Source organism: Arachis stenosperma, chromosome 10 (genome assembly GCF_014773155.1).
Source record: "Arachis stenosperma cultivar V10309 chromosome 10, arast.V10309.gnm1.PFL2, whole genome shotgun sequence".
Lineage (NCBI taxonomy): Eukaryota > Viridiplantae > Streptophyta > Magnoliopsida > Fabales > Fabaceae > Arachis > Arachis stenosperma.
Genome location: NC_080386.1, coordinates 26,509,971 through 26,582,059, shown reverse-complemented (window position 1 = coordinate 26,582,059; position 72,089 = coordinate 26,509,971). Strand labels below are relative to the sequence as shown.

Genomic DNA, 72,089 nt, shown 5'->3' with positions numbered 1-72,089 from the left:
TAAGTTTGGTGTGGGCAACTATACAACATTGACCTGATCACCTTGTGGCTCCATGAGAGCCACTGTCAAGCTATTGACATTAAAGAAGCGCTTGTTGGGAGGCAACCCAATTTTATTTATCTAATTTTTATTTTATTGTTAATTTATGTTTTATTAGGTACATGATCATGAGGAGTCACAAAAAAATCATAAAAATTAAAAACAGAATCAAAAACAGCAAAAGACAAAAATTTCACCCTGGAGGACGCACAGGCTGGCGTTCAATGCCAGTAAGGTGCATCTGGCCGGTGTTCAACGCCAGAACAGAGCACCATTCTGGCGCTGAACGCCAGAAACAAGCAACATTCTGGCGCTGAATGCCAGGAATGTGCCCAGAGAAGAAAAACTGGCGCTGAACGCCAGTAACAAGCATGAAACTGGCGTTCAACGCCAGAAACATGCTTTACATGGGCGTTGAACGCCCAGAACGTGCACCAATGGGCGTTTAAATGCCAGAATAGTGTGCCAAGGCATTTTACATGCCTATTTGGTGCAGGGATGGAATTCCTTGACACCTCAGGATCTGTGGACCTCACAGGATCCACCTACCTCGCCCTCTATCTTTCCATTCATGGTCATCCCTTCTGTTTTTCATTCACCACCTACATCTATCCACTCTTCCCCACACACCCCACCTACCTTTACAATTCAACTTCTCTTTCCCACCCAATCCCACCCATATAGCCGAATCCATCTCCCCTCACTCACCTCCATTTTCTTCTTCTTCTTCTTCCTCTCTTCTTTCTTCTCTTGCTCGAGGGCGAGCAATATTTTAAGTTTGGTGTGGTAAAAGCATAGCTTTTTTTTGCTTTTCCATTACCATCAATGGCACCTAAGGCCAGAAAAACCTCAAAGGGAAGACAAAAGCTTCCACCTCTGAGTCTTGGGAGATGGAAAGACTCATATAAAGCCGTCATAGCTCAGTGGTAGAACATGTGGCTGCAAATCAAGAGATCCCTGAGATACCTCAGGGGATAAGTTGTCCTCCACACAAATATTGGAAGCAACTAAGGGTAGAAACACCAAAATTACTAAGAATCATTCAACAGAAGCAAGGAAGAGACATAGAGGAGCTCAAAAAGCACCATTGGACCTTCAAGAAGGCGCCACCCTCACTCAGGTGGATTCATTCCTTGTTCTTTATTTCTTTCTGTTTTTCGGTTTTTAATGTTGTGTTTATCTATGTTTTGTGTCTCTACTTCATGATCATTAATATGTAACCATGCCTTAAAGCTATGAATAAAATCCATTAATCCTTCACCTCTCTTAAATGAAAAATGTTTTAATTCAAAAGAACAAGAAGTACATGAATTTTGAATTTATCCTTGAATTTAATTTAATTATATTGATGTGGTGACAATACTTTTGTTTTCTGAATGAATGCTTGAACAGTGCATATGTCTTTTGATCTTGTTGTTTATGAATGTTAAAATTGTTGGCTCTTGAAAGAATGATGAACAAAGAGAAACGTTATTGATGATCTGAAAAATCATGAAATTGATTCTTGAAGCAAGAAAAAGCAGTGAACAAGAAGAAACTTGCGAAAAAAAAAAGAAGGAGCAGTAGAAAAAGCCAATAGCCCTTAAAACCAAAAGGCAAGGGTAAAAAGGATCCAAGGCTTTGAGCATCAATGGATAGGAGGGCCCAAGGAAATAAAATCCAGGCCTAAGCGGCTAAACCAAGCTGTCCCTAACCATGTGCTTGTGTCATGAAGGTCCAAGTGAAAAGCTTGAGACTGAGTGGTTAAAGTCGTGATCCAAAGCAAAAAGAGTGTACTTAAGAGCTCTGGACACCACTAACTGGGGACTCTAGCAAAGTTGAGTCACAATCTGAAAAGGTTCACCCAGTTATGTGTCTGTGGCATTTATGTATCCGGTGGTAATACTGGAAAACAAAGTGCTTAGGGCCATGGCCAAGACTCAAAAAGTAGCTGTGTTCAAGAATCAACATACTTAACTAGGAGAATCAATAACACTATCTGAAATTCTAAGTTCCTAGAGAAGCCAATCATTCTAAACTTCAAAGGAAAAAGTGAGATGCCAAAACTGTTCAGAAGCAAAAAGCTACAAGTCCCGCTCATCTAATTATAATTAATATTCATTGATGTTCTGGAATTTATAGTATATTCTCTTCTTTTTATCCTATTTGATTTTCAGTTGCTTGGGGACAAGCAACAATTTAAGTTTGGTGTTGTGATGAGCGGATAATTTATACGCTTTTTGGCATTGTTTTTAGGTAGTTTTTAGTAAGTTCAAGCTACTTTTAGGGATGTTTTCATTAGTTTTATGTTAAAATCACATTTCTGGACTTTACTATGAGTTTGTGTGTTTTTCTATGATTTCAGGTAATTTCTGGCTGAAATTGAGGGACTTGAGCAAAACTCTGAAAAAGGCTGACAAAAAGGACTGCTGATGCTGTTGGAATCTGACCTCCCTGCACTCAAAATGGATTTTCTGGAGCTACAGAACTCCAAATGGCGCGCTCTCAACGGCGTTGGAAAGTAGACATCCAGGGCTTTCCAGCAATATATAATAGTCCATACTTTATTCGGAAATTGACGACGTAACTTGGTGTTGAACGCCAAGTACATGCTGCTATCTGAAGTTAAACGCCAGAAAAACGTCATGATCCGGAGTTGAACGCCCAAAACACGTCATAACTTGGAGTTCAACTCCAAGAGAAGCCTCAGCTCGTAGATTGATCAAGCTCAGCCCAAGCATACACCAAGTGGGCCCCGGAAGTGGATTTATGCATCAATTACCTACTCATGTAAACCCTAGGAGCTAGTTTATTATAAATAGAACACTTAACTATTGTATTAGACATCTTGGGACGATTAGTTCTCAGATCATGGGGGCTGGCCATTCGGCCATGCCTGAACCTTTTACTTATGTATTTTCAACGGTGGAGTTTCTGCACACCATAGATTAAGGGTGTGGAGCTCTGCTGTACCTCAAGTATTAATGCAATTCTATTTTCTTTCATTCAATTCTCTCTTATTCTTATTCTAAGATATTCATTCGCACCCAAGAACATGATGAAGGTGATGATTATGTGACGCTCATCATCATTCTCACCTATGAACGCGCGTGATTGACAACCACTTCCGTTCTACATGCAACCAAGCTTGAATGTGTATCTCTTAAATTCCCCGACAGAATCTTCGTGGTATAAGCTAGATAGGTGGCGACATTCATGAGGATCCGAAAAGTCTCACCTTGTCTGTGGTATTCCGAGTAGGATCCTGGGAGTCCGGAAAGTCTAACCTTGTCTGTGGTATTCCGAGTAGGATTCCGGTAATGAATGACTGTGACGTGCTTCAGACTTGCAAGTGCTGGGCGTGATGACAAACGCAAAAGAATCAAGGGATTCTATTCCAGTAGGCACGGGAACCAACCAGTGATTAGCCGTGCTGTGACAGAGCGTGTGAGCGTAGTTTTCACTGCGAGGATGGGATGTAGCCTTCGGCCAGGTGATGCCTCCAGACGATTAGCCATGCGAGTGACAGCCGCAGAGGACCATTTTCCCGAGAGGATTAAAAGTAGCCATCGTCGAACGGTGAACCCCTATACACAGCTTGCCATGGAAAGGAATAAGAAGGATTGAGTTGAAGCAGTAGGAGAGCAGGCGTCCTTGAGCCATACAGTATCTCCATATGCTTATCTGAAATTCCCACCAATGAGTCTGCATAAGTATTTCTATCCCTTTTTATTATTTCTATTTTCTTATTTCTATTTTCGAAACCATAAACAAATTTAATCTGCCTAACTGAGATTTACAAGGTGACCATAGCTTGCTTCATACCAACAATCTCTGTGGGATCGACCCTTACTCACGTAAGGTTTATTACTTGGACGACCCAGTACACTTGCTGGTTAGTTGAACGAGATTGTGGAAAGAAAGTGCTGAGTTAGATTTTTTTAGGCACATGCCAAAGAGCCATTATTGTTGATCACAATTTCGTCCACCAGTTGTCGTGTCCATTCTCCCCTCTGTTGCCGTGTCTCCTACCTCGTCCACTGCTCTGTCCTCTGGCTCACCGTTACGTCCCTCCACTGCGTCATTTTGAAAGAAGTTACCATCTTGTCATTTAGACTTTTTGTATAAAATCTTGTTATTTTTGTATAGGATGGATGCTTGCAACTCTATTCATATGGAAATTAATAATTAGTTAGAACTATCAAGTAGATGGGGAATGGCATTCCTGCGGAGAATAGGGCCCTGTGGAGAATGAGAATGGGGAGCAATATTCTCCCACGGCGGAGAATGGAGATGGGGACGTGGAGCAAATCTGGGGGTGGGGATGGGGAGTAAGGAGGTATTTCCCGCCCCCGCCCTTCCCCGTTGACATTCCTATTCGAAGGAAATAGCAGCTGAAGCTACCAACTTTCACAAGAATGCTGATATGGACTCAAGTTTTGTGGGCTTAGCACTATTTGAGATTGCAAGTGTCTATGTGTGATTGAGTTATTCAGCGGTGATGTAGTATATCTGGCTGATGACTGGGCCGACATCGGGCTTCATATTGGGCTCGGGCTTGGATGGAGGGGGGAGATCTGTGTAGGGAACATACATACAGTTAATTGAAGGGTGGATAGAAGGTGGGTGGTGTGGGCTAGGGGTGTCAAAATTCCCCGAAGTGCGGGAATCCCTGCGGGGACTGCCCCGAATGGGACCCGAAGGCGAGGAATTTTTCCCGTAGGGATGGGGACTAAAATCCCCCCGAGACAGGCGTGGGGACCCGAGCGGGGATCCCCGACCCGTCCCCGATATATATCCGAATTCTTGAGTTTATTTGAATACCCTTAATTTATTTCTAATATAGGGACTTTTTCGTAATTTTGCCTATTGAAAACCCTAACCCTATCTTATTGAATGTCTTTCATTCTCTCCTAATACTCCACTTATCGTCGTTTCCAAGCCCCAACTCTCCATAAAAGTTCAAAACTCCCAATCCCCCATAGTTGTGTCCACAGTCACAGCCATATATACCAGCATACCCCTTCGTCAGTCGCTATCGGCCACTCTTCCTGCTTAGTGCTTACCCCTTTATGGAATATGATTTGCTATGTTGTATTTCTAGACTTATAAACTTGGATAAGATATGTTTGTAATAATATTTTGTAGTTTGTTTTTTGTTTTTTTTTTTTTATTTTTCACTATAATTTTCATATAAATGTTCAACATAGAGAGATGGGGAATAGGGCCCCGCGGAGAACACAAGAAACGCGGGGAATAGGGATAGAGACGATTATCCCCCCATGGCAGGGATCAGAGCAGAGATGGGGATCAATTCTGGAGGCGGGGACGGGGAGCAGGGAGGCATCCCCCGCCCCCACCACGCCCCATTGACATCCCTAATCATGATTCACTGCATTTTGTTGGGAGAGCTAGTGCAGGTGGCGGACGTTATTGCCCAGCAGATTTACCATATCACCGCTAACACCAAAGAGAATGCCAGGTTGGGCTTCCCATATCTTATCTTCCGCCTCTGTGAGGCCGCTAGGGTGAAGATAGAGAATGATTTCCCTATCCCAGTCGAGAAGCCCATCACAAAGAATACTATGGAACTGGTAAGGGACTATCAGAGACTCCTAAGAGTCGAACAGGCTAAAGAAGGAGCTCAAGAGGAGCAGCCATTGCCTCAGGGACACTACTTTTTTCCTCAAGAATACTGGCAACAGCTCGCATCCTCCATGGAGCAGATGAGGGTCACAAATGATAGCCGCTGGCAGCAGTACATGGCGTCGGTAGAGGAGATGAGAGCCACACAGAACAGCCGTTGGGAGCATCTCTGTACCACCCTTGATGAGATGAGAGCTGATCAAAACTTTCAGTGGCAGGAGATCTCTCAGCTGAGACAAGATTATAGTCGCCTGAGAAGACCATACGGAGCACAGCCTGAGGAGAGAGATCCCCACTAGGGAGATTGAGGTGGCTCACTTCCTTTTCACTTTCCCTATTATTTTGCTGTTTTTATGATTTGGTTCTTGTTTTCTTCTATTTTTGTTATTGCATGATCAGTTGTTATTTCAATTCCTAGGTTCTAGTTTAATTTACTGTTTATTTTGTTATTTGATTTTTATTCTGAAAGGGTGTCTAATGTATTTTTCACTGAGCTTGAAATCAAAAGAAAAGAAAAAAGAAAAAGATGTAATGTATGAGTAAGAGAGTTTATAACAGAAAGTAGTCTCATTCAATCAAATGTGGTGGTATTCTCTATGATCCTGGATGCATGACATGAACCGTGCATGTTTGAATTTGAATCAAGGAATGTTGATGTATAAGGAATAGGAGTTTAGAGAACTATCATGAATTTTCTGAAGTTAGTGAAAGTTAATCCTTGAAGCAAAAAAAAAAAAAAAACGAAACAGCAAATAAAAAAATAAAAAGCAAGGTTCAAGGCTCTGAGCATCAATGACTAGGGAGGTCAGATATGATTAAAAACTCAAAGAGTTATTTTCCTAGTCATATGCTTGTGGTGTTCTTGTGTCAAGTAATCCTTGAGACAGAATATTTAGAGTCGAGATCAAATGCACTTAGCAGAGTATGCCAAAGGCTTTGAGCACCACTGTCTAGGAGTAGCTGAAAGAAACATCAGAACTTAAAGAGAGTTTTCTAGTTAAGTGCTTGTGGTGTTCTTGTATCAATTAACCTTTGAGATAGAACATTTAAAGTCACGGCTAGGCTCAAGGTGCAAAGCACTAATTACTTGAGAATTAAAGGATATCTGATGTGTTCAAGGATTAAATTGAAGTATAAAGATCAGAGAATTCATAATATGATCCGGATTCTAATTCTGAATGACAGTGACATTCCTCTGGTTCAAAGGAGAAGGAGATGCCAAAACTGTTCAGAATTACAACAGATAAACCCTACTTTAAGAAGAGACATGAGCATAACTGAACTCTCACCTCTCATGCAAATTCACATCTTAATCATGTACTAATTTTGGTTGCTTGAGGACAAGCAACAATTCAAGTTTGGTGTTGTGATGCGTGAGCATCTTCTCTATCTTTTTCTAGTTAATTTACACTTGAATTGCTAAGTTTAATCAATATTTGATATATTTTAGCCACTATAGATGCTACTTTGAGTTGTGTCCAATTCTGTTTATTTCAGGTAGCATTTTGGATGAATTTGACAGAGTTGAAGTCAAGGACGGAAAAAGGAGAACTTGCTGCCACCTTCACGCCAAACTTGATCATTGTCAAGTTCGACGCCAGCATAAAAAATTCCAAGAAAGCACACGGCCACCTCCACGCCAAACTTGGATCCTTCCAAGTTTGGCGCCACAATCAACACTATAAAGGAAGGCTTCTCTGCCCACTCCACGTCAAACTTGGATCCTTCCAAGTTTGACGCCATCCTTAATTAATCCAATGGTCCCCACTCGTCCCAAGATGCATTACACGTGAAGGCTTTGCAAATTTTGATTAAATTTTATTTTATTTATAATTAGGAAAAGATATTATTTAGTTTTAGGAAATATATTTTACATTAATTAGGATTAGATATAAAAGGGAAAAGAATCAGCCCTTCGGGCTTCTCTCTTCTCTTCGACCTCATTCCGCACTTTACAGTTTTACAGAATCCTAGTTTTTCTTTCTGAACTATGAGCAACTAAACATCTACTGTTAAGGTTATGAACTCTGTCTATTGTATAGATTGATACTATTACTTTTCTATTTTAATTCATGTACTGATTTATAATTCAAGAATTGTTTTCGTCCTTTATTTTATGAATTTGGGTGGAACGGAAGTATGACCTTGGTTCTAATTGAGTTCTTGTATAACTTGGAAAAGCTCTTTACTTGAACAATAACTTGAAAACATATTCTCCTAAATTTCTAATTATATGGACTTAACAGGATACGTGACATATAATCCTCTTATATTTGGATGATTAGAGTTTTTGTGGCATATAAAATAGAATTGAACCTCACACTCTAATTGGAATTAAGTGACCAAAGAATTGGCGGTTAATGAATTTTAGAGGAGATTAAAAATGTCTAAGGAATTAGAGTTTAGTCACATATAGTTTGCCATGAATTAAATCTTGCATGATTAAAATAGTTAGTAAGAAAAGTCAACCCGGAAGATAGATATCTCTGAAACCTTAACTATTTCTCCATATAGATTTTACAACTTGTTTACTGCTTGCTTTTTGATATTCTGAATTATAGCTAATGCTTTTGAACTCTCAAACACCATTTTCTGCCTGTCTAACTAAGTAAATGACTTCACCATTGTTGCTTAATTCATCAGTCCTCGTAGGATCAACCCTCATTCACTTGAGTTACTACTTGGTACGATCCGATGCACTTGCCGGTTAGTTTGTGTGTTATAAATTCTGCACCACTGGACAAAATAAAATCATATTTTTATAAATATATTTATTTATCTATTTTATTCTTAATTTAGTGATCCTTGTTATTTATTTATTTATCTTTTGTTCTATTTTATTATATATAATTATGTTGCATATAAATTTCTAAAGTCAATTGATCAATTTACTAATTTAAATAGAAATAGTAATAGAAAAATATTTCAAAAAATATGTTTCGTTCTATTTTGTTATATGTAATTTTTTATTTTTTTTATACAAATAATTAATGTGCACTTTTATTTTTTTAAATTTGAATTAATATATCTTTTAATAGTAATGTATATTATTTTTTGCCCCCTAACATAAATTTTCTGGGGCCGTCACTGATCAACACATTTATCAACCCATCATACATTAATCCATCAACTCACATAACAATTCTTTATTAACAAACACTAACCATAATCCATCAATATATATCAACATCAACTCAACCCTTCATAAGTAAATCCAAGAGCATAAAATTAATAACTTCAATACCTCATAATTCCAATACATATTCACCAACAATTTACTCCAACAACATTACACAACTATTCATTAAATGCAATTAACAAATTCAACTTATCCTATAGTTCCTCTAACCTAAGTTTTCACAACACCGTAAATATTAAATGTGTGAAACTTAAACTATACCTTGGCCAATCACTTAGTTTCACCCAAAGTAGCCTCACAACACAAAATACAGCCCCTCCAAGCTCAATTAAAATAGCCACAAACCAATCCTTCATCACCAATAAGCCTCAAAATACTCCAAATTCAATTCCAATGCATATATACCCACTTAATTTACACCTAATTCATATACATGTTCCAAATTCAAATTTTTTCATTATAAATACAAGATTGAGCTAGGGTTTAGGTGTCCTTACCGTACCCATATACTCAATAGCTCGAGCCCATTAAGTTCCGGAAGCTAACTTGAGCCTAAAACACAAAATTGGACAAGATTTCACTATGGATTTTAATTTCACCAAAGAAAGGAGAATAGAGATTCTGAATAAAAAATGAGGCTTACCAGTGAAATTGATCCGATAAAAAGATAGAGCTCGACGCGCTGGGCGCGTGGCCGCGAACCGTGCGACGATCGGAGCCCGGATGGAAGAGTTATGGTGGATCAAAGTTGTGTTGAGGGTTTGGGGATTCTCCTTCTTCCCCAAATCTGTTTTGCTTCGTTGGTGTGAAGTGAGGGAGAAGAAGCTGGTGCTTCTTTTATGTTAGGAGTCCGGTTGGACCCACAGGTCCGGTTTGGGCCTCGGTTCATCCGTTCGGCCCTTTCGGTCTGATTTTGGGCCACATTTTTAAAATTGATATTAAAATTCTCGTTTTGACGAGATCTATCTTATTTTGATATTAGTTTTGCATTTTTAATATTCCTAATTAAAATTTAATTTATTGACTAATTATCTACCGATTTTAGTGGGGTTTACACTTGGACTATTCAACAATATAAAATTTAGAAAATAGAAAATTTAGAGTACTTTAGTATTATGAATATTAATTATGTATTATGAAATAACCTAAAATTATAATGTAATTTATTTTTAAAAAATTAATCAAGCATTATTGTTAATTATGAAATAACCTAAAATTATAATACATTTTATTTTAAAGAAACAATCAACCATTAACATCAATAAATAAAAACTATCGTCAAAATGTTTTGACTAAAAATATAAGGGTTTAATTACTATTCATTATTAATAATATATCAATTATATCAAAAAAAAAAATAATTATCCGCATTTACATCATTAGAAGAATTAGCATCACAAGTAGAATTTTATCCAAAAAAAAAGTAAAATGGCATATATATATATATATATATATATATATATATATATATATATATATATATAGTGAATTTAAAAAATAAAGATTGTTAAGTAATTAAGATTTTTTTGAAATAAATAGTAAAAAAAATGAATGTTATAAACTATATTCTTTCATAAGTAACCCTTTTCTTTTAAGTTGTACATTATGTTTGGCATGGTTTATTTGTATATTATTTAAATTGACATTGTTTTTATAGTGATCATTTATTCTTAATAATTGTTAAAGTTTTTGATACCTTACAATAATTATCTATAAAGAAGAAATATATATTCTGAAAAAGTTATTAAATAAATTTATTCTTTTTGCCCTATTTTCACATTAAAAATTTTTTTGTTCTGTCCTTTTTTAACTATTATCATGTTATTATAATTGTTAAAAAATATTGGAAAAAAATCTTTAAAAATAGAAATAGTGATGAAACTTTGAATAATTAATTCAATATAATTAAACTTAAACGAATAATATGATTCAATTAATTATACAGATAATAGTATATTTATAAATATTAATAATAAAAATAGTCTCACTAATGTAAATAACTAATATAATAATTATATGAAAAAATAAATAATTATATAATTGTATAATTTTCAAGATCCTATATGATTGAATTTAGTGGACAAATTAAAAAATATCTATACCATAATGTCCTAATATTTTAGCATACAGTAAATCATACTATAATTTTATATATCATATTATAACTTTAAGTTAACTCCTTAAACACATGAAGTACACATGATAAAAGAGAATATTACAAAACAAAATTATAGTAAGATTATTTAAAAATATCGTAAAAAAGACACATCTCTTTTGTTAATCAAAAGCTAGAAGAAAAAAAATATGTGCCTAATAATGAGCAACTAAGATAAAAATCTTTAAAATAATTGTACCCTAAACACAAGAGAAAGAGAAAGAAAGAGAGAAAAGAAAAGGAATGAGTAAAAAACACATTATGATTTCGTATAAATAGATGACATTGAAAAAAATAAACTAATTAAATTAATTCATGTATTTTATTATCATATTTATTATTTACTAAAATAATTTGATATTTACTCCAATCAAATAAAATCAAATAATTAATATAATTAACTAAATTAATTAATTAATATAATTATTGTGAGATTTGAATGTCTAATCAAATTAATTAATTGATATTATTAATTAGTTATAATTGATTTGCTTTACAGAATTAAAAGAAATAAATAAGGAAACACTTTCAGAGCATGCCACGTTAACTCCATCATTAAATATAAAAATCCGATTTTTATATAATAGAATAGAAGAATAGATTTGATGGCGTATTATTACATTGGCATAGTATATATAACATTAGAAATAAATTTAATCAGATAATAATATAAATTGAATTAAATTAAAATTTATTTGTAATGTTTAAATACTTAAATTTGTATAAAAATTAAAAGATATAGATACTTCAAAATGTTCTTAAGATATTATTTTTATTTGTATTCCAAAAAATGCAAAACCAGTGATATTTTTACAGATGGACTATGTTAAATCTTGGTCATTGCGATATGGGCCATGTTTTTACAGGTGGGCTATGATGCTTTAAAAGTCTATATTGGAGTCCAAAGTGGCAGAGTGACGATCGGGTTTCTGCCAGTAAAGAATTTCATAAAAGTAATCACGTTATAAGAATAGTTTCTAAATCAACAGAGATTCTTTCATACAAAAGTTTTGTTTGTCACTTAAGCAAACCCAATAAAAATAAATAATCGAAGTATTTAAATCTCGGGTCATCTTCTCAAGGAATTGCAGGGAGGTGTTCTTATTATTAGTTATAGAAAACAGTATAATTTTGGGTTTTTAAAATAAGGAACAAGTTATTTAAATGGCAAGGAAAATAAATTAGTAATTATAAAATCTCTTGGCAAGGTATAAGAAATTGAAGTCCTATCCTAGTTATCCTTATCAGGTGTGATGAGAATTGGATTCTGCTTCCACTTTGGTTAACCCTTACTAAATAAAGAAAAGTCAAGCGGACTAATTAATTTGATTCTCAAGTCCTAATCAATTCCTATGGAAAGACTAGAGTTATTGGAGTACAAATTAATCAGCAAGGAATTCCAATTTCAATCAACAGCTGAGTTTGATAACTCAAGTGTTACTAATTACTCAACCAAAGCTAAGAGTGTAAAAGCTAAATTAAAATCATAAATATGAAATACTTCAAATTGAAATAAATAGAAAATCAAATTAAACATGAGAATTCATAAATCAAGTAATAGAATAAATAAAAATAGAAGAGAAACCAAAGTAAAGGAACATTGAACCTGGAATGAAGAAATCATAGCCTAATCCTAATAGAAATCCTAAATCCTAATCCTAGATCCTAAGAGAGAGGAGAGAGCCTCTCTCTCTCTAAAAACTACATCTAATCCTAAAATTATAAATTATCAGCTTATGCTATGTATCAATTGAGTCTCTACATGTTTCCTTGCTTTATTCAGTGTTTCTGGGCCAAAAAATGGGTCAAAACGCGGCCCAAAATTGTCTCCAGCGTTTCTGAAATTTTTGTAGATCGTGCATGTCACGCGTACGCGTTGGTCACGCGTACGCATCGTTTGACGATTTTCCTCTCCACGTGTGCGCGTCAGGCACGCGCTCGCGTCGTTTGCGCGAACTCCAATCCACGCGTACGCATCAAGCACGCGTACGCGTCACTGTGATTTTGTCCAAATCGCGCGCATGCGTCAGCCATGCATGCGCGTCGCTGTTCGCTGGTTGTCTCCTTTATTTCTTGTGCTCCTTCCTTTTTTGCAAGCTTCCTCTCCATTCTCTAAGCCATTCCTGCCCTATGAAGCCTGAAACACTTAACACACGGATCACAGCATCGAATGGTATAAAGGAGAATTAAAATATGTAATTAAAAGATCTCTAGGAAGCAAGTTTTCAACCATAGAACTAAACTAGGAAGGAATTGTAAAATCATGCAAATCATATGAATAAGTGGGAAAGAATTTGATAAAAATCACTCAATTAAACACAATATAAACCATAAAATAGTGGTTTATCAACCTCCCCACACTTAAACATTAGCATGTCCTCATGCTTAGCTTAAGGAGATAAAATAAATAAGTAGGGAAAAGCCAGACTCATGAAAGGCAACCTATCTATGTGAATGCAACTACATGCAAAATGTTTCTACCTACTTAGTTAAAAGTAAACAAATCCTTCAAGAACAAATATGAATTAGATTTCACTAATTCAAATCACAAAATAAAGTACAAATAACTTGCAAGAAGAAAATAGCTCATGAAAGCAGGGAACAAGGAATCGAGCATCAAACCCTCACTAGAAGTGTATGCACTCTAATCACTTAGGTGTTTAAGGTTCGATCTCTCAATTCTCTACTAACCTTGCTTTCTAAGGCTTGCTCTTCATCTAACAATCAACAAAAGTTTAATGCACAAATACACAAATCAAGAGGTCTTTTAAGGGTTGTAATGGGGTTAGGGTCAAGGTAGGATTGTATTTGGTTAAGTGGACTAAAATTTGAATCCTTAATTAACCTAAACTTTGCTCACCTAACTTAAGACAATCCATGTAATCACAATACAAAACCTAACTATCCATTAACCATGTTTTCCACATATTCATGCATCCAAATTTGAGTACAACTCATATGCATTGCTTTCACCATTTACTTTGGGGCATTTTGTCCCCTTTTAATTGTTTACCCTTTTTCTTTTCTTTTTCTCTTTTTCTTCTTTTTATTTTATTTTATTTTATTTTTTCTAATTTTCTCAATGCATATGATTAAATTATTGAATGCATGAACATGTCCTAAATATTTCTTTCACATTTTCATAAAGATATACAACACCCAATTCTTAAACCAAACATTTCCAAACCCACTTTTCCCCACACTTAATTCGTGAGCACTCTCACTAGTCTAAGCTAACCAAGGATTCAAATTAGGGACATTATTATTTTTCGCTTAGAGTTAATGATGAGCTAAAGTAAAGAACAAAGGGGTAAAATAGGCTCAACATTGGTTTGCAAAGGATAATGAAAGGGTAAGGCCATATGGGTATGTAAGCTTAGTGAAATAAGGCCTAAATCATATAAGTGCATGCATACATCAAATAATGGAAATATAGAATTAAGCAAGACAAAGATCACAATTTTAGAGAGAAAAACACACACCAAAAATAAAATATTGGTTGATAAAATGCAACTAATCAAATAGGATCAAAATCTCATGGGTTTTGTGTGTTCGAGCTCTAAACCATGTTCCAGAATAAAATTTCTTCAAACAAGTTCAATAAAAATTTTAATTCAAATTAGTGGAATGCTATAAAAAGTTTCTTGAAAAAGAAAATATTACTTCAACCAAGTGGTAAAATATGCACAAAATCAAGAAAATATGCAATCAAACATGCAAATGCAACAATGAACTAACACAGAAAATAAAACATTGGTGTTGAGAAGAAAATAACTAACCCACGGAAGTCGATATCGACCTCCCCACACTTAAAGATTGCACCGTCTTCGGTGCATGCTGAGATGTGCAAGTGGATGTGCTGCTACAACTGATGCTTTTCTCCAAAGATTGTGCAGATGGACTTGTTTGTTTTCGCATATAGAAGCTTCTCCTTTCCCTTCCTCGGTGGCCATCCTGAAAGAAGAGGAAAAGAAGAAAAGAAACCCAGAAACAAAGATAGAAAACAAATAAAATATGGGTGTTAATGCCAAATAATAAGGGCCTCAATTACATGGTAGCTACAACATGCAAGTGAAAAAACAGTAGAAACAAATGGCATATCAATAGTATACAAATTGCAACAATGGGGAAGAGATAGTAGATAATGAAAGACAATATAAATTCATGTCAATGCAAAAGGAATACAGGGATCTTAAAAGATTGACATTGACAGATAAATAATATCATCCAACAGTGTAAAAAAGTTACTAGGCACCAAAATAATACCAGAAAAGATACAACAGTTGAAAAAGAAAATTTAACACCAATGAAAAAATAATAAATTTATAAAAGAAAATAAAAATAAGCACGAAATTAAAATGCAATGAATGAAAGTATGCAAATTAAAGAAAATAGAATGAAAGTGAAGAAGAATGAGAAGTTAAAGAGATGAAGAAAGAAGTAAGTAAGAAAGGAGGAAGGAAGAAAGAAGGAATAAGAGAGAATTAAAAAGGGAGAAGAGAGAAATAGGATTGGGGAAAAGATAAGATATCTGGCGCTGATGACTACTGTATGTCGCATGTGACGCGGATGCGTGGGTCACGCGTTCGCGTGGTATCCAAAATCTTCAAGTGACGCGGATGCGTCAGTCACGCGGACGCGTGACTTGATTTGCGCTAGTGGTGCGAGAGCAGCCGCGCGCTCGCGCAACTCTCTGTCTCAAATGCCTATTTGCCAAAATTTAGGGTGACGTGTGCGCGTGGGTGACGCGCACGCGCGCATGGCCTTTCTTTTAAAATGACGCGGACGCGTGGGGCACGCGTTTGCGTGGTAGGGCTTGTGCTTCTAGCATGGTTCCAGCCTCACTCCATCACAACTTGCTGCCATACACCCATTTACGTCGATTTTGTGGGGTCACGCGTGCACGTGGGTTACGCGATCACGTGGTGGGCTGGATTCACAATGATGCGGATGCGTCATGGACGCGTTCGCATGGGCGTGTCTGTGCCTAAGGCACGCCTCCAGCCACGCTCCCATGTGACTCTCTGTATAAATCCCCGTTTTCACTAATTCTCCTTTGACATGGACGCGTCAGCGACGCTGTTGCGTCGCGTGCCCTTTTTTATTTTTTTTAAATACAGAATGCAAAATGCAAAATGCAGATGACTATGCAAAATTTATGAATGAACACGAATAAAAATAAAATAAAATAAACTAGGAATAAAAGGAACGATTATACCATGGTGGGTTGTCTCCCACCTAGCACTTTTAGTTAAAGTCCTTAAGTTGGACATTTGGTGAGCTCCTTGTCATGGTGGCTTATGCTTGTACTGATCCAGGAATCCCCACCAATGTTTGTACTTCCAATAGCCTCCTGGATCCTAAACTAGGCGCACCCAGCCGTTAAGCAATCTAAAGTAAGTGACAAGGCCCCAAGAGTGTTGATTGCTAGAATGAATTCCGAGATCCCAAATCTTGCTTTTGCACATGTCTTCTTGTTGAGCAATATTGTTCCATCCGGATGGCAAGCAGTCTGAATTCTCACTGAAGCGGCCAAACAACATCCTAGACCCATTTAATTGAGCTCTACACCAACCTTTGCGTTTAACTTTGAGCACACAACCATGTTGAACCTTGCTTGACAACTCCAACCACTAATCATCTTCCTCTTATTCGTAATGCCACAAAGAGCTCTAAGTTGACCATCTGTCTCCAGTAGCCCATATTCAAGTGGGAAAGTAAAGGATAAGGATAGGAATTTTACCCACTTGAACGTTGTGTTGGACGGTAATGGCCTTGGGAGAGGTATTTCTAATGAATTTGCAAGCTCCTCTCCCTTGTGCTCTTCTCTGACAACTTCCACCTGTTTGCAAGCTTCTTCAATTTCAAGCTCTTCCTCTTGGTAGCTTTCTTCCGATTCAATCTCTTCTTCATTGCTCACCAAGGGCATGGGAGGTTGTGCTTCTTCTCTTTGAATCTCCATCGCTTGATTAACCTCTTCCAAGTCTTCAACCAGGATATGCCTTGGAGGTTGTACACCCTCCTTAGCATCAATTTCAATCGTCTTTGAAGGAGGCTCTATAACTTGACTTTCCCATGGAGGTTCAGCATCTCCTAAGTCTTCAACCACTTCTTCCTCTTCAACTATTATGGCTTTCTCCACTTGTTCCAATACAAAGCCATGTTTCTCATTGTCCACCAGAGTTTCTAGTATCTTTTTCATGCTACGCTCTTCTATTGATTCTTCACATGTAGCCATGGGAGTATTTTGAGTGCTCAGATATTGGGAAGCTAATCGATTTACTACCTCGGTTAAGGCGGTCGCGAATTCTAGTACATCCCTTTTCATCTTTGCTTGCCCTTGAAGAAGACCACAAAGGATGTCATCCATTGGAGATTGGGGTGGATATGAGGGTTCATTACTTGGGAGGAAGGGTTCATAATAAAAGGGTGGTTCATCTTGATAAGGATATGAAGATGTTTCATCTTGATAGGGATATGGAGGTGGTATATATTGAGGTGGTGGTTCTTGTGAATAATTGGGTTAGAATTGGGGTGGTTCTATGTATGGTTCGTTTGGCTCATAGTGTGATTGGTATGGTGGATATTGATGAGCGGATAATTTATACGCTTTTTGGCATTGTTTTTAGTATGTTTTTAGTATCTTTTAGTTAGTTTTTATTATATTTTTATTAGTTTTTAGTTAAAATTCACTTTTCTGGACTTTACTATGAGTTTGTGTGTTTTTCTGTGATTTCAGGTATTTTCTGGCTGAAATTGAAGGTTCTGAGCAAAAATCTGATCCAGAGACTGAAAAGGACTGCAGATGCTGTTGGATTCTGACCTCCCTGCACTCGAAGTGGATTTTCTGGAGCTACAGAAGCCCAATTGGCGCGCTCTCAACGGCATTGGAAAGTAGACATCCTGGGCTTTCCAGCAATATATGATAGTCCATACTTTGCCCAAGATTTGATGGCCCAAACCGGCGTAGCAAATCAGCATCAGAAATTCCAGCGTTAAACGCCGGAACTGGCATAAAACTTGGAGTTAAACGCCCAAACTGGCATGAAAGCTGGCGTTTAACTCCAGAAAAGGTCTCTACACGAAATTACTTCATTGCTCAGCCCAAGCACACACCAAGTGGGCCCGGAAGTGGATTTTTCTGTCATTGACTCATTTCTGTAAACCTTAGGATACTAGTTTATTATTTATAGGACCTGTTGACATTGTATCCGTACCTTATGACCTCATAACACTTTTTACACGTTTCTTGTACCTTCCACGGCATGAGTCTCTAAACCCCATGGTTGGGGGTGAGGAGCTCTGCTGTGTCTTGATGGATTAATGCAATTACTACTGTTTCTTATTCAATCATGCTTGCTTCCATTCTAAGATATCACTTGCTCCTAACCCGGATGAATGTGATGATCCGTGACACTCATCATGCTCTCAACCATGAACGTGTGCTTGACAACCACCTCCGTTCTATTTTAGATTAAGTAGATATCTCTTGGGTTCTTTAATCGGAATCTTCGTGGTATAAGCTAGAACTGATGGCGGCATTCAAGAGAATCCGGAAGGTCTAAACCTTGTCTGTGGTATTCTGAGTAGGATTCAATGACTGGATGACTGTGACGTGCTTCAAACTCCTGAGGGCGGGGCGTTAGTGACAGACGCAAAAGAATCACTGGATTCTATTCCGGCCTGATTGAGAACCGACAGATGGATAGCCGATGCTGTGACAGAGCATCAGGGACGTATTTCCAATGAGAGGATGGGAGGTAGCCATTGACAACGGTGAAACCCTACATACAGCTTGCCATGGAAGGAGCCTTGCGTGTTTGATAAAGATGACAGTAGGAAAGCAGAGATTCGGAAGATGGAGCATCTCCAAAGCCTCAGCCTATTCTCCATTACTGCAAAACAAGTACCTTTTTCATGTTCTTTTGCTTTTTACAATCAATCCTGATAATTTCTGATATCCTGACTAAGATTTACAAGATAACCATAGCTTGCTTCAAGCCGACAATCTCCGTGGGATCGACCCTTGCTCACGCAAGGTATTACTTGGACGACCCAGTGCACTTGCTGGTTAGTTGTGCGGGATTGCAAAAGTGTTATTGCAATTTCGTGCACCAAGTTTTTGGCACCGTTGCCGGGGATTGTTTGAGTTTGGACAACTGACGGCTTATCTTGTTGCTTAGATTAGGACTGTTTTATTTTTGTTGGTTTAGAGTCTTTTAGTTGAGTCTAGTCTCATATTTTAAGTTTGGTGTCCATTGCATGCCTTTGTTTTCTTCTGGTTTTTCGAAATTGCATGTTCTTAGTTCCTTTTTGATTCATAAAAATTCTAAGTTTGGTGTCCTCTTTGTGTTTTTCCTTTAAAATTTTCGAAAATTAGTGTTTGATTTTCTAAAAATTTTAAGTTTGGTGTCTTTTTGTTGTTTTTCTCTTTCCTCTTTTTAAAAAATCAAATCTTTTCATAAAAACTTTTCAATCATATCTTTTTAATTGCTGTTTTCAAAATCTTTTTAATTAACTGATTGATTTAGCTCTCAATTTGCTTTGATCTTATTTGCTTTTTGATTTTCGAATTTTTTTTTTTTTTTTCCTTTTGTTTTATTTTAATTTTTCGTTTAAAATTAAAAAAAAAAAACAAAATTTATCTCTTTGCAATCATTATCATTTCCCTTTTGTCCATTATGGACTCAAGTGGAATTAATCAGTCCAAGAGGACTCTGGGGTCATATGCTAACCCCATTACAGCTGCATATGGGAGTAGCATCTGTATACCTCCCATCAAAGCAAGCAGCTTTGAACTAAACCCTCAACTCATTATCATAGTGCAGCAAAATTGCCAGTATTCCGGTCTTCCACAGGAAGAACCTACTGAGTTTCTGGCACAGTTCTTACAAATTGATGACACAGTACATGATAAAGAGGTAGATCAGGACGTCTACAGACTATTACTATTTCCATTTGCTGTAAAAGATCAAGCTAAAAGGTGGTTGAATAACCAACCTACAGCAAGCATAAAGACATGGAAACAGTTATCAGACAAATTCCTGAATCATTTCTACCCCCCAAAGAGGATGACACAGCTAAGGCTGGACATCCAAGGCTTTAAACAAGAGGATAATGAATCCCTTTATAATGCCTGGGAGAGGTATAGAGGTATGCTTAGAAAATACCCCTCTGAAATGTTTTCAGAGTGGGTACAGTTAGACATCTTCTACTATGGGCTCACAGAAAAAGCTCAGATGTCTTTAGACCACTCAGCTGGTGGATCTATACACATGAGGAAGACAATTGAAGAAGCTCAAGAGCTTATAGACACTGTTGCTAGAAACCAATACTTATATTCTAGCAATGAGTTCGTTCCAAAAGAGGAGGTCATGTCATTAGTCACTGATCCTAATCCTCAAGAACAGATGAATGAGCTTAATCAACAATTGCTCCTGATGACAGAACAGTTAGCAGAATTTAAAGAAATGCTCCATGATACTAAGGTTGCTAACAAGAGAATAGAACTGCAGTTGAATCAAGCAAAACAGCAAATATCTGAACAGATAACAGAGGAATGTCAAGCAGTTTAACTGAGGAGTGGGAAGACACTAGTTAACACTGCTCAAAAGAGCAAAAAGCCAAACAAGGAACAATTGATAGAGGATAACCAAACCACTGTTCAAAATCCCTCTGAGGACAGTAAGAGCCCAGAGAGGAATGTTATTGGCGTTCAAACGCCAGAAAGGGAAGGAAAGCTGGCGTTAAACGCCCATTCCTTGCCCAATTCTGGCGTTCAAACGCCAGAAAAGGGGGAAAAGCTGGCGTTTAACGCCCATTCCCTGCCCAGTTCTGGCGTTCAAACGCCAGAAAAGGGGGAAAAGTTGGCGTTAAACGCCCATTTTCCTCCCAATCCTGGCGTTCAAACGCCAAGGGAGAATCAGACACCTGAGAGTGCTGATAATAATCCTTCCAACAAGGCCTCTTCAACTACTTCTGTAAGGAATAAACCTGCAGCATCTAAGGTTGAAGAATATCAAGCCAAGATGCCTTACCCTCAGAAACTCCGCAAAGCGGAACAGGATAAGCAATTTGCCCGCTTTGCAGACTATCTAAGGACTCTTGAAATAAAGATTCCGTTTGCAGAGGCACTTGAGCAAATACCTTCTTATGCTAAGTTCATGAAAGAGATCTTAAGTCATAAGAAGGATTGGAGAGAAACTGAAAAAGTTTTTCTCACTGAAGAATGTAGTGCAGTCATTTTGAAGAGCTTACCAGAAAAGCTTCAAGATCCTGGAAGCTTTATGATACCATGCACATTAGAAGGTGCTTGCACCAAGACAGCCCTATGTGATCTTGGAGCAAGCATCAATCTAATACCTGCATCCACTATCAGAAAGCTTGGGTTGGCTGGAGAAGTCAAACCAACCAGGATATGCCTCCAACTTGCTGATGGCTCCATTAAACACCCATCAGGCATAATAGAGGACATGATTGTCAAGGTTGGGCCTTTTGCCTTTCCAACTGACTTTGTGGTGCTGGAAATGGAGGAGCACAAGAGTGCAACTCTTATTCTAGGAAGACCTTTCCTAGCAACTGGACGAACTCTCATTGATGTACAAAGAGGGGAAGTAACCCTCAGAGTCAATGAGGATGAGTTCAAGTTGAATGCTGTAAAAGCTATGCAGTATCCAGACACACCAAATGACTGCATGGGCACTGACATTATTGACTCTCTGGTAGAAAAGATCAATATGGCTGAAAGCCTAGAATCAGAGCTTGAGGACATCTTCAAAGATGCTCAACCTGATCAAGAAGAACTAGAGGAAGTAAAGGAATTTTCGAAAATTCCTCAGGAGGAGGATAAACCTCCCAAACCTGAACTCAAACCTCTACCACCATCCCTGAAATACGCATTTCTGGGAGAGGGTGACACTTTTCCAGTGATCATAAGCTCTGCTTTGAACCCACAGGAAGAGGAAGCACTGATCCAAGTGCTAAGGACACACAAGACAGCTCTTGGGTGGTCCATAAGTGATCTTAAGGGCATTAGCCCAGCTAGATGCATGCACAAGATCCTATTGGAGGATAATGCCAAACTAGTGGTCCCACCACAGAGGCGGCTAAATCCGGCCATGAAGGAGGTGGTGCAGAAAGAGGTCACTAAATTACTAGAGGCTAGGATTATTTATCCTATTTCTGATAGCCCCTGGGTGAGCCCTGTCCAAGTTGTCCCCAAAAAGGGAGGCATGACAGTGGTTCATAATGAAAAAAATGAACTGGTTCCCATAAGAACAGTCACAGGGTGGCGCATGTGTATTGACTACAGAAGGCTCAATACAGCCACCAGAAAGGATCATTTTCCTTTACCATTCATAGACCAAATGCTAGAAAGACTAGCTGGTCATGACTATTACTGCTTTTTGGATGGCTATTCAGGCTACAACCAAATTGCAGTAGATCCCCAGGACCAAGAGAAAACAGCATTTACCTGCCCTTCTGGCGTGTTTGCCTATAGGAGAATGCCTTTTGGTCTGTGCAATGCACCTGCAACCTTTCAGAGGTGCATGCTCTCTATCTTCTCAGACATGGTAGAGAAATTTCTAGAAGTCTTCATGGATGACTTTTCAGTATATGGAGACTCATTCAGCTCCTGTCTTAACCACCTATCACTTGTCTTGAAAAGATGCCAAGAGACTAACCTGGTTTTAAACTGGGAGAAATGTCACTTTATGGTGACTGAAGGAATTGTCCTTGGGCACAAAATTTCAAGCAAGGGAATAGAGGTGGATAAGGCAAAGGTAGAGGTAATTGAAAAATTACCACCACCTGCCAATGTTAAGGCAATCAGAAGCTTTCTTGGGCATGCAGGATTCTATAGAAGGTTTATAAAGGATTTTTCAAAAATTGCCAAACCTCTAAGTAATCTGCTAGCTGCTGACACTCCATTTATCTTTGATAATGAGTGTCTGCAGGCATTTGAGACCCTGAAAGCTAAGCTGGTCACAGCACCAGTTATCTCTGTACCAGATTGGACATTGCCATTTGAATTAATGTGTGATGCCAGTGATCATGCCATTGGTGCAGTGTTGGGACAGAGGCATAACAAGCTTTTGCACGTCATTTATTATGCCAGCCGTGTTCTAAATGACGCACAAAAGAACTACACAACCACAGAGAAAGAGTTACTTGCAGTGGTTTATGCCATTGACAAGTTTAGATCCTACCTAGTGGGATCAAAGGTGATTGTGTACACTGACCATGCTGCTCTTAAATACTTACTCACAAAGCAGGATTCAAAACCCAGGCTTATCAGATGGGTGTTGCTTCTGCAAGAGTTTGATATAGAAATAAGAGACAGAAAAGGGACAGAGAACCAAGTGGCTGATCATCTGTCCTGAATAGAACCAGTAGCTGGGGCGTCCCTCCCTTCTACTGAGATCTCTGAGACTTTCCCAGATGAGCAACTCTTTGCCATTCAGGAAGCTCCATGGTTTGCAGATATGGCAAACTATAAAGCTGTAAGGTTCATACCCAAGGAGTACAGCAGAGTGCAAAGAAAGAAATTAATTTCAGATGCCAAGTACTACCTCTGGGATGAACCATATCTCTTTAAGAGATGTGCTGACGGAGTGATCCGCAGATGTGTACCCAGAGAAGAAGCACAAAGGATCCTATGGCACTGCCATGGATCACATTATGGAGGACATTTTGGAAGTGAGTGAACAGCCACTAAAGTCCTCCAGTGTGGCTTCTACTGGCCTACTCTCTATAAAGATTCCCGAGAGTTTGTGCGTAACTGTGACAGTTGCCAAAGAGCTGGTAACCTGCCTCACGGATATGCCATGCCTCAACAAGGGATATTAGAGATAGAATTGTTTGATGTATGGGGAATTGACTTCATGGGGCCATTCCCACCATCATACTCAAACACTTACATTCTGGTGGCAGTAGACTATGTATCTAAGTGGGTAGAAGCAATTGCTACACCCACTAATGATACCAAGACCGTGCTAAAGTTCCTCCAGAAAAACATCTTCAGCAGATTCGGTGTTCCCAGAATACTAATCAGTGATGGGGGCTCTCATTTCTGCAACAAACAGCTATACTCTGCTATGGTTAGATATGGAATCAGCCATAAAGTGGCAACTCCGTATCATCCACAGACAAATGGGCAAGCAGAAGTCTCTAACAGAGAGCTAAAAAGAATCCTAGAATGGACTGTGATGGCCCGAAGAAAGGATTGGGCAAAGAGCTTGGATGATGCTCTGTGGGCATACAGAACAGCATTCAAGACTCCTATAGGAACCTCTCCATACCAACTGGTGTATGGGAAGGCCTGTCATTTGCTTGTGGAACTGGAACATAAAGCCTATTGGGCAACCAGATTCCTAAACATGGATGCTCAGTTAGCTGGTGAGAAAAGACTGCTCCAGCTAAATGAGCTAGAGGAGTTCAGACTCAATGCCTTTGAAAATGCAAAAATTTATAAGGAAAAGGCAAAGAAGTGGCATGACAAGAGATTGTCAACCAGAGTCTTTGAGCCAGGACAAAAAGTTCTGCTGTTCAACTCCAGGCTCAAATTGTTTCCAGGAAAACTCAAATCCCGGTGGAGGGGTCCGTATGTGATTACAGGAGTGTCACCATATGGATATGTTGAGCTTCAGGATATTGATTCAGACAGAAAGTTCATTGTTAATGGACAGAGAATCAAGCATTATCTTGAAGGCAATTTTGAGCAGGAATGCTCAAGATTGAGACTTGAGTGATTCTTAGCAGAAGTCCAGCTAAAGACAGTAAAGAAGCGCTTGCTGGGAGGTAACCCAGTCATTAGGAGGGTATATGATTAGTTCTTACAAAGGCAAGTATCAAACATGAAGGAATTCACAGAGTTACAGAAGGATTCAGCTCAAAAAGCAGAGAAAATGAGCTTACTGGCGAAAAAACGCCAGTAAGGGGCATTTTGGGCGTTAAACGCCAGAATGGGTACCATTCTGGGCGTTTAACGCCAGGAATGGTGCCATTTTGGGCGTTAAACGCCAGAATGGGCACCATTCTGGGCGTTTAACGCCAGGTGTGCAGCGTCCTGGGCGTTCTGAAAAACGCCCAGTGACAAAGGATTTCTGGCGTTTAATGCCAGCCAGGGCACCTGGCTGGGCGTTAAACGCCCAAAAGGGGTAGCAAATGGGCGTTAAACGCCAGAATGGGTGCCATTCTGGGCGTTTAACGCCAGAAAGGTGGGGGGGGGGGGATCACATTTTTGTTTTCAACTCAATTTTTTTCAAACTTTCCTCTTTTTAACCATACTCTTCTACATAAATGCACTTCAACCTTTCATCATTCACTTTCAAATCTTCACAAATCAAAACCATTCTTCAAATCTATTTCAAATTAATCCCAAATCTTCTTCAAAAACTCACCCTTTTCTCAATTTCTTTCCATATCTTCTCAAATCTTCTTTCTAATTTTTTTTTTTTTTCGAAATCTCTTCTCCCCACCCTTATAAATTCACGTTTGGAACCCCCTTTGCCCACACCATTCGAATTTCCTCTTCCTCTCTCTCTCTCTCTCTTCTTTCTTTTCTTTTGCTTGAGGACAAGCAAACCTCTAAGTTTGGTGTGCTTTTCCGTGATCACTAAGCCAAGATTCATCAATATCATGGCTCCTAAGGGAAAACAAACCAATTTAAGAGGCAAGAAAGAGAATAATCCAAAGAATCTTTGGAATCAGAGAAGTTCTTAACCAAAGAACATGAAGACCATTATCACAAAATAATGGGTCTGAGGTCAGTGATCCCGGAAGTGAAATTTGATCTGAAAGAAGATGAATATCCGGGGATCCAAGAGCAAATTCGAAACAGAGGATGGGAAGTTCTAACCAATCCTGAGACAAAGGTTGGAAGGAACATGGTTCAGGAATTCTACTCAAATCTGTGGCTAACAGATAAGCAGAGAATGACTGGAACCGCTTACCATACCTACAGAACCATGGTCAGAGGGAAAGTTATGTACTTCCATCTGGACAAAATAAGAGAAATCTTCAAGTTGCCTCAACTGCAAGATGATCCTGACTCCTTCAATAGGAGGATGGTGAGAGTAGATAAAGGGTTGGATCAAGTTCTAGAGGACATATGCCTCCCTAGAACTAAGTGGATAACCAATTCAAAGGGTGTCCCAAACCAACTCAAGAGGGGAGACCTCAAACCAATTGCAAGAGGTTGGCTAGACTTTATTGGGCGTTCCATATTGCCCACTAGCAACCGTTCTGAGGTCACCATCAAGAGAGCAGTGATGATTCATTGCATTATGCTTGGAAGAGAAGTGGAGGTGCATCATGTGATTGCTTGTGAGATCTACACAATTGCAAATAAGAATTCCACTGAAGCCAAATTGGCTTACCCAAGCTTGATCTCCTTGCTCTGTAAAGAGGCTGGGGTGAAGATGGGAGTAGATGAGTTCATACCCATTGAACATCCAATCACCAAGAAGTCAATGGAGGGACAAGTGCAAGACAACTCTATCAAAAGGAGGGCACATGAGTTCCTCCCTGAATTCCCTGAAATTGGCTATTGGGCCAATCTAGAAGCATCTATTAACAAGTTGCAAGAGACTATGGAGCAACTGAAGGAAGAACAGCAGAATCAAAACTGCATGCTCTGCAAATTGCTGAAGGAACAAGAGAAGCGGGGGCGTGAAATTCAAGAGATGAAACGCCAAAAGCTCTCCTCCCAAGCTGAGGGAGCATCCACTTCTCAAAATCAAGGTTGTTGAGTCCTAACTCTGTGAAAACCTCTATCATTAGGAGCCTATTTTTTTTTCGTTTTTTTTATTTTATTTTGTTTTTCTATTTCTAGTTTCATCTTATATTTATTTTCTGAGTCTTGTTCTTAATTCATAATTAATAAAATTAAAGTTTATGCCTTAAAGCTATGAATGTCTTATGAATCCATCACCTCTCTTAAAAGAAAAATGCTTTAATCACAAAAGAACAAGAAGTACAGGGTTTCGAAATTTATCCTTGAAACTAGTTGAATTAGTTTGATGTGGTGACAATACTTTTTGTTTTCTGAATGACTGCTTGAACAGTGCATATGTCTCTTGAATTTGCTGCTTTAAGAATGTTAAAAATTGTTGGCTCTTGAAAGAATGAGGAGAAAGAGAACTGTTATTGAGGATCTGAAAAATCATCAAATTGATTCTTGAAGCAAGAAAAAGCAGTATTCAAAAAAAAAAAATTTCGAAAAAAAAAAGAAGAGAGAAGAAGAAAAGAAAAAGAAAGAAATAAAGTTGTGAACCAAGGCAAAAAGAGTGTGCTTAAGAACCTTGGACACCTCTAATTGGGGACTCTAGCAAAGCTAAGTCACAATCTAAAAAGGTTCACCCAATTATGTGTCTGTGGCATGTATGTATCCGGTGGTAATACTGGAAGACAGAGTGCTTTGGGCCACAGCCAAGACTCATACACTAGCTATGTTCAAGAATCATCATACTTAACTAGGAGAATCAATAACACTATCTGAGTTCTGAGTTCTCATAGATGCCAATCATTCTGAACTTCAAAGGATAGAGTGAGATGCCAAAACTGTTCGGAGGCAAAAAGCTACTAGTCCCGATCATCTAATTGGAGCTATGTTTCTTTGATATTTTAGAGTCTATAGTATATTCTCTTCTTTTTATCTTATTTTGATTTTCAGTTGCTTGGGGACAAGCAACAATTTAAGTTTGGTGTTGTGATGAGCGGATAATTTATACGCTTTTTGGCATTGTTTTTAGTATGTTTTTAGTATCTTTTAGTTAGTTTTTATTATATTTTTATTAGTTTTTAGTTAAAATTCACTTTTCTGGACTTTACTATGAGTTTGTGTGTTTTTCTGTGATTTCAGGTATTTTCTGGCTGAAATCGAAGGTTCTGAGCAAAAATCTGATCCAGAGACTGAAAAGGACTGCAGATGCTGTTGGATTCTGACCTCCCTGCACTCGAAGTGGATTTTCTGGAGCTACAGAAGCCCAATTGGCGCGCTCTCAACGGCATTGGAAAGTAGACATCCTGGGCTTTCCAGAAATATATGATAGTCCATACTTTGCCCAAGATTTGATGGCCCAAACCGGCGTAGCAAATCAGCATCAGAAATTCCAGCGTTAAACGCCGGAACTGGCATAAAACTTGGAGTTAAACGCCCAAACTGGCATGAAAGTTGGCGTTTAACTCCAGAAAAGGTCTCTACACGAAATTACTTCATTGCTCAGCCCAAGCACACACCAAGTGGGCCCGGAAGTGGATTTTTCTGTCATTTACTCATTTCTGTAAACCTTAGGATATTAGTTTACTATTTATAGGACCTTTTGACATTGTATCCGTACCTTATGACCTCATAACACTTTTTACACGTTTCTTGTACCTTCCACGGCATGAGTCTCTAAACCCCATGGTTGGGGGTGAGGAGCTCTGCTGTGTCTTGATGGATTAATGCAATTACTACTGTTTCTTATTCAATCATGCTTGCTTCCATTCTAAGATATCACTTGCTCCTAACCCGGATGAATGTGATGATCCGTGACACTCATCATCATTCTCAACTATGAACATGTGCCTGACAACCACCTCTGTTCTACCTTAGATTAAGTAGATATCTCTTGGATTCTTTAATCGGAATCTTCGTGGTATAAGCTAGAACTGATGGCGGCATTCAAGAGAATCCGGAAGGTCTAAACCTTGTCTGTGGTATTCTGAGTAGGATTCAATGACTGGATGACTGTGACGTGCTTTAAACTCCTGAGGGCGGGGCGTTAGTGACAGACGCAAAAGAATCACTGGATTCTATTCCGGCCTGATTGAGAACCGACAGATGGATAGCCGATGCTGTGACAGAGCATCAGGGACGTATTTCCAATGAGAGGATGGGAGGTAGCCACTGACAACGGTGAAACCCTACATACAGCTTGCCATGGAAGGAGCCTTGCGTGTTTGATGAAGGAGACAGTAGGAAAGCAGAGATTCGGAAGATGGAGCATCTCCAAAGCCTCAGCCTATTCTCCATTACTGCTGAACAAATACCTATTTCATGTTCTTTTGCTTTTTACAATCAATCCTGATAATTTCTGATATCCTGACTAAGATTTACAAGATAACCATAGCTTGCTTCAAGCCGACAATCTCCGTGGGATCGACCCTTGCTCACGCAAGGTATTACTTGGACGACCCAGTGCACTTGCTGGTTAGTTGTGCGGGATTGCAAAAGTGTTATTGCAATTTCGTGCACCAATTGGTTATTTGCAACCATTTCAATTAGCTCTTGAGCTTCTGTAGGCGTCTTCTTCAGATGAAGAGATCCTCTAGCAGAGCTATCCAAAGACATCTTGGATAGTTCAGAGAGACCATCATAGAAAATACCTATGATGCTCCATTCAGAAAGCATGTCAGAAGGACATTTTCTGATTAATTGTTTGTATCTTTCCCAAGCTTCATAGAGGGATTCTCCTTCCTTCTGTCTGAAGGTTTGGACTTCCACTCTAAGCTTACTCAATTTTTGAGGTGGAAAGAACTTTGCCAAGAAGGCATTGACTAGCTTTTCCCATGAGTCCAGGCTTTCTTTAGGTTGTGAGTCCAACCATGTCCTAACTCTGTCTCTTACAGCAAAAGGGAATAGCATAAGTCTGTAGACCTAAGGGTCAACCCCATTAGTCTTGACAGTGTCACAGATTTGTAAGAATTCAGCTAAGAACTGATGAGGATCTTCCAATGGAAGTCCATGAAACTTGCAATTCTGTTGCATTAGAGAAACTAATTGAGGCTTAAGCTCAAAGTTGTTTGCTCCAATGGCAGGGATAGAGATGCTTCTCCCATAGAAGTCAGGAGTAGGTGCAGTAAAGTCACCCAGCACCTTCCTTGCATTGTTGTTGTTTTCGGCTGCCATGTGTTCTTCTTCTTTGAAGAATTCGGTTAGGTCCTCTACAGAGAGTTGTGCCTTAGCTTCTCTTAGCTTTCGCTTCAAGGTCCTTTCAGGTTCAGGGTCAGCTTCAACAAGAATGCCTTTGTCTTTGTTCCTGCTCATATGAAAGAGAAGGGAACAAGAAAATATAGAATCCTCTATGTCACAGTATAGAGATTCCTTGAGGTGTCAGAGGAAAAGAAAAATAGAAGGAAGAGGTAGAAGAATTCGAACTTAATTAGATAGAGTTCGAATTGTGCATTGAGAAGGAGTGATACTCCATAAATAGAAGGATGTGGGAAGAGAGGAAGAAATTTTCGAAAATCAAGTGAAATATTTTGAAAACATTTTTAAAAAAAATTAATTAATTTTCGAAAATCAAGAGTGAGAAAGAGATCAAGTAATTTTTGAAAAAGATTTTTGAATTTAGAAATCAAAAAGATATGATTTGAAAACTATTTTGAAAAAGATGTGATTAAAAAGATATGATTGAAAAGTTATGGTTTTAAAAAGATATGATTGAAAAGATATGATTTTGAAAACAATTTAAAAAGATTTGATTTTAAAAAATAATGACTTGCCTAACAAGAAAAGATATGATTCAAACATTAAACCTCTCTCAACAGAAAAGGCAACATATTTAAAATTTTCAATCAAATCATTAATTGTTAGTAAGTATCTTTGAAAAAGGAAAGAAATTGATTTTGAAAACATTTGATTGAAAAGATATGATTTGAAAAAGATTTGATTTTGAAAAACTTTGAAAACTTGAAAAAAAATTGATTTTGAAAACAAAATCCTCCCCCTTGTGCCATCCTGGCGTTAAACGCCCAGAATGGTATCCATTCTGGCGTTTAACGCCCAAAATGCTACCTTTTTGGGCGTTAAACGCCCAACTAGGTACCCTGGCTGGCGTTTAAACGCCAGTCTGTCCTTCTTCACTGGACGTTTTGAACGCCCAGCTTTTTCTGTGTAATTCCTCTGCTGCATGTTCTGAATCTTCAGTTCCCTGTACTATTGACTTGAAAATAGAACCAAGATCAAATAAACAATGCATGCAAGACACCAAACTTAAAATGAGACACTGGACTCAAACAAGAAACATAAAATGTTTTTGGTTTTTATGATTTTGTAAATTTTTTTTGTGCTTTTTTCGAAAATTAAGTGGAAGAAGAAAATAAAGGCATCAAAATTCTTAATGAGAATTCCAGGAATCATGCAATGTTAGTCTAAATCTTCAGTCTAAAGGAATTAGACATGAATAGCCAAGCTTCAGCAGAGCATTGCATTCAAGAGCTAAATTGATGAAGATCAATCAGCTTTGGTGATGATAAGAACATCACCTTGAAACACTAGAATTCATTCTTAAGAACTCTGAAAAAAAATACCTAATCTAAGCAACAAGATGAACCGTCAGTTGTCCATACTCGAACAATCCCCGGCAACTGCGCCAAAAACTTGGTGCACGAAATTGTGATCACTACAACTTCGCACAAGTAACCAGCAAGTGTACTGGGTCGTCCAAGTAATAAACCTTACGCGAGTAAGGGTCGATCCCACGGAGATTGTTGGTATGAAGCAAGCTATGGTCACCTTGTAAATCTCAGTCAGGCAGACTCAAATGGGTATAGATGATGAATAAAGCATAAAGATAAAGATAGAGATACTTATGTATGTCATTGGTGAGAGCTTCAGATAAGCGTATGAAGATGCTTTCCCTTCCGTCTCTCTGCTTTCCTACTGTCTTCATCCAATCCTTCTTACTCCTTTCCATGGCAAGCTTATGCAAGGGTTTCACCGTTGTCAGTGGCTACCTCCCATCCTCTCAGTGAAAATGTTCCTATGCTCTGTCACAGCATATGGCTAATCAGCTGTCGGTTCTCGGTCAGGCCGGAATAGAATCCAGTGATTCTTTTGCGTCTGTCACTAACGCCCCGCCTGCTAGGAGTTTGAAGCACGTCACAGTCATTCAATCATTGAATCCTACTCAGAATACCACAGACAAGGTTAGACCTTCCGGATTCTCTTGAATGCCGCCATCAGTTCTTGCCTATACCACGAAGACTCTGATCTCACGGAATGGCTGGCTCGTTTGTCAGGCGAGCACTCGGTTGTTAGGCGATCAACCATGCATCGTGTATCAGGAATCCAAGAGATAAACACTAGAGCCTTGTTTGCTTGTAGAACAGAGTGGTTGTCAGTCACTTGTTCATAAGAGAGAATGATGATGAGTGTCACATAATCATCACATTCATCAAGTTATTGAGTGCAAATGAATATCTTGGACAAAGAACAAGCGGAATTGAATAGAAGAACAATAGTAATTGCATTAATACTCGAGGTACAGCAGAGCTCCACACCTTAATCTATGTGTGTAGAAACTCCACCGTTGAAAATACATAAGAACAAGGTCTAGGCATGGCCGAATGGCCAGCCTCCCAAATGATCTAAGATAGCATGAAACTCAAAGATAGCTACCAAGATGTCTAATACAATAGTAAAAGGTCCTATTTCTAGAAAACTAGTAGCCTAGGGTGTACAGAGATGAGTAAATGACATAAAAATCCACTTCCGGGCCCACTTGGTGTGTGCTTGGGCTGAGCAATGAAGCATTTTCGTGTAGAGACTCTTCTTGGAGTTAAACGCCAGCTTTTATGCCAGTTTGGGCGTTTAACTCCCATTTTGGTGCCAGTTCCGGCGTTTAACGCTGGGAATTCTGAAGGTGACTTTGAACGCCGGTTTGGGCCATCAAATCTTGGGCAAAGTATGGACTATCATATATTGCTGGAAAGCCCAGGATGTCTACTTTCCAACGCCGTTGAGAGCGCGCCAATTGAGCTTCTGTAGCTCCAGCAAATCCACTTCGAGTGCAGGGAGGTCAGAATCCAACAGCATCTGCAGTCCTTTTCAGTCTCTGAATCAGATTTTTGCTCAGGTCCCTCAATTTCAGCCAGAAAATACCTGAAATCACAGAAAAACACAAAAACTCATAGTAAAGTCCAGAAAAGTGAATTTTAACTAAAAACTAATAAAAATATACTAAAAACTCAACTCAAACTACTAAAAACATACTAAAAACAATGCCAAAAAGCGTATAAATTATCCGCTCATCACCAGGGTCCATATCAGAGGCACCTTCCCCTTTCCTTATCTGGTCACCCAGCTAGGCCGTCGAGTTGACGTGCCTTGGGAGGATGCTGATGAGAAGCCACCTGCTGCGGACTGCAAGAAGATCATTCCTCACAGCAGGAACTTTCTGGCTTTAGGCTACAGACCTTCATTCCTTACTGCTTCTGATGAGACAGCCACACCTTCAGCTGCCCCCTCTTCTTCCACTGTTGTACCTGCTCCGCCCACTGCACCTCCAGCTGCTCTTGAGCCTATCTACCATTTGGTGCATCGACTCTTCACCTGCCTGGATCGTATGGAGCATCGCAACAAGTGACGCTTTGAGCACCTCAAGTTGACGATCCGGTCTAGCGGCAACATCCCCTCCGAGCCTGACACCCCTTCTGACACATCTGAGGTGGAGGCGAGCGCTCATGAGGAGGAGACACCCACCCAGGCTGAGCAGGCAGGCCCGGAGCAGGCTGCGCCACATTCTGAGGAGCCACACCAGATATAGGCCACAGATCCCGAGATTCCTATCCAGTCAGAGCCTCTTCTACAGCAGACAGATCCTCCTACCTTCATCCAGTCTGCAGATCCTCAAACCACCACTGAGACTCCAGCAGCCCATCCTTCCAGTAGTGACACTCCTTCACACCCAGCTTGAGTGAGCATCGAGAACGATGCTTTATTTTAAGTGTGGGGAGGTCGCCATCTCTGGCATATTTTTTTGGTGAACCACTACAGACTCTTATTTTATTTTGCTTATTTTTCTGTATTTTATCTTCATTTTTATTTTTATTTTTTCAGTACTTATACATTGTTCTTTTCATGTGTTTCTATTCTATTTTCTACATTTTGCACTTTAGTTCATATTTTAGCCATTTAGTTTAGTTGCAATTTTAACTCATTAGTCATAGAATATGTGGATTAATTAGTGTAGTGTACCCTTTTAGCATATGATAAGTTTGGTTTAAATTGAAAACAAAAAAGAAGTAAGCTAGAGACTTTAACAGAATCAAAACAATCCACACCCCTTGTATATATAGCATTACATGTTAGTTAGTTAACAACATTTCATCAAGGAGGAACCCTAAAACTTTAAAGCCACCCAAATAAATTTTACATTGAGAATAATGGAAACTCTTAATTTCTACTTGCATGACATGTATAACCGATATATGATTTTTTTGAGCTAGAGAACACACAGCCTGAGAGTTTTGAGCTTAATTGTATGGTTACATTCAAACCATAATTTTTATTCCTGTGTGCTTCGCCCTTCTTTTTATTCTGATGTTCTTTGCTTTGTTTTAATCTATATGTCTGATTATAGAATATAGATACATACTAAGAAAGTGATTGAGGCCATAATTTGAATTTTTCCTCACTTATCCCAAATTAGCATACCTTTTACATCACCCTTGTTAGCCCCCTCGAGCTTGTTAATCCCTTTTTTTTTCTATAAACCACATTACTAACCTTAAGTAGAAAAACAAAATATGAATTCCAAGTTGAATCCTTGGTTAGCTTAAGATAAGGTATTGTGTATAATTTAAGTGTGGGGAAATCTATGGGAACATGGATGATAGAAACAAAGATAGAAAGTTTAAAAGAATAAAAATATTCAAAATAAAAATTTTGGGAAGCATGCTCATGTGAAATCAATTGAATTATCATGTGCAGTTTCAGACTAAAAAAAAAGTTTCTATTTTTGGTATTTAATTAAGGGGACACAAAGAAATTCTCCAGTTACAAAATAAAAAGAATCAATGCACATGGGATAAAATTAAAATCAATGCATGAGTTTGCAATACAAAGTGAGAAAACTGTGGGCAAATAGGTTGAGAAGCTTTAAATTACAAAATATGTGTGTTAAGTGAGATCTTAGACTAATCAAGGATTCACTTATTGACTCACTTAGCCTTATACATATACCCTTACCTCTACCTTGGCCCCATTACAACATTGGAAAAGACCTCATGATTTTTGTATGTCTGTATTCTATAATTGTTGATTGGTTAGATGAAGAATACTTCGGTTTATAAATTTTATTGGATTTATTACTTGTGACAACCAAAACGTTTGTAAGAAAGGTTGATTGCTTGGTTTAGAAACTATACTTGCAATGAGAATTTATTATAACTTCTAAACCATCAATCTTCAGTTCTTCAATATGAATCAAGTATAATTTCTCGAGAAGACACGTGCATAAGTATGAGTTTGAGAGTAGTCAGTGTCGATTTGAGTTTCGATCATTTTGTCGATCGAATGAGGTTAAATCGAATAAGGGATTTGATTTAAGAAATCGAGTAAAGCCTTCGAAGAGCTGGTTGAATAGAAGTGGAAGCGGGAAGGTTAGTAGCTTTCATCACGCAAGGAAAACATGGGGAATATCTATAATCACACATCGGGAACAGTTACCAAGAGTATTTGTATTTCAAATTCATAATTTCTTATTTAATTGTAATTAATTGTAATTTAATTAACCGTTATGTAAGATAGCCTATAAATACTGTGAAGTGTTAGGGAATAAGGGTTGGAACTTTTACTCAGAAAAAACACTCTAGCACTCTCACATCCCAGCGAATCACTGAGTTTGCAATCGAGTTACATTTTTTGTAGGGTTCCTTCCATCTTCTTCTTTTACTTAATTTGTCTTTACTGTAACTTTAACATTTCAATTAATCATGTTTACTAAGTATTCTCTACTTTCTCTGTTTAATTTATCTTTCTGCATTTTATTGTTTAAGTTAAGAATCCTTTGATTTAATTAGAGGTATTTTCATTGTTTTCTTTTAATTCTGATACAAACCTTTATTCTTTTACCATGTATTTAGTTTTTTGAAAACTTTATTTTCTAAGTTTCATTCATTAATTTATAAATTTGCTTTATCTTTATGTTCAAACTCTGTCTAATTAAAGACGCTTTGATGCACTTCTAGAAAACTGGTACTCGCACAGAGGAGTAGGTTTTGCTCCCAAATCACTAGATATCGAACCACTATCGATTTGCTAAAAATTGACAAAACAAATTGGCACACCCGGTGGGACAATTTTCAAATCGAGGTGTGTCAAATAAAGTCTTTTCCAGTAATTTTAGTGTATGCGATTACGGAGTGGGAAGATCATTCACATGGCTGATGAATTATCAAATGTGAATGGTGGTTCTTCCACCAATGATAGCATACCAGTATCCATGCAACAAGCGGACGTATCTTCACATTCAGAGGGTGCAATTAGAACTGAAAGTATAGTCATTATGACTATACAAACTGGGAATATTGGATGTAATACTCGTCCACGTGGTCCTGTGCCACCATATCAACCTCCATTAACCGCTGGTTGGCCTCCTTATGGTCTTCCTCCTAGTTATACCCCACCGGTGGGTGGTTTCATGCCGCCTATCCGTTTTGGGAATATGAATGGAGTGAATAATGCTCAAAACCCACAATAATATTCCGAGTATTCTCGTGAATATCAGGTGGGTTCCACTTCGAATGCTACCAATTCAATGGAAGTATATCGACAGCAAGTGGAGGAAAGTCACCATGACTTGGTCAATTTATTGACCCAGAAAATGACTACAATCTTGAATCCCATGATGGCAGATCATGAGTCAAGATTCGAGCGTCTCGCTAGACAAGTGGAGAGGATTGCTCGAATTGTTGATTATGATAAAGGTGAAAAGCATAATGCCCGGGGAAATAATGAGGGGATGGAAAACAATTTTCAAAATGAAAATCACATTCCAAATCGAGAAAATCCTCACGTGGTTCTTCGAGGTGAAAATGCTGATAATGTTTTAAATAGTTTGCGTGGTGATCGCTATCAAGTCACTAGGATTGTAGAAGAAGTACTAAATCAGGTTGGACTGAATGTTGGTTTTATGAATCAACCACATTTTGTGTCTGCTTTTTCCCAAGTAGTTCAGATGGCTAAAGTGTCAAGAGGGGTAAAAAATCCAAAAATAACCACAAAATTTGCTGGAGAAGTCGGAGAATCCACTACTGAACATGTTGCTCGTTATTTGGTCGAGATCGAGAACTTAGCGAATGATGAGAATTTGAAAATGAAAATTTTCCTTCATCGTTGACAAAGAATGCATTTACTTGGTTCTCGAATCTTAGACCAAATTTGATTACAACATGGAATCAGTTGGAAATTACTTTTCACGCTCAGTTTTACAGGGGAGAAATGAATGTAGCAGTTACCGATCTAGTAGCTTTGAAACATGAAAATGGTAAAACTATCGATGATTACTTAATACATTTCAAAAATGCTAGAAGTAGATGCTATGTAACATTACCTGAAAGTGAGATTGTGAAAATAGCAACTATGGGGTTAGAATTTTATATGCGCAGAAAGTTGCTCAACGTGCATATTCCTAATCTGGCTCATTTGGCCGAGAAGGTTCGACAGATCGAACTCATGAAAAAGGAGAAAGAAAAATATAGAAATGAGCAAATGTCAAAGAGTAAACCATTTACTCGAAAAGAAAAGGTTGCTTATGTAACCATGGAATCTTCGGAGGAGGAATTCGATTTCGAAACGGAAGTCGATTTAGCAGAACTTAAGAAAGGTCTTCCGTATGTTTGCTCTTTATTGAAAAAACTTCCTAATAGTGAAAATTTGAATGATTCAAAACTTAAGAGTGTGAAAAATATAGTTCTGATATCTCGAAATCTGATCAGATTTTCGATGTGTTGCTTAAAGATAATAATTAGCTTTACCTGAGGGTAGAGCTTTACTTTCTGTTAAAGATTTAAAGGGAAAGCCTTATTGTAAATTTCATCAAGCAACAAGTCATTCGACTAACAGTTGTGTCCGTTCCAGGGATTTGATTCAAGAAGCAATCATGGAAGGACGATTGAAATTTGATGATGGCAAGAAGGAAATGAAGGTTGATATTGATCCCTTCAAAGTTGATGCCGGTTATGTTGAGCCCTGCTTGGGGGTGAACATGGTTGGTATATCTTATGATTTTGATGTGGCTCTTGATGATTTTGAGTCACAGGTAAGATCTATTTTTCCCAGAATGGGGGATAGCTTGCTGGATTTCTTAGTTCAGCAGAAGATCAAAGACCGGGACGTATCTCTGTGTCCTCAGTGCAATGCTGTCTTTGATGCTGAGGCGGTAGCTATCTTTGAAAAGGAAAGAATGAAGAAGGAATTAGCTCATAGGGAAGAGCAAGCGTGTCAGAGGCAGCCAATTCGATGCATGGAGGGTTCTAGTTCAAAGATCCCTCAGCGTGATGTAACTGCACCTTTAAGCTAATCTCAGGCCATAGGTGTTCAGTGGATAAGGAATTGTCAAGAATTTCAAAGGCGTGATCATTTGTATCGACGCAATCCTCAGTGGGGGCATCGAGCACCATCTCGAAATCAATTTGCTTTTTATTGAGGACATGCCAGGGGTTACCTGAGAGGAAGAGGTGGAAGAAGGAGTTTTACTCAAAGTAAGAAACTTCAAATAGAAACAGGTAAGGAAGCAAGTAAGGGGGCAACACCCTCTGTGTATTCTTGAATTGTCTTTCCTTCTGATGGGAAGACTTATCCTAAAGAAATTCCATCACCTATAAAGATGGATAAAGGCAAAGAGGTTGCTCAGTCTTCTGGGGACGACAAAAATAAAGATGTCGATGTTGATGAGGAATATTTTGATGAAGGGGATGATGATATGGTGAGAACAATCTCGATCATTCTAACTGAATATCTTGGTGAACGTGAAAGTAATCCAGATGAGGATTATGATCAGAAAGATGAAGAAGCTTATTCCTTCATACGTATTGAAGATGAGCCAGGTTATTTTCCTCGGCCTACTGAGAGGCAGATGTCCCATTTACACCCTCTTCATATCTTAGTTGTACTGAATGGATTTAAAATAAATAAGGTGTTAATCGATGGTGGGGTAGCGATCAGTCTTCTGCCTGAAAGGATGTTGGAAAAAGTAAGAAAGGATCCTGATGATTTGGTCCCTAAAAATATTGCTGTGACTGATTTTAGTGGGACTTCTACACCTGCAAGAGGGTTGGTTACTTTTAACTGTAAAAGTGGGGTCATCAGAAAGGCATTCTGTGTTTGTAGTAGTGCCATCGCAGGCCAGTTATAATGCCTTGTTGGGCAGGGATTGGATCCATGGTGTAGGTGCGGTACCTTCTACAGTGCATCAAAGCATGCTTCTATGGACTAAGGAAGGCAAACCTGAAATTGTCAAAGCAGATTCGAGTTTATATGTTGAACAAATGCATGACGATTTTAGGATATATAACTGCAAGTTAAAGCCTTTAAATGTTGATCGATCTCTGAATCCTTAAAATTGTGAAGGGTGTTATCTGACTTCGGAAGGCCTTTCGGTGAAGCTGTGTTACCCAGATTTGGGTTTCGAGCTGACAGGTTGGGACTGTCTTTCTTGAAGACCTTGAAGGCTGAACTATGGACCAGGTTGAGGAAGTTTCCAACTACCTGGTAACTTTGCATAATTATTTTAAAAATTCTCATGTTTTAGAAAATAAGGATGATTCTTCTGATAAAGTTGAATATGATAGGATTAGTAAATTTAATTATTGTAGTATGTTTGATTCGACACTTCCAGTCAAATTTAGTTGTGATTCCCATATTGCTTGTAATGAAACTAATGATGTGAGTCGGACTGCCGATTTAATAGCAGAGGCTCATTGTGTAGAAAATAAAAGTAGTGGTGTGGTATGCGAAATTGTGATTCACACTTTTCACAACTCCGCATAGCTGACCAGCAAGTGCATTGGGTTGTCCAAGTAATACCTTACGTGAGTAAGGGTCGATCCCACAGAGATTGTCGGCTTGAAGCAAGCTTTGGTTATCTTGTAAATCTCAGTCAGGCGGATTCAAATGGTTGTGAGGTTTAATAATAAAAAGAATAACAAAACATAAAATTAAATAAAGTTACTTATGTAGTTCCTTGGTGGGAATTTCAGATAAGTGTTTGGAGATGCTTTGTTGTCTCTGAATCTTTACTTTCCTATTGTCCTCATCCAATCATGCATACCCTCTTTCATGGCAAGTTGTATGTTGGTGGATCACCGTTGTCAATGGCTACCATCCATCCTCTCAGTGAAAACATGTCCTCTACGGTTTCCCACTTGGCTAATCAGCTGTCGATTCTCGATCGTGTTGGAATAGAATACATTTATTCTTTTGCACACTGTCACTATGCCCAACAGTCACGAGTTTGAAGCTCGTCACAGTCATCCTATCCCGGATCCTACTCGGAATGCCACAAACAAGGTTTAGACTTTCCGGATCTCAAGAATGCTACCAATTGATTCTACCTTATACCATGAAGGTTCTAACGTCACAAATTTGAATACTCTGTTGTTAGGAGAGGTGATTCAGATTCGTGAGTCAGAGACCAAAGAGAGTATACTCCAGCTGTCATTCAATGACTACATCAAACATCATGTAGACCACTTTGTGGTTGTCAGGCACGTGGATCTTGGCTAAGTGAGTAACGAAGATTGGATGATTGTCACGGGTCACCCCTTCATTCTGACTTAATTGAATTAAGTACGAGAGTATATCTTGGAGGAGAAGTAGGCGTGAATTGAATAGAAAAACAATAATACTTGCATTAATACTCGAGGAACAGCAGAGCTCCTCACCTTAATATGTGAGGTGTAGAAATTCCACCGTTGACAAATACATAAGAACAAGGTCTAGGCATGGCCAAATGGCCAGCCTCCCAAATGGCATAATACAATCAAAATAGGATTCAAAGACCTAATCTAAGGATCGAAGAATGGTCCAAAGATGTGAATACAATAGTAAAAAGTGCTATTTATACTAAACTAGTAAACTAGGTTTACAGAAAATGGGTAGATAGTGTAGAAATCCACTTCCGTGGCCCACTTGGTGTGTGTTTGGGCTGAGCCTTGAAGCTTTCACGTGCATAGGCCATCCTTGGAGTTAAACTCCAGCTTTAGTGCCAGTCTCGGCATTTTACGCCAGAAAAGGGTCTCTGGTGGGCGTTTGGACGCTAGTTTGGGCCATCAAATCTCGGAAAAAGTATGGACTATTAAATATTACTGGAAATTCCAAGATGTCTACTTTCCAACGCAACTAAGAGCGTGCCAATTAGGCTTCCATAGCTCCAGAAAATCCACTTCGAGTGCAGGGAGGTCAGAATCCAACAGCATCTGCAGTCTTTTCTCAGTCTCTGAATAAGATTTTTGCTCAAGTCGCTCAATTTCAGCCAGAAAATACGTAAAATCACAGAAAAACACACAAACTCAGAGTAAAGTCCAGAAATGTAATTTTTTCATAAAAACTAATAAAAATATAATAAAAGTAACTAAAACATACTAAAAACTATGTAAAAATACTGCCAAAAAACGTATAAATTATCCGCTCATCACAACACCAAACTTAAATTGTTGCTTGTCTCCAAGAAACTGAAAACCAAATAGGATAAAAAGAAGAGAATATACAATAAATCCTAAAATATCAATTAAGCTTGGTTCTAATTAGATGAGTGGGACTTGTAGCTTTTTGCTTCTGAATAGTTTTGGCATCTCACTTTATCCTTTGAAATTCAGAATGATTGGCATCTATAGGAACTCAGAATTAAGATAGTATTATTGATTTTCCTAGTTCAGTATGTTGATTCTTGAACACAGCTACTTATGAGTCTTGGCCATGACCCTAAGCATCTTGTTTTCCAGTATTACCACCGGATACATAAATGCCACAGACACATAACTGGGTGAACCTTTTTAGATTGTGACTCAGCTTTGCTAGAGTCCCCAGTTAGAGGTGTCCAGAGTTCTTAAGCACACTCTTTTGCTTTTGATCACAAATTTAACCACTCAGTGTCAAGCTTTTTACTTGGACCTTCATGACACAAGCACATGGTTAGGGACAGCTTGATTTAGCCGCTTAGGCCAGGATTTTATTCCTTTGGGCCCTCCTATCCACTGATGCTCAAAGCCTTGGATCTTTTTTATCCTTGCCTTTTGGTTTAAAGGGCTACTGGATTTTTCTGTTTGCTTTTTTTTTTATTTTTCTTTTTTTTTTGCCATTTTTTTTCGCAAGCTTTTTCTTTTTCATTGCTTTTTCTTGCTTCAAGAATCAAATTTATGATTTTTCAGATTATCAATAACATTTTTCCTTTTTCATTATTCTTTCAAGAGCCAACAATTTTAACATTCATAAACTTCACTATCAAAAAATATGCACTGTTTATGCATTCATTCAGAAAACAAAAAGTGTTGCCACCACATCAAAATAATTAAACTAATTTCAAGATAAAATTCGAAATTCATGTACTTCTTGTTCTTTTGCAATTAGGAACATTTTTCATTTAAGAAAGGTGAAGGATTTATGGGACATTCATAGCTTCAAGGCATAGACACTAGACACTAATGATCATGTAATAAAGACACAAACATAGACAAACATAAAGCATAAAAATCGAAAAACAGAAAGATAAGAGCAAGGGAATTAAAGAACGGGTCCACCTCAGTGATGGCGGCTAGTTCTCCTTCTTGAAGATCCTATGGAGTGCTTGAGCTCCTCAATGTCTCTTCCTTGCCTTTGTTGCTTTTCCCTCATGGCTCTTTGGTCTTCTCTAATTTCATGGAGGATAATGGAGTGCTCTTGGTGCTCCATCATTAGTTGCTCCATATTAGAACTCAAATCCCCTAAAGAGGTGTTGAGTTGCTCCCAATAGTTATGTGGAGGAAAATGTATCCCTTGAGGCATCTCAGGGATTTCTTGATGAGGGACTTCCTCATGCACTTGTTGAGGTCCATGAGTGGGCTCTCTTGTTTGCTCCATCCTCTTTTTAGTGATGGGCTTGTCCTTTTCAATGAGGATGTCTTCCTCTATGACAATTCCAGCTAAATTGCATATGTGACAAATGAGATGAGAAAAGGCTAACTTTGCCAAAGTGGAGGGCTTGTCATCCACCTTGTATAGTTCTAGAGGTATGATCTCATGAACTTCCACTTCCTCTCCAATCATGATACTATGGATTATGATAGCCCGATCCACAGTTACTTCGGATAGGTTGCTAGTAAGAATGATAGAACATTGGATGAACTCCGACCATCCTGTAGCCATAGGCTTAAGGTCCGACCTTCTTAGTTGAACCGGCTTGCCTTAGTAGGAATGATAGAGCGTTGGATGTCTTTGAGGACTTGGTCCAACCTTTGATCAAAGTTGACTTTTCTAGTAAAAGGATGAGAATCTCCTCTCATGATTGGCAAGTTGAACGCCAATCTCACATTTTCCAGACTGAAATTTAAGTATTTCCCCTGGACCATTGTGAGCCAATTCTTCGGGTTCGGGTTCATACTTTGATCATGGTTCTTAGTGATCCATGCATTAGCATAGAACTCTTGAACCATTAAGATTCTGACTTGTTGAATGGGATTGGTGAGAGCTTCCCATCCTCTTCTCCTAATCTCATGTCGGATCTCCGGATATTCGCTCCTTTTGAGCTTGAAGGGGACCTCGGGGATCACCTTCTTCTTGGCCACAACTTCATAAAAGAAGTCTTGATAGACCTTTGAGATGAATCTCTCCATCTTCCATGACTCGGAGGTGGAAGCAATTGCCTTCCCTTTCCTCTTCCTTGAGGATTCTCCGGCCTTCGGTGCCATTAATGGGTTTGGAAAATTAAAAAGTAAGGCTTTTTTTCACACCAAACTTAAGAGGTTTGCTCGTCCTTGAGCAAAAGAAGAAAGAAGAGAGTAGAAGAAGAAGAGAAGTGGGATATGGAGGCTTGAGAGGGTTCAGCCAAGGGGGGTTTTGAGTGTATGTGATGTGTGAAAATGTAGGAGTAAGAAGGGGTATTTATAGGGTAAGAGAGGGAGTTGGTTCGTGTGAGAAGGGGTGGGTTTGGGAGGGAAAAGGTTTGAATTTGAGTGGCTGGGGTAGGTGGGTTGTATGATGGTTTTTGGGAATTAGGGGATGGATGTGAGTGGTGAAGAGAATATGGGGAAGAGGGTAAGATTTGATAGGTGAGTGGTATTTTGGGTAGAATGTTATAGAGAGGTGTGAAGAGGAGAGAGAGTGAGGTGGGGTAGGTGGGGATCCTGTGAGGTCCACAAATCCTGAGGTGTCAAAGATTTTTTTCATCCCTGCACTTCCTTGGCGTTAAACGCCCTGGCGTTTAAACGCCAAGCTGATGCCCTTTTCTGGCGTTTAAATGCCAGTCTGCCTGCCAGTTCTGGCGTTTAACGCCCAGAATGGTGCCAGGCTGGGCATTTAAACACCCATTTTTCTACCTTTACTAGCATTTAAACACCAATTTGCCTGCCAGTTCTGGCGTTTAACGCCCAGAATGGTGCCAGGCTGGGCGTTAAACGCCTATTTTGGTATCCTTACTGGCGTTTAAATGCCAGTAAACTCGTCCTCCAGGGTGTGCTATTTTTTATGCTGTTTTTTAGTTTGCTTTAATTTTTGCACTTGTTCTTGTGACTCCATGATGAGCGGATAATTTGTACGCTTTTTGGCATTGTTTTTAGTATGATTTTAGTAGTTTGAGTTGAGTTTTTAGTATATTTTTATTAGTTTTTAATTAAAATTTACTTTTCTGGACTTTACTATTAGTTTGTGTGTTTTTCTGTGATTTCAGGTATTTTCTGGCTGAAATTGAGGGACCTGAGCAAAAATCTGATTCAGAGACTGAAAAGGACTGCAGATGCTGTTGGATTTTGACCTCCCTGCACTCGAAGTAGATTTTCTGGAGCTACAGAAGCCCAATTGGCGCGCTCTCAATGGCGATGGAAAGTAGACATCCTGGGCTTTCCAGCAATATATGATAGTTCATACTTTGCCCAAGATTTGATGGCCCAAACCGGCGTTCAAAGTCACCCTCAGGAATTCCAGCGTTAAACGCCGGAACTGGCACCTAAATGGGAGTTAAACGCCCAAACTGGCATAAAAGCTGGCGTTTAACTCCAAGAAGAGTCTCTACATGAAAATGCTTCATTGCTCAGCCCAAGCACACACCAAGTGGGCCCGGAAGTGGATTTTTATGTCATTTACTCATCTCTGTACACCTTAGGCTACTAGTTTTCTATAAGTAGGACCTTTTACTATTGTATTTTCATCTTCTGATCTTTGGAATCTTTTATCTTGAGATCTGTTGATCACTTTGGGAGGCTGGCCATTCGGCCATGCCTAGACCTTGTTCTTATGTATTTTCAACGGTGGAGTTTCTACACACCATAGATTAAGGTGTGGAGCTCTGCTGTACCTCGAGTATTAATGCAATTACTATTGTTCTTCTATTCAATTCCGCTTGTTCTTGTTCCAAGATATCACCTGTTCTTCAACTTGATGAATGTGATGATCCGTGACACTCATCATCATTCTCACTTATGAACAAAGTGACTGACAACCACTCTTGTTCTACAAGCATACGAGGCTTAGTGAATATCTCTTGGATTCCTGATACACGATGCATGGTTGATCGCCTGACAACCGAGTGCTCGCCTGACAAACGAGCCAGCCATTCTGTGAGATCAGAGTCTTCGTGGTATAGGCGAGAACTGATGGCAACATTCAAGAGAATCCGGAAGGTCTAACCTTGTCTGTGGTATTCTGAGTAGGATTCAATGATTGGATGACTGTGACGTGCTTCAAACTCCTAGCAGGCGGGGCGTTAGTGACAGACGCAAAAGAATCGATGGATTTTATTCCGGCCTGACCGAGAACCGACAGCTGATTACCCATGCTGTGACAGAGCATAGGCAACGTTTTCACTGAGAGGATGGGAGGTAGCCACTGACAACAGTGAAACCCTACATGAGCTTGCCATGGAAAGGAGTAAGAAGGATTGGATGAAGACTGTAGGAAAGCAGAGAGACGGAAGGGAAGGCATCTTCATACGCTTATCTGAAGCTCTCATCAATGATATACATAAGTATCTCTATCTTTATCTTTACGCTTTATTCGTTTATCACTATACCCATTTGAGTCTGCCTGACTGAGATTTACAAGGTGACCATAGCTTGCTTCATACCAACAATCTCCGTGGGATCGACCCTTACTCGCGTAAGGTTTATTACTTGGACGACCCAGTGCACTTGCTGGTTAGTTGTGCGAAGTTGTGTTTATGCCATGGTATTGAGCACCAAGTTTTTGGATTCATTACCGGGGATTGTTTTGTGTAAAAGTAGTGATCACAATTTCGTGCACCAAGTTTTTGGCGCCGTTGCCGGGGATTGTTCTTGAGTATGGACAACTGACGGTTCATCTTGTTGCTTAGATTAGGTATTTTTTTTTCTTTAGAGTTCTTAAGAATGAATTCTAGTGTTTCATGGTGATCTGTTGAAATCTGGCTGGCTGTGAAGCCATGTCTAATCTTATTGGACCGAGGTTTCAACTGATCATCACAATAGCTTGTTGATCTCTATCAATCTTGCTATTGGAGCAATGGTCTGCTAAGGCTTGGCTGGCCATTGGCCATGTCTAGTGTTTTGGACCGAAGCTTTCTTTGAAAGCTTGGCTGGCTGTGAAGCCATGTCTAATTCCTGGACCGGAGTCTTAGACTAGCATTGCAATGATTCCTGGAAATTCAAATTGAGAATTCTGAAACCTTTATTTTCTGTTTTCACATAATTTTCGAAAAAAAGCACAAAAAAATTTTAAAAAATCATAAAAACCAAAAATACGTTATGTTTCTTGTTTGAGTCTAATGTCTAATCTTAAGTTTGGTGTCTTGCATGCCTTGTTTATTTGATCTTGGTTCTATTTTCAAGTCAATAGTACAGGGGACTGAAGATTCAGAACATGCAGCAGAGGAATTACACAGAAAAGCTGGGCGTTCAAAACGCCCAGTGAAGAAGGACAGACTGGCGTTTAAACGCCAGCCAGGGTACCTGGTTGGGCGTTTAACGCCCAAAAGGTAGCATTTTGGGCGTTAAACGCCAGAATGGATACCATTCTGGGCGTTTAACGCCAGGATGGCACAAGGGGAGGATTTTGTTTTCAAAATCAATTTTTTTTCAAGTTTTCAAAGTTTTTCAAAATGAAATCTTTTTCAAATCATATCTTTTCAATCAAATGTTTTCAAAATCAATTTCTTTCCTTTTTTTAGATACTTACTAACAATTAATGATTTGATTGAACATTTTAAGTATGTTGCCTTTTCTGTTGAGAAAGGTTTAATGTTTGAATCATATCTTTTCTTGTTAGGCAAGTCATTGATTTTTAAAATCAAATCTTTTTAAATTGTTTTCAAAATCATATCTTTTCAATCATATCTTTTTAGAAAAGCATAACTTACCAATCATATCTTTTTAATCACATCTTTTTCAAAATAGTTTTCAATCAAATCTTTTTAACTTCTAAATTCAAAGTCTTTTTCAAAAATCATTTGATTTCTTTCCCACTCTTATTTTCGAAAATCAAGTAGTGTTTTTCAAAAATGTTTTCAAAATCTTATACTTAATTTTCGAAAATTACTTTCCCTCTTCTCACATCCTTCTATTTATGGAGTATCACTCCTTCTTAATGCACAATTCGAACTCTATCTAATCAAGTTCGAATTCTTCTACCTCCTTCTTCTGTTTTTCTTTTTCTCTGACACCTCAAGGAATCTCTATACTGTGACATAGAGGATTCCACATTTTCTTGTTCTCTTCTCTTTCATATGAGCAGGAGCAGAGACAAAGGCATTCTTGTTGAAGCTGACCCTGAACCTGAAAGGACCTTGAAGCGAAAGCTAAGAGAAGCTAAGGCACAACTCTCTGTTGAGGACCTGACCGAATTCTTCAAGGAAGAAGAACCTATGGCAGCCGAAAACAACAACAATGCCAACAATGCAAGGAAGGTGCTGGGTGACTTTACTGCACCTACTCCCGACTTCTATGGGAGAAGCATCTCTATCCCTGCCATTGGAGCAAACAACTTTGAGCTTAAGCCTCAATTAGTTTCTCTAATGCAACAGAATTGCAAGTTCCATGGACTTCCATTGGAAGATCCTCATCAGTTTTTAGCTGAGTTCTTGCAAATCTGTGACACAGTCAAGACTAATGGGGTTGACCTTGAGGTCTACAGACTGATGCTATTCCCTTTTGCTGTAAGAGACAGAGCTAGAATATGGTTGGACTCACAACCTAAAGAAAGCCTGGACTCTTGGGAAAAGCTAGTCAATGCCTTCTTGGCAAAGTTCTTTCCACCTCAAAAATTGAGTAAGCTTAGAGTGGAAGTCCAAACCTTCAGACAGAAGGATGGAGAATCCCTCTATGAAGCTTGGGAAAGATACAAACAATTAATCAGAAAGTGTCCCTCAGACATGCTTTCTGAATGGAGCATCATAGGTATTTTCTATGATGGTCTCTCTGAACTATCCAAGATGTCTTTGGATAGCTCTGCTGGAGGATCTCTTCATCTGAAGAAGACACCTACAAAGGCTCAAGAACTCATTGAAATGGTTGCAAATAACCAATTCATGTACACTTCTGAAAGGAATCCTGTGAACAATGGGACTAGTCAGAAGAAAGGAGTTCTTGAGATTGACACTCTGAATGCCATATTGGCTCAGAACAAGATATTGACTCAACAAGTCAATTTGATTTCTCAAAGTCTGTCTGGAATGCAAAATGCACATGGCAGTACTAAGGAAGCTTCATCTGAGGAAGAAGCTTATGATCTTGAGAACCCTTCAATGGAAGAGGTGAATTACCTAGGAGAACCCTATGGAAACACCTATAATTCTTCATGGAGAAATCACCCAAATTTCTCATGGAAGAATCAAGAGAAACCTCAACAAGGTTTCAACAACAATAATGGTGGAAGAAACAGGTTTAGCAATGGCAAGCCTTTTCCATCATCTTCTCAGCAACAGACAGAGAATTCTAAGCAGAACCCCTCTGACTTAGCAACCATGGTCTCTAATCTAATCAAAACCACTCAAAGTTTCATGACTGAAACAAGGTCCTCCATTAGGAATTTGGAGGCACAAGTGGGACAGCTGAGCAAGAAAATTACTGAACTCCCTCCAAGTACTCTTCCAAGCAATACAGAAGAAAATCCAAAAGGAGAGTGCAAAGCCATAACCATGGCCGAATCTGGAGAGGAAAGAGAGGAAGTGGACGCCACTAAGGAAGGCCTCAATGGGCGTGCACTGACCTCCACTGAGTTCCCCAATGAGGAACCATGGGAATCTAAGGCTCAAAATGAGACCATAGAGATTCGATTGGACTTACTTCTGCCTTTCATGAGCTCTGATGAGTATTCCTCCTCTGAAGAGGATGAGTATGTCACTGAAGAGCAAGTTGCTAAATACCTTGGAGCAATCATGAAGCTAAATGACAAGTTATTTGGAAATGAGACTTGGGAGAATGAACCTCCTTTGCTCACCAAAGAACTGGATGACTTGTCTAGGCAGAAATTACCCCAAAAGAAACAAGATCTTGGGAAGTTTTCAATACCTTGCACCATAGGCACCATGACCTTCAATAAGGCTCTGTGTGACTTAGGGTCAAGTGTAAACCTCATGTCTCTCTCTGTAATGGAGAAGCTAGGGATCTTTGAGGTACAAGCTGCAAGAATCTCACTAGAGATGGCAGACAACTCAAGAAAACAAGCTCATGGACTTGTAGAGGATGTATTGGTGAAGATTGAAGACCATTACATCCCTACTGATTTCATAGTCCTAGAGACTGGGAAGTGCATGGATGAATCCATCATCCTTGGCAGACCCTTCCTAGCCACAGCAAAGGCTGTGATTGATGTTGATGGAGGTGAACTGATCATTCAAGTGAATGAAGAATCCTTTGTGTTTAAGGCTCAAGGATATCCCTCTGTCACCATGGAGAAGAAGCATGAAGAGCTTCTCTCAAATCAGAGTCAAACAGAGCCCCCACAGTCAAACTCCAAGTTTGGTGTTGGGAGGCCACAACCAAACTCTAAGTTTGGTGTTGAACCCCCACATTCAAACTCTAAGTTTGGTGTTGGGAGGTTCCAACATTGCTCTGAGTATCTGTGAGGCTCCATGAGAGCCCTCTGTCAAGCTACTGACATTAAAGAAGCGCTTGTTGGGAGGCAACCCAATGTTATATTTTATATATTTTCCTTTGTTATTTTATCTTATTTTGTAGGTTGATGATCATGAGAAGTCACAAAATCAATTGAAAAAGCAAAAACAGAATGAAAAACAGGAAGAAAAACAGCACACCCTGGAGGAGAACTTGCTGGCGTTTAAACGCCAGTAAGGTTAGTAGTTGGGCGTTTAACGCCCAGTCTGGCACCATTCTGGGCGTTTAACGCCAGAAAGGGGCACCAGACTGGCGTTAAACGCCAGAAAAGGGCAAGAACCTGGCGTTAAACGCCAGGAATGGGCATCAGTCCGGCGTTTAACGCCAGAAATGGCTCAAAACGTGATTTTGAATGCCATTTGGTGCATGGATGACTTTTCCTTGACACCACAGGATCTGTGGACCCCACAGGATCCCCACCAACCCACCACTCTCTCTCTTCTTCTTCACCCATTCACCAATCACCTCAATACCTCTTCCCCAAAAAAAACCCTTCACCTATCAACTCCCATCTTTCTCTTCACCACTCACATCCATCCTTCATAAAACCCCACCTACCTCACCCTTCAAATTCAAACCACTTTCCCTCCCAAACCCACCCATAATGGCTGAACCCTATCCCCCCTCTCTCCTATAAATACCCTTCTTCACTCCTTCATTTTCACACAACCTAAACATCACTTCTCCCCCTCCTTGGCCAAATACATAAGCCACTCCCTTCTTCCTCATTTCTTCTTCTTCTACTCTCTTCTTTCTTCTTTTGCTCGAGGACGAGCAAACCTTTTAAGTTTGGTGAGGTAAAAGCGTTGCTTTTTTGTTTTTCCATAACCATTTATGGCATCCAAGGCCGGAGAAACCTCTAGAAAGAGGAAAGGGAAGGCAAAAGCTTCCACCTCCGAGTCATGGGAGATGGAGAGATTCATCTCAAGGGTGCATCAAGACCACTTCTATTAAGTTGTGGCCATGAAGAAGGGTCAACTTTGATCAAAGGTTGAACCAAGTCCTCACAGACATTTGTGAAGAGGGCGCTCAATGGAAGAGAAATTCAAGAGGAAAGCTGGTTCAACTGAGAAGGCATGACCTCAAGCCCATCACTAAGAAAAGGATGGAGCAAACAAGAGACCCCTCTCATCATGAGATCCTTGAGATACCTCAAGGGATGCACTTTCCTCCACAAGACTATTGGGAGCAACTGAACACCTCCCTAGGAGAATTGAGTTCCAACATGGGACAACTAAGGGTGGAACATCAAGAACATTCCATCCTCCTCCATGAAATTAGAGAAGATCAAAGAATCATGAGAGAGGAGCAACAAAGACAAGGAAGAAACATTGAGGAGCTCAAGCACTCCATAAGACCTTCAAGAGGAAGAACAAGCCGCCATCACTGAGGTGGACCCGTTCTTTAATCTCCTTGTTCTTTATTTTCTTGTTTTTTCGAAAATTGTGCTTTATGTTTATCTATGTTTGTGTCTTATGATCATTAGTGTCTTAGTGTCTATGCCTTAAAGTTATGAATGTCTATGAATCCATCACCTTTCTTAAATGAAAACTGTTTTTATCACAAAAGAACAAGAAGTACAGGATTTCAAATTCATCTTTAAAACCAGCTTAATTAGTTTGATGTGGTGGCAATACTTTTGTTTCTGAATGTATGCTTAAACAGTGCATATGTCTTTTGAATTTGTGGTTCATGAATGTTAAAATTGTTGGCTCTTGAAAGAATGATGAAAAAGGAGACATGTTACTGAGGATCTGAAAAATCATAAAAAATGATTCTTGAAGCAAGAAAAAGCAGTGAATACAAAAAAAAAACGAAAAAAAAGGGGAGAAAAAGAAAAAGAAAGAAAAAGAAAGAAAAAGAAAGAAATAAAGTTGTGATCCAAGGCAAAAAGAGTGTGCTTAAGAACCCTGGACACCTCTAATTGGGGACTCTAGCAAAGCTGAGTCACAATCTGAAATGGTTCACCCAATTATGTGTCTGTGGCATGTATGTATCCGGTGGTAATACTGGAAGACAGAGTGCTTTGGGCCACGGCCAAGACTCAATAAGTAGCTGTGTTCAAGAATCATCATACTTAACTAGGAGAATCAATAACACTATCTGGATTCTGAGTTCCTAAAGAAGCCAATCATTCTGAATTCCAAAGGATGAAGTGAGATGCCAAAACTGTTCGGAGGCAAAAAGCTACTAGTCCCGCTCATCTAATTTGGAGCTAAGTTTCATTGATAATTTGGAGTCTATAGTATATTCTCTTCTTTTTATCTTATTTGATTTTCAGTTGCTTGAGGACAAGCAACAATTTAAGTTTGGTGTTGTGATGAGCGGATAATTTGTACGCTTTTTGGCATTGTTTTTAGTATGATTTTAGTAGTTTGAGTTAAGTTTTTAGTATATTTTTATTAGTTTTTAATTAAAATTCACTTTTCTGGACTTTACTATGAGTTTGTGTGTTTTTCTGTGATTTCAGGTATTTTCTGGCTGAAATTGAGGGACCTGAGCAAAAATCTGATTCAGAGACTGAAAAGGACTGCAGATGCTGTTGGATTCTGACCTCCCTGCACTCGAAGTGAATTTTCTGGAGCTATAGAAGCCCAATTGGCACGCTCTCAACGGCGTTGAAAAGTAGACATCCTGGGCTTTCCAGCAATATATGATAGTCCATACTTTGCCCAAGATTTGATGGCCTAAACCGGCGTTCAAAGTCACCCTCAGGAATTCCAGCGTTAAACGCCGGAACTGGCACCTAAATGGGAGTTAAACGCCCAAACTGGCATAAAAGCTGGCGTTTAACTCCAAGAAGAGTCTCTACACGAAAATGCTTCATTGCTCAGCCCAAGCACACACCAAGTGGACCCGGAAGTGGATTTTTATGTCATTTACTCATCTCTGTACACCTTAGGCTACTAGTTTTCTATAAGTAGGACCTTTTACTATTGTATTTTCATCTTCTGATCTTTGGAATCTTTTATCTTGAGATCTGTTGATCACTTTGGGAGGCTGGCCATTCGGCCATGCCTAGACCTTGTTCTTATGTATTTTCAACGGTGGAGTTTCTACACACCATAGATTAAGGTGTGGAGCTCTGCTGTACCTCGAGTATTAATGCAATTACTATTGTTCTTCTATTCAATTCCGCTTGTTCTTGTTCCAAGATATCACCTGTTCTTCAACTTGATGAATGTGATGATCCGTGACACTCATCATCATTCTCACTTATGAACAAAGTGACTGACAACCACTCTTGTTCTACAAGCATACGAGGCTTAGTGAATATCTCTTGGATTCCTGATACACGATGCATGGTTGATCGCCTGACAACCGAGTGCTCGCCTGACAAACGAGCCAGCCATTCCGTGAGATCAGAGTCTTCGTGGTATAGGCGAGAACTGATGGCAGCATTCAAGAGAATCCGGAAGGTCTAACCTTGTCTGTGGTATTCTGAGTAGGATTCAATGATTGGATGACTGTGACGTGCTTCAAACTCCTAGCAGGCGGGGCGTTAGTGACAGACGTAAAAGAATCGATGGATTTTATTCCGGCCTGACCGAGAACCGACAGCTGATTACCCATGCTATGACAGAGCATAGGCAACGTTTTCACTGAGAGGATGGGAGGTAGCCACTGACAACGGTGAAACCCTACATGAGCTTGCCATGGAAAGGAGTAAGAAGGATTGGATGAAGACTGTAGGAAAGCAGAGAGACGGAAGGGAAGGCATCTTCATACGCTTATCTGAAGCTCTCATCAATGATATACATAAGTATCTCTATCTTTATCTTTACGCTTTATTCGTTTATCACTATACCCATTTGAGTCTGCCTGACTGAGATTTACAAGGTGACCATAGCTTGCTTCATACCAACAATCTCCGTGGGATCGACCCTTACTCGCGTAAGGTTTATTACTTGGACGACCCAGTGCACTTGCTGGTTAGTTGTGCGAAGTTGTGTTTATGCCATGGTATTGAGCACCAAGTTTTTGGATTCATTACCGGGGATTGTTTTGTGTAAAAGTAGTGATCACAATTTCGTGCACCACTCCACATGATCATCATCCCAAAAAAACATAAAATAACAATGGAAAATAAAATGAAAGAGTAATTAATATAGATAAATAAAATTGGGTTGCCTCTCAATAAGCGCTTCTTTAATGTCAATATCTTGACAGGAAGCTCTTACAGAGCTTCACAGATGCTCAGAGCATGATTGTGGCCTCTCAACACCAAACTCAGAGTTTGAATGTGGGGGCTTTGCTTGACTCTGCATGGAGAGAATTGGATGAAGCTTTTCATGCTTCTTCTCCATGTTTACAGAGGAAGATCCTTGACCCTTAAACACAAGGTAGTCCTCTTTCACTTGAAGGACTAACTCTCCTCTGTCTACATCAATCACAGCTTTTACTGTGGCTAGGAAGGGTCTTCCAAGGATGATGGATTCATCCTCATCCTTCCCAGTATCTAGGATTATGAAGTCAACAGGGATGTAAAAGCTTTCAACCTTTACCAAGACGTCCTCTACAAGTCTATAAGCCTGTTTCTTTGATTTGTCTGCCATCTCTAGTGAGATTCTTGCAGCTTGTACCTTAAAGATCCCTAGTTTCTCCATTATAGAGAGTGGCTTGAGGTTTACACTTGACCCTAGGTCACACGGAGCCTTCTCAAAGGTCATGGTGCCTATGGTGCAAGGTATTAAGAACCTTTCGGGATCCTCTTTCTTCTGAGGTAACTTCAATTGAACCAATGCATTTAGTTCACTGATGAGCAATGAAGGTTCATCCTCCCAAGTCTCATTACCAAATAATTTGGCATTCAGCTTCATGATTGCTCCTAGATACTGAGCAACTTGCTCTTCAGTAATAACTTCATCTTCTTCAGAGGAAGAATACTTATCAGAGCTCATGAATGGTAATAGGAAGTTCAGTGGAATATCTATAGTCTCTAGATGAGCCTCAGACTCCTTTGGTTCCTCAATAGGGAACTCCTTGTTGGCCAGTGGACGTCCCATGAGGTCTTCCTCACTCGAAATCACTACCTTTCCCTCCTCTACAGGTTCAGCCATGTTGGACGTGTAGATGGCCTTGCACTCTCATTTTGGATTCTCTTTTGTATTGCTTGGGAGAGTACTAGAAGGAGTTTCAGTAACTCTTTTACTCAGCTGACCCACTTGTGCCTCCAAATTTCTGATGGAGGACCGTGCCTCAGTCATGAAACTGAGAGTGGCCTTAGATAGATCAGAGACTATGTTTGCTAAGCCAGAGAGGCACTGCTCAGAATTCTCTGTCTGTTGCTGAGAAGATAATGGAAAAGGTTTGCTATTGCCAAACCTATTTCTCCCACCATTATTGTTATTGAAGCCTTGTTGAGGCTTCTGTTGATCCTTCAATGAGAAATTTGGATGATTCCTCCATGAAGGATTATAGGTGTTTCCATAGGATTCTCCCATGTAATTCACCTCTTCCATTGCAGGATTCTCAAGGTCATAAGCTTCTCTTTCAGAGGAGGCTTCTTTAGCACTGCCGAATGCAGCTTGCAATCCAGTCAGATTCTGAGAAATCATATTGACTTGCTTAGTCAATATTTTATTCTAAGCAAATATGGCATTGATAAACTCCAATTTTGTGGTTTATCTTTTGCTTAATTTGGGAGATTTTATCACCTTTTCCTACATTTATTCTCCCTTGATTTGTGCTTAGATGTGAAAACATGCTTTTTAGGCCTTAAAATAGCTAAATTTAACTCACTTTAATTCCATTTGATGCCTTGATATGTTTGTTGAGTGATTTCAGGTTCATAAGGTAAGTATTGGATGGAAGAAGTGAGGAGAAAAGCATGCAAAGTGGGAGAACTCATGAAGAAATATGAAGGAACCGTAAAGTTGTCAAGCCTGACCTCTTCACACTCAATTGACCATAACATGAGCTACAAAGATCCAAATGAGGTGGTTCTAGTTGCGTTGAAAAGTTAACATCTGAGGCTTCAAAATGATATAAAATTTGCTATAGTTTCTTGACGTATAAGGGCACACACGTGCACTAAACGCATGCGCACCAATGGAGCAGCGTGGGTCCATTTTGGGCAACTCATTGGGGGCAATTTCTAGCTCATTTTGGACCCAATCCAACTCATTTTTGATGCTATTGAACCCAAGGATTAAGAGGGGAATGAACCAAGTAGTTATAGTTTAGTTTTCATAATGTTTTAGAGTAGAATTCTAGAGAGAGAGAGGCTCTCTCCTCTCTCTAGATTTAGAATAGAAATTAGGGTAAAGTTAGGTTAATCACTCTCAAATTTATCTTTCAATTCTTGTTTTGATTTCAACTCTCTTGATATTTTAGTGTTCTATTGTCTTAATCTTCTTAGTTTTTCTTGTTAATTTCTTGTTTTGCTCTCTTTTATGTTGATGAACCATTGTTGAATCTTAATATTCTTTAATGTAATTTTATGTTTCTATGTCCTTTTTATGTTCATATTAATTGCTATTGTTGATTTCTTGCTTGTGGTAGTCATGGGTTTCACTAATTTTTTCATTTTGTGATGTTTACTTTTATTGCACATTAGGTGTTTGATAGAATGTTTCCTTTAGTTTTTGAGTAGTTCTCTTTACTCTTGACCTAGGCTAAGGGAATTGAGTGACCTTGAGTCATTGGGTCTCAATGAATTGGTGATTTGAGAACCCTTGGTGATCAATTTGATACTCATTGACACCAACCCACTACTAATCTAATTAGTAGATAGGTTGGGACTTATGGGTTGATGTGATCAAGCCTATTTGACGTATTTCAAGCCTAGGAGTAGATATTACGTATGATGAGCGAATAATTTATACGCTTTTTGGCATTATTTTTAGGTAGTTTTTAGTAGGATCTGGCTACTTTTAGAGATGTTTTTATTAGTTTTTATGCAAAATTTACATTTCTGGACTTTACTATGAGTTCGTGTGTTTTTCTGTAATTTCAGGTATTTTCTGGCTGAAATTGAGGGACCTGAGCAAAAATCTAATTCAGGCTGAAAAAGGACTGCTGATGTTGTTGGATTCTGACCTCCCTGCACTCGAGATGGATTTTCTAGAGCTATAGAACTTTAAATGGCGCGCTCTTACCTGCTTTGAAAAGTAGACATCCAGGGCTTTCCAGCAATATATAATAGTCTATACTTTATTAGAGTTTAGATGATGCAAACTGGCGTTCAACGCCAATTCCATGCTGCATTCTGGAGTAAAACGCTAGAAACACATCACAAACCAGAGTTAAACACCAAACAGACGTTACAACTTGGCGTTTAATCCCAAGAGAAGTCTTTGCACGTGTAAAGCTCAAGCTCAGCCCAAGCACATACCAAAGTGGGCCCCGGAAGTGGATTTCTGCACTTAGACTTATTTTTGTAAACCCTAGTAGCTAGTCTAGTATAAATAGGACTTTTTACTATTGTATTAGACATCTGGGAATTAGTCTTTTGATTAATCTCTTGATCACGTTTTGGAGGCTGGCCTCTCGGCCATGCTTGGACCATCACTTATGTATTTTCAACGATGGAGTTTCTACACACCATAGATTAAGGTGTGGAGCTCTGCTGTACCTCGAGAATTAATGCAATTACTATTATTCTTCTAGTCAATTCAAGCTTAGTCTTATTCTAAGATATTCACTGCACTTCAACCTGATGGATGTGATGATCCGTGACATTCATCATCATCCGTCCTTATGAACGCGTGCCTGACAACCACTTCCGTTCTACCTTAGATCGAGCGTGTATCTCTTGGATTCCTTAATCAGAATCTTCGTGGTATAAGCTAGAATCTATTGGCAGCATTCTTGAGAATCTGGAAAGTCTAAACATTGTCTGTGGTATTCTGAGTAGGATTCAGAGATTAAATGACTGTGATGAGCTTCAAACTCGCGATTGTTGGGCGTAGTGACAGACGCAAAAGAATCAATGGATTCTATTCCGACATGATCAAGAACCAACAGATGATTAGCCGTGCTGTGACAGAGCATTTGGACCATTTTCACTGAGAGGATGGGAAGTAGCCATTGACAACGGTGACGCCTTACATACAGCTTGCCATGGAAAGGAGTAAGAATGATTGGAGGAAGGCAATAGGAAAGCAGAGATTCAGAAGGGACAAAGCATCTCCATACACTTATCTAAAATTTCCACCAATGAATTACATAAGTATCTCTACCTTTATTTTCTGTTTATTTATCCTTATTTTTGAAAACCATTATAACCATTTGAGTCTGCCTGACTAAGATTTACAAGAAGACCATAGCTTGCTTCATACCAACAATCTCCGTGGGATCAACCCTTACTCACGTAAGGTATTACTTGGACGACCTAGTGCACTTGCTGGTTAGTTGTGCGAAGTTGTGACAAAGTGTGATTCACGTTTGAGAGCTCCAAGTCTATTGGCGCCATTGTTGATGATCACAATTTCATGCACCATAGGCACCATGACCTTTAAGAAGGCTCTGTGTGACCTGGGGTCAGGTATAAATCTTATGCCACTCTCTGTAATGGAGAAGCTGGGGATCTTTGAGGTACAAGCTGCAAGAATCTCATTAGAGATGGCAGACAAGTCAATAAAACAAGCTTATGGATTGGTAGAGGACGTATTGGTAAAGGTTAAAGGCCTTTACATCCCTGTTGATTTCATAATCTTAGACACTGGGAAGGATGAGAATGAATCCATCATTCTTGGAAGACCCTTCCTAGCTACAGCAGGAGCTGTGATTGATGTTGACAGAGGAGAGTTAGTCCTTCAATTGAATGGGGACTACCTTGTGTTTAAAGCTCAAGGTTATCCTTCTGTAAACATGGAAAAGAGGCACGATAAGCTTCTCTCAATACAGAGTCAAATAAAGCCCCCACAATCAAACTCTAAGTTTGGTGTTGGGAGGCCACAACCAAACTCTAAGTTTGGTGTTGAACCCCCACTTTCAAACTCTAAGTTTGGTGTTGGGAGGTCCCAACAATGCTCTAATGATCTGTGAAGCTCCATGAGAGCTCACTGTCAAGCTATTGACATTAAATAAGCGCTTATTGGGAGGCAACCCAATTTTTATTTATCTATATTTCAATTGTTCTTTTTATATTTTATTAGGTTTATGATCATGTGGAGTCACAAAATAATTGCAAAAATTAAAAACAGAATAAAAAACAACAGAAGAAAAAGCACACCCTGGAGGAAGAACTTATTGGCATTTAAACGCCAGTAAGGAGCATCTGGCTGGCATTCAACGCCAGAACAGAGCATGAAGCTGGCGTTGAACGCCAGAAACAAGCAGCAGTCTGGCGTTTAAATGCCAGGATTACACTCTGAGGAGAGCTGGTGTTAAACGCCAGAAACAAGCATGGAAGTGGCGCTCAACGCCAGAAATATGCTGCAGATTGGCATTGAACGCCCAAAACAAGCATGGAAGTGGCATTTAACGCCAGAAACATGCTACACCCTAGCGTTAAATGCCAGGATTGCATACAGAGGGCATTTTACACGCCTAAAGGGTGCAGGGATGAGAATCCTTGATACCTCAGGATCTGTGGACCCCACAGGATCACCTCAGGATCTGTGGACCCCACAGGATTCCCACCTACCTTCTCCCTCTCTCTCACACCTTTTCATAACACTCTTCCCCAAACATCATTCACCAATCACCTCAATCACTCTTCCCCATCACTTCTTCACCATTCACATCCATCCTCTCTTCCCCATAAACCCCACCTACCTTCAAATTCAAAATCTCTTTCCCTCCCAAATCCACCCTAAATGAACGAACCTATACCCCTCCCACTCCTATAAACCCTTCAACACTTCTTTATTTTCACACAACACTACCCTCTCTTCTCCCCCTTGGCCGAAACCCACACCTCTCTCCCTCTCCTCCATATCTTCTTCTTCTTTTTCTATTATTTCTTCTTTTGCTCGAGGACAAGCAACATTCTAAGTTTGGTGTGGTAAAAGCATAGCTTTTTTTGTTTTTCCATAACCATTGATGGCACCTAAGGCCGGAAAAACCTCTAGAAAGAGGAAAGGGAAGACAAAAGCTTCCACCTCCGAGTCATGGGAGATGGAGAGATTCATCTCAAGGGTCCATAGCTCAGTAGTAGAGCATTTGACCGTACATCAAGAGAGCCCACTCATGGACCTCAACAAGAGCATGAGGAATTCCCTCATCAAGAAATCCCTGAGGTACCTCAGGGGATACATTTTCCTCCACACAATTATTTGGAGCAACTAAGGATAGGAGCACCAAAATTACTAGGGATCAAGCAACAGAGGCAAGGAAGAGACATAGAGGAGCTCAAGAACACCATTGGTCCTTCAAAGAGAAGGTGTCACCATCACTAAGGTGGACTCATGTTTGCCTATGTTTGTGTCTTTACTACATGATCATTAGTATTTAGTAACTATGACTTAAAGCTATGAATAATTCCATGAATCCTTCACTCTTCTTAAATGAAACATGTTTTTAATACAAAAGAATAAGAAGTACATGAGTTTCGAATTTATCCTTGAAATTAGTTTAATTATATTGATGTGGTGATAATACTTTTTGTTTTCTGAATGAATGCTTGAATAGTGCATATTTTTTATCTTGTTGTTTATGAATGTTAAAATTGTTGGCTCTTGAAAGAATGATGAACAAAGAGACATGTTGTTGATAATCTGAAAAATCATAAAATTGATTCTTGAAGCAAGAAAAAGTAGTGAATAACAAAAGCTTGTGAAAAAAAAATGGCGAAAAAAATATAAAAGAAAAAGAAAAAAAGCAAGCAGAAAAAGCCAATAGCCCTTAAAACCAAAAGGCAAGGGTAAAAAGGATCCAAGGCTTTGAGCATCAATGGATAGGAGGGCCCAAGGAAATAAAATCGAGGCCTAAGCGACTAAATCAAGCTGTCCCCAACCATGTGCTTGTGGCATGCAGGTCCAAGTGAAAAGCTTGAGACTGAGTGGTTAAAGTTGTGATCCAAAGCAGAAAGAGTGTGCTTAAGAGCTCTGGACACCTCTAACTGGGGACTTTAGCAAAGCTGAGTCACAATCTGGAAAGGTTAACCCAGTCATGTGTTTGTGGCATTTATGTATCTGGTGGTAATACTGGAAAACAAAGTGCTTAGGGCCATGATCAAGACTCATAAAAGTAGCTGTGTTCAAGAATTAACATACTTAACTAGGAGAATCAATAACACTATTTGAACTCTGAGTTCTTATAGATGCCAATCATTCTAAACTTCAAAGGATAAAGTGAGATGCCAAAACTGTTCAAAAGCAAAAAGCTACAAGTCCCGCTCATCTAATTAGAACTAATATTCATTGATATTTTGAGATTTATAGTATATTCTCTTCTTTTTATCCTATTTTATTTTCAGTTGCTTGAGGACAAGCAACAATTTTAAGTTTGGTATTATGATGAGCGGATAATTTATACGCTTTTTGGCATTATTTTTAGGTAGTTTTTAGTAGGATCTAGCTACTTTTAGGGATGTTTTTATTAGTTTTTTATGAAAAATTTACATTTCTGGACTTTACTATGAGTTTTTGTGTTTTTCTGTGATTTTATGTATTTTCTGGCTGAAATTGAGGGACCTGAGCAAAAATCTGATTCAGGCAGAAAAAGGACTGCTGATGTTGTTGGATTCTGACCTCCCTGCACTCGAGATGTATTTTCTAGAGCTACAGAACTCTAAATGATGAGCTCTCAACTGCTTTGGAAAGTAGACATCCAGGGCTTTCTATCAATATATAATAGTCCATACTTTATTCGAGTTTAAATGATGCAAACTGGCGTTCAATGTAAGTTCTATGCTGCATTCTGGAGTAAAACGACAGAAACACGTCACAAACCAGAGTTAAACGCCAAACAGACGTTACAACTTGGTGTTTAACCCCAAGAGAAGTCTCTGAATGTGTAAAGATCAAGCTCAGCCCAAGCACACACCAAAGTGGGCCCCAGAAGTGGATTTCTGCAGCTAGACTTATTTCTGTAAACCCTAGTAGCTAGTATAGTATAAATAAGACTTTTTACTATTGTATTAGACATCTGGGAATTAGTCTTTTGATTAATCTCTTGATCATGTTTTGGAGGCTGGCCTCTCGGCCATGCCTGGACCATCACTTATGTATTTTCAACGGTGGAGTTTCTACACACCATAGATTAAGGTGTGGAGCTCTGCTGTACCTCGAGAATTAATGCAATTACTATTGTTCTTCTAGTCAATTCAAGCTTATTCTTATTCTAAGATATTCACTGCACTTCAACCTGATGGATGTGATGATCCGTGACATTCATCATCATCCGTCCTTATGAACGCGTGCCTGACAACCACTTCCGTTCTACCTTAGATCGAGCGTGTATCTCTTGGATTCCTTAATCAGAATCTTCGTGGTATAAGCTAGAATCCACTGGCAGCATTCTTGAGAATCCGGAAGGTCTAAACCTTGTCTGTGGTATTCCGAGTAGGATTCAGGGATTGAATGACTGTGACGAGCTTCAAACTCGCGATTGTTGGGCGTAGTGACAGACGCAAAAGAATCAATGGATTCTATTCCGACATGATCGAGAACCGACAGATGATTAGATGTGCTGTGACAGAGCATTTGGACCATTTTCACTGAGAGGATGGGAAGTAGCCATTGACAACGGTGACGCCCTACATACAGCTTGCCATGGAAAGGAGTAAGAATGATTGGAGGAAGGCAGTAGGAAAGCAGAGATTCAGAAGGGACAAAGCATCTTCATACACTTATCTGAAATTTCCACTAATGAATTACATAAGTATCTCTACCTTTATTTTCTGTTTATTTATCCTTATTTTCGAAAACCATTATAACCATTTGAATCTGCCTAACTGAGATTTACAAGATGACCATAGCTTGCTTCATACCAACAATCTCCGTGGGATCGACCCTTACTCACGTAAGGTATTACTTGGACGACCCAGTGCACTTGCTGGTTAGTTGTGCGAAGTTGTGACAAAGTGTGATTCACGTTTGAGAGCTCCAAGTCTATTGGCGCCATTGTTGATGATCACAATTTCGTGCACCAATGTACTTAAGGCTTTTGAAAGTAGACTTAATAGGTTGGCCGCTCATAATTATCAATATATGGGTTGTAGACAAGGATGGTGATCTCAATTACCTATGTCTAGCCAAGAGTGTTTTTCCTTTCTTTTATTAGTTAATTGTTCATTTACTTTCTTGTCATTTATTTTTCTTGCCCATTGAAAATCAAACCCCTTGTTCTTTATATCCAATAATTGAACACTTCATTGCAATTCCTTGTGAGACGACCCGAAGTCTAAATACTTCGGTTAATTCTTATTTGGGGTTTGTACTTGTGATAACCAATATTTTTTGCATGTGAGGATTATTTGTTGGTTTAGAACTATATTTGCAATGAGATTTCATTTGAGGAAATTCTAAACTGTACGAGGAATCCACTCATCAAAAATGGTGCCGTTGTCGGGGAGTTGCAATGGTGTTATGTTATTGGCTATTGTATATATGTTAATATGCTTCTTTGCTAGATTTTGCTTGTTTTATGAGTTAGTTTTTATTAGTTCTTACTAATTATATTTTTATTTCCTCTTGCTATTATGAATGCTCACCACTTTGACTATGAGTTTGGCTCAAATTATGTTGTAGGAAATGGGAGCTACAATGACAATATGCATCAAGGATGGAACAATCAAAGGTGGGAGGAGCCTCAAAAGATTGATCACCCTTCTTGGCAACAACAACCTCCGGATTCTTATGGGTATAACTCTCATCCTAATGCATATCAATCTAATGGATGTGGTGACCCTTATTGTGATTGTTAACAACCACCACCACATGCCTATGAACCACCCCTCAACATGATTTTGAACTACCTTACTCACAAGTCCCCTACCACCAAACACCTCATTATGACCCTAATCCTTATCCACCATACCAACCACCTTATGAGACATATGAACCATACATAGAACCACCACAATTCCAACACAACTACTCCCAAGAACCACCTCCATATGCACCATATCCATACCCTTACCAAAATGAACCACCTTCCAACTATAATGCTTTTCCCTCAAACAATGAACCATCTCTTCCACCACCACCCCCTGATAAAACCCTCATGCTAGAACTAAGAGATCTTGACTCTTAACTCCAAAGGCAACAAGAGGGGATGGAAAAGGAGTTTAAGGAGCTAGGAGCCAAGATGGCTATCCTAGCAGAAGCCGTTAGCTATATGATCTCCTCCCGACTAAGCCTAGGCAACCAAGGTACTCCCATTGACGAATGTGGAGAAGCAATTAGGGAGCATAGTGAGGGAGTGAGTTTAGAGCTTCAAGGTGAAGAAGAGGAGTTGAAGCAAGAATTGCCACAAGGGGAGGAAGATGAGACAATTGAGCCGGAAGGAGTGGTTGAAAACATAGGAGATGTTGGAAGTCCATGGGGATGTAGCATTAGAGAGACCACTTCCAGGAAGCTTGATACTGATGTTGAGGAGGGTGTACAACCTCCAAGGCATATCTTGATTGAAGACTTTGAAGAGGTTGATCAAGATATGGATTCAATCATTGAGAAGTTCCTATCTACAATTGAATCCTCTCCCATTGGGCTTGAAATTGAGGTCAAAGAAGAAGATACCTCACCTCCCATGCCCTTGGTGAGCAATGAAAAAGAGATTAATTGGAAGAGAACCACCAAGAGGAAGAGGTTGAAGTTGAGGAAGGTTGTAAAGAGGTGGAGGTAATCAAAGAAGAGTACAAGGAAGTGGAGCTTGCAAGATCATTGGGACCACCCATTCCTAAGTCACCATCCTACACAACATTCAAGTGGGTAAAATTCTTATCTCTAATCTTTACTTTTCCACTTGAATATGGTTTGATTGAAAATGATGGTCAACTTAGAACTCTTTGTGGAGTTAAGAGTAAGAGAGGGTTGTGTAATGGTTGGAAATAGATAAACCACAATTTTATGACAAATCTTGTGCTTAAATTGAATGATTTTATCAACTCTTCACCTACTTATTCATATGAATTTGCATGGTTTTACAATTCCTTCTTTAGGATATGACATATGAGAAAACATGTTTCCTATGCTTTAAAATAATTAAATTTAATTATCTTTTATTACCATTCGATGCCGTGATTTGTGTTGAGTGCTTTCAGGTTTTATAGGACAGGAATGACTTAAAGGATGGAAAGGAAACATACAAAAATAGAAGGAAAGCACAAATTGGAGTTTCAGAGAAACTGGCAGCAACGCGTTCGCATGGACGACACGAACGCGTGCTTTGCGTAAATTAGCATCGACGCGAGCGCATGGACGATGCGAATGCATGACGTGCGAAACACAACTGACGCGGACGCATGACTGACACGACCGCGTGGAAGAGCAAAACTCTAGATGACGCGACCGCGTGACCCATGTGGACGCGTGACGTGCGCGATCTGCAGAATTTGTAGAAGTCAGCCCCAGCGATTTCTGGAACCTTTTTGGCCCAGATCTAAGCCCAGAGAACATAGATTAAAGGGTTATAAATGGAGAAATTCATCCATAGAGACTGGATAGACTGGATACTTGATACAACATACATTCATACATAGTTTTAGGATTTAGATGTAGTTTTTAGAGAGAGAGGTTCTCTCTTCTCTCTTAGGATTAGGATTTAGAATTTCTCTTGATTTTAGGATTATTTCATCTTCATATCAAGTTCAATATTCCTTTATTTTAACTTCTCTTATTTGATAATTATTTATGTTGCCAAATTGGCTTATGGACCATTCATGTTATGATTTTATTAATTAATGCCCTTTGAGGTATTTTAGACTCATGATTGCTTTCCTCTATTTATATAAATAATTTAGATTTTTTACTATTGGCTTTGGCTGATTAATTGGTGACTCTTGAGTTGTCAAACTCATCGTGATTGATAATTGTTATTCTTGCTGATTAATTTAGATTCCTATAACTCTAGTCTTTCCTTAAAGAGTTGACTAGGACTTTAGGTGTTAAATTAATTTGTCCACTTAACTGACCTTCATAGTTAGAGGTTGACTTAGTGGGAGCGAAAGTATAATTCTCATCACCATTGATAAGGATAACTAGGATATGACTTCCATTTTTCATACCTTGTCAAGAGATTTCTTCGTTATTAATTTATTAATTTCTGCAACCCATTTGTCTTGCTCAAAACCCTTTTCAAAACCCAAAACACTGTTTTCCATAGCCAATAAGAAAACACACCTCCCTGCAATTTCTTGAGAAGACGACCCGAGTTTTGAATACTTCGGTTTATAAATTTTATTGGATTTGTTACTTGTGACAACCAAACATTTGTACGAAAGGATTTTCTGTTGGTTTAGAAGCTATACTTGTAACGCGACTATTTTTATAAAATTCTTTACTAGCAAAAATCCGATCATCAAAATGGCGTCGTTGCCAGGGAATTGCAAATGTGTGCCTTATTATTGGTTATTGTAAATATTTTTCTTTTGCTTATTTATTTGTTTTTGTTTTCCCTTCTTATTTCTGATAGCTACTATGAATTCTCACCCCTCTCGCTTTGAGTTTGGTTCCAATTTTGTTGAAAGGAATGGAAGCTATCACAGGACTATGCATCACGGTTAAAGCGATCGAAGATGGATGGAGCCAAAAGGATCTGATCACCCCTTTAGGCAACAACACCCTCCTAGATATTATGGACAAGGACCATTCTACAATGTATACCAAGCCGATAGATATGGTGGACCCCCTTGTAGCTACCAACAAGCCCCACCCTATGCTCAGAGACCATCCTCCCAACATAGCTTCGAACCACCATACTCACAAGCTTCTTTTTGCCATTCGCCACCGTATGACCCTTATCCACCCCAACCCCAATCCAATTACTCCCAAGAACCACCACTCCCCTATGCACCATGTCCATATCCATCAAGCCAAGAATCACAGGTTCGCTTCGAAGAATCAGTAGACCAATTTCATGCAACCCTTCATCAACTGGAGCAAGCAATAAATCAATTATCTTCCAAACATTCGGACACTCAACAAACTCCCATGGCTTCATGTGGAGAATCCAATGAAGAACGTAGCATGAAGGAGAAACTAGAAACTCCAGTGGACAGTATAGAGCATAACCCCGTACTAGAACAAGTAGAGGAAGCTGTCATTATAGAAAAAGAATAGTTGGTTGAAGATTTAGGAGATGCCGAACCTCCACAGGAATCCAGAGTTGTGGAGAATTCTGTCGAAGACGTTACAGTTGATGCTAAGGAGGATAGTACACAACCCCCAAAGTAGGCTTCTTATGAGGAATTGGATGGAATAACCCAAGACGCATGTTTCCTTGATGATGATGATCACAAGTCAAGCCCTCTGAGTAATGAACTTGAATCCGCAAGCGAATTCTTTGAGATAGAAGAATCTTCCCCAAGTGAATACGAAGATGATGCAGAGTTAGACTTTTCTCAACCTCCTAATTATCACTCGAGTGATGAGGGAGATATCAAAGACTTTGATCAAGACATGGTTGAATTAGAAGAAATTTGCAAGGAAGTGGAGGAATTCACTGAAGACCACAAGAGAGTAGAGCCTGCAGAACCACTGAAAATACCTATCCCAAGGCCATTACCACCTAACACAAACTTCAAGTGGGTAAAATCCTTGACCTTTATCTTCACTTTTCCACTTGAATATGGTTTGTTTGAAACAGATGGCCAGCTTAGATCTCTTTGCGGCTTTAAGAGCAAAAGGGGAATGACTCACACTCAGCTCTGGTATGTGGTGCACGAAATTGTGATCAATACTTCTCAAAACATAAACAATCCTTAGTAATGGCTCCAAAGACTTGGTGCTCAATACCATGGCATAAACACAACTTCGCACAACTAACCAGCAAGTGCACTGGGTCGTCCAAGTAATAAACCTTACGCGAGTAAGGGTCGATCCCACGGAGATTGGTGGTATGAAGCAAGCTATGGTCACCTTGTAAATCTCAGTCAGGCAGACTCAATTGGGTATAGATGATGAATAAAGCATAAAGATAAAGATAGAGATACTTATGTATATCATTGGTGAGAGCTTCAGATAAGCGTATGAAGATGCCTTCCCTTCCGTCTCTCTGCTTTCTTACTGTCTTCATCCAATCCTTCTTACTCCTTTCCATGGCAAGCTTGTGTAGGGTTTCACCGTTGTCAATGGCTACCTCCCATCCTCTCAGTGAAAATACGTCCCTGATGCTCTGTCACAGCATAGGCTAATCATCTGTCGGTTCTCGGTCCGGCCGGAATAGAATCCAGTGATTCTTTTGCGTCTGTCACTAACGCCCCGCCTTTCGGAGTTTGAAGCACGTCACAGTCATTCAATCATTGAATCCTACTCAGAATACCACAAACAAGGTTAGACCTTCCGGATTCTCTTGAATGCCGCCATCAGTTCTTGCCTATACCACGAAGACTCTGATCTCACGGAATGGCTGGCTCGTTTGTCAGGCGAGCACTCGGTTGTCAGGCGATCAACCATGCATCATGCAATCAGAAATCCAAGAGATATTCACTAAGCCTCGAATGCTTGTAGAACAAGAGTGGTTGTCAGTCACTTTGTTCATGAGTGAGAATGGTGATGATCCGTGACAATCATCACCTTCATCAAGTTGAAGAACAAGTGATATCTTGGACAAAGAACAAGCGGAATTGAATAGAAGAACAATAGTAATTGCATTAATACTCGAGGTACAGCAGAGCTCCACACCTTAATCTATGGTGTGTAGAAACTCCACCGTTGAAAATACATAAGAACAAGGTGATCATTGGTTTCGGCCCCAAAGAGGGAACCAGAAGAACCAAGATGAAAAAAAAAAAGTAAAAGGTCGTATATATAGAAAACTAGTAGCCTAGGGTGTACAGAGATAAGTAAATGACATAAAAAATCCACTTCCGGGCCCACTTGGTGTGTGCTTGGGCTGAGCAATGAAGCATTTTCGTGTAGAGACTCTCCTTGAAGTTAAACGCCAGCTTTTATGCCAGTTTGGGCGTTTAACTCCCATTTAGGTGCCAGTTCCGGCGTTTAACGCTGGAATTTCTTGAGGTGACTTTGAACGCCGGTTTGGGCCATCAAATCTTGGGCAAAGTATGGACTATCATATATTGCTGGAAAGCCCAGGATGTCTACTTTCCAACGCCGTTGAGAACGCGCCAATTGGGCTTCTGTAGCTCCAGAAAATCCACTTTGAGTGCAGGGAGGTCAGAATCCAACAGCATCTGCAGTCCTTTTCAGTCTCTGAATCAGATTTTTGCTCAGGTCCCTCAATTTCAGCCAGAAAATACCTGAAATCACAGAAAAACACACAAACTCATAGTAAAGTCCAGAAAAGTGAATTTTAACTAAAAACTAATAAAAATATAATAAAAACCAACTAGATCATACTAAAAACATACTAAAAACAATGCCAAAAAGCGTATAAATTATCCGCTCATCACAACACCAAACTTAAATTGTTGCTTGTCCTCAAGCAACTGAAAATCAAATAAGATAAAAAAAAGAATATGCAATGAACTCCAAAAACATCTATGAAGATCAGTAGTAATTAGATGAGCGGGGCTTTTAGCTTTTTTGCCTCTGAATAGTTTTGGCATCTCACTTTATCCTTTGGAACTCAGAATGATTGGCTTCTTTAGGAACTCAAAATCCAGATAGTGTTATTGATCCTCCTAGTTAAGTATGATGATTCTTGAACACAGCTACTTATTGAGTCTTGGCTGTGGCCCAAAGCACTCTGTCTTCCAGTATTACCACCGGATACATACATGCCACAGACACATAATTGGGTGAACCTTTTCAGATTGTGACTCAGCTTTGCCAAAGTCCCCAATTAGAGGTGTCCAGGGTTCTTAAGCACACTCTTATTGCCTTGGATCACAACTTTATTTCTTTCTTTTTCTTTCTTTTTCTCTTTTTTTTTCGGTTTTTTTTTTCGGTTTTTTTTTTCGCTTGCTTCCTTCTTCTTTTTTTTTTTGTATTCACTGCTTTTTCTTGCTTCAAGAATCATTTTTATGATTTTTCAGATCCTCAGTAACATGTCTCCTTTTTCATCATTCTTTCAAGAGCCAACATTCATGAACCACAAATTCAAAAGACATATGCACTGTTCAAGCATACATTCAGAGAACAAAAGTGTATGTTGCCACCACATCAAAATAATTAAACTGTTATAAAATTCAAAATTCATGCAATTCTTTTCTTTTTCAATTAAGAACAATTTTTAAGAAAGGTGATGGATTCATAGGACATTCATAACTTTAAGGCATAGACACTAAGACACTAATGATTGATGAGCGGATAATTTATACGCTTTTTGGCATTGTTTTTAGTATGTTTTTAGTATCTTTTAGTTAGTTTTTATTATATTTTTATTAGTTTTTAGTTAAAATTCACTTTTCTGGACTTTACTATGAGTTTGTGTGTTTTTCTGTGATTTCAGGTATTTTCTGACTGAAATTGAAGGTTCTGAGCAAAAATCTGATCCAGAGACTGAAAAGGACTGCAGATGCTGTTGGATTCTGACCTCCCTGCACTCGAAGTGGATTTTCTGGAGCTACAGAAGCCCAATTGGCGCGCTCTCAACGGCATTGGAAAGTAGACATCCTGGGCTTTCCAGCAATATATGATAGTCCATACTTTGCCCAAGATTTGATGGCCCAAACCGGCGTAGCAAATCAGCATCAGAAATTCCAGCGTTAAACGCCGGAACTGGCATAAAACTTGGAGTTAAACGCCCAAACTGGCATGAAAGCTGGCGTTTAACTCCAGAAAAGGTCTCTACACGAAATTACTTCATTGCTCAGCCCAAGCACACACCAAGTGGGCCCGGAAGTGGATTTTTCTGTCATTTACTCGTTTCTGTAAACCTTAGGATACTAGTTTACTATTTATAGGGTCTTTTGACATTGTATCCGTACCTTGTGACCTCATAACACTTTTTACACGTTTTACACGTTTCTTGTACCTTCCACGGCATGAGTCTCTAAACCCCATGGTTGGGGGTGAGGAGCTCTGCTGTGTCTTGATGGATTAATGCAATTACTACTGTTTCTTATTCAATCATGCTTGCTTCTATTCTAAGATATCACTTGCTCCTAACCCGGATGAATGTGATGATCCGTGACACTCATCATCATTCTCAACTATGAACATGTGCCTGACAACCACCTCTGTTCTACCTTAGATTAAGTAGATATCTCTTGGATTCTTTAATCGGAATCTTCGTGGTATAAGCTAGAACTGATGGCGGCATTCAAGAGAATCCGGAAGGTCTAAACCTTGTCTCTGGTATTCTGAGTAGGATTCAATGACTGGATGACTGTGACGTGCTTCAAACTCCTGAGGGCGGGGCGTTAGTGACAGACGCAAAAGAATCACTGGATTCTATTCCGACCTGATTGAGAACCGACAGATGGATAGCCGATGCTGTGACAGAGCATCAGGGACGTATTTCCAATGAGAGGATGGGAGGTAGCCACTGACAACGGTGAAACCCTACATACAGCTTGCCATGGAAGGAGTCTTGCGTGTTTGATGAAGGAGACAGTAGGAAAGCAGAGATTCGGATGATGGAGCATCTCCAACGCCTCAGCCTATTCTCCATTACTGCTGAACAAGTACCTATTTCATGTTCTTTTGCTTTTTTACAATCAATCCTGATAATTTCTGATATCCTGACTAAGATTTACAAGATAACCATAGCTTGCTTCAAGCCGACAATCTCCGTGGGATCGACCCTTGCTCACGCAAGGTATTACTTGGACGACCCAGTGCACTTGCTGGTTAGTTGTGCGGGATTGCAAAAGTGTTATTGCAATTTCGTGCACCAAGTTTTTGGCTTCGTTGCCGGGGATTGTTCGAGTTTGGACAACTGACGGCTTATCTTGTTGCTTAGATTAGGACTGTTTTGTTTTTATTGGTTTAGAGACTTTTAGTTGAGTCTAGTTTCATATTTTAAGTTTGGTGTCAATTGCATGCTTTTACTTTTCTTTTAATTTTCGATTTTGCATGTTCTTAGTCCCTTTTTGATTCATAAAAATTCTAAGTTCGGTGTCCTCTTTGT

At 39.2% G+C, this 72,089-nt stretch overlaps 2 non-coding genes across 2 annotated transcripts; one reads left to right on the top strand and one right to left on the bottom strand.

Moving 5' to 3' along the window:
* The first annotated feature begins 29,349 nt into the window (after nucleotides 1–29,349).
* LOC130958540 (small nucleolar RNA R71) lies at nucleotides 29,350–29,457 on the top strand. The gene has a single exon (XR_009077655.1). It is a non-coding gene; the product is annotated as a small nucleolar RNA R71 (small nucleolar RNA).
* Nucleotides 29,458–48,157: 18,700 nt separating this feature from the next.
* Nucleotides 48,158–48,265, bottom strand: LOC130959241 (small nucleolar RNA R71). The gene has a single exon (XR_009078334.1). It is a non-coding gene; the product is annotated as a small nucleolar RNA R71 (small nucleolar RNA).
* Nucleotides 48,266–72,089: the final 23,824 nt, after the last annotated feature.